At 38.4% G+C, this 51,278-nt stretch overlaps 3 protein-coding genes across 3 annotated transcripts; 2 read left to right on the forward strand and 1 right to left on the reverse strand.

Moving 5' to 3' along the window:
• The first annotated feature begins 4,607 nt into the window (after positions 1-4,607).
• LOC108362984 (uncharacterized) lies at positions 4,608-5,350 on the forward strand. The gene is made up of 2 exons (XM_017616156.1): positions 4,608-5,004; positions 5,038-5,350. Exons 1-2 carry the CDS (start codon positions 4,608-4,610, stop codon positions 5,082-5,084), a joined length of 444 nt encoding a protein of 147 aa, XP_017471645.1. The 3' UTR covers positions 5,085-5,350.
• A 29,988-nt stretch (positions 5,351-35,338) lies between these two features.
• Positions 35,339-50,047, reverse strand: LOC108362981 (uncharacterized). The gene is made up of 2 exons (XM_017616154.1): positions 49,918-50,047; positions 35,339-35,540 (listed from the first exon to the last, which is right to left on the reverse strand). Exons 1-2 carry the CDS (start codon positions 50,030-50,032, stop codon positions 35,410-35,412), a joined length of 246 nt encoding a protein of 81 aa, XP_017471643.1. The 5' UTR covers positions 50,033-50,047; the 3' UTR covers positions 35,339-35,409.
• On the forward strand, positions 45,796-49,556 carry LOC108362983 (uncharacterized). The gene is made up of 2 exons (XM_017616155.1): positions 45,796-46,374; positions 48,393-49,556. Exons 1-2 carry the CDS (start codon positions 45,953-45,955, stop codon positions 48,520-48,522), a joined length of 552 nt encoding a protein of 183 aa, XP_017471644.1. The 5' UTR covers positions 45,796-45,952; the 3' UTR covers positions 48,523-49,556.
• Positions 50,048-51,278: the final 1,231 nt, after the last annotated feature.

A 51,278-nucleotide genomic window follows, 5' to 3' on the forward strand; every position in this document is an offset into this window, starting at 1 on the left:
ATGATATTATTTATATTTTTTAGTTATACATGTTTTAGAGGATACCTCCCTTAACATCCTGACCAAGTTTCGTTTGTTAATTCCACCTGGTTTTCTTAAAACACAAGGTGCGGCTGACTACTAAAGCCCACCCCCACCTTTTTTTTGTACGCGGGGGATGCCAAACTAAAATTTTCCCCACAATAATAGTCAACACTTAAATGGCTGCTGACTGACAGTCAACCTCAAAAATATTTGCCTGGAAATTTAAGCAAAACTGTCGATTTTGATCGCCAACGTGGCCATGCATTAGGGAAGACCCCTAGAGAAAAACATCGAACATCGAAAGGAAAAAATCGATGTTTGAAATTAATTCAAAATCATCGATGTATCGCTATTACACATTCAATTTTCCCCTTTCAATTTTCAATACTCTCACACTTTTTCACTAACGCACTCTTATTTATTGCTTGAATGGGTGACTTGCTTTCAATTTTTCCCTTTCAATTGAGTTTCAATTTTGCTTTCAATTTTGCTCAGCTTTTCAGCATTGGCGTGCGAATTTTGTGGAAATAAAAAAATACTAAGGTTATGCATGGTACAATGTTAATCTACAATGGAATTACTATGGAAAATTTCAGAAGCTAGTTAGTTACATTGTTTTCTTGAAGACGGCATGTTGATAATGAAATTGCTTCTCAAATCGAATGCAGCCTACGTAATGGCTTTAAATTTTTATGATTTTAGACAAGCAAAGTGTGTGAGGAAATGGAAAGGCAAAACTGATTGTGTGTCATCAGCGTTATATCGACGTATTAGACCTGGAATACTATAGCTCGGAACACTTTGACGACTTTTTTATTAAAAATTTTCATTATTTATCAAGTATTGATTTTTATGGAAAAAGCGCCGCAGGAGAAAATTTGTAATAAAATATCGCGCGATTTTTTATTAAAAATTTTCATTTTTTATGGAAGTATAAATTTTTATGGGAAAAGCGCCGCAAAAATTTTTATTATTTATCGAAGTATTGATTTTTATGGAAAAACCGCGTGATTTTTTATTAAAAATTTTCATTATTTATCAAATTAACGATGTACGTTTTCTACATTTGTGTAATTTGAACTACAATAACACCAGTAAATATTATTTCCACCCGAACAAAATAATACCGTTATGATCAGGAGTAAGACCCCTATCGATCCTAATATTATTATTTTTAATAAGGGCAATATATATACACTTATACTTCCTAATTATACGCACTTATTTGTGTATTTTTTTTAACGTATGGTAGCATACATTTTGTGTTACTGTCAGCCATTGTTATTTCTGCTTGTTTGTGAAATGTGCAAACGTTTGTGAAGACATTTATAAACGCGTTTTACTTAATTTATTAATTAAGAATTGTATATTAAAGTGGAAATCTCAGGCCGGGGTTTTAATGCAACTATTTTGCCGAAGTGTGCACATAAATAAAGTGTTTATTGTGTGAAATAGCGCCGAGAGGTTAGTTCAATTTACAAACTTTAACAACAAATAACTTAAAAACTAGAAGCCTGCTGCGGCTAAAAGTATATATATTTGCAATCAGGAGAACTCCCTCTATCGTTCCATAGCTACCTTAATGCGGAACTCCGGGGATGCCAAACTAAATTGCAGCCAAAAATAACTAGATTTTCGAATATTATCAGCGCATCGTTGAAAATGGACCCGAATCACGATTTTTTGAAAGAGTTTTAAGATTGCTATGAGATGCAACGTTGTCTCCGGGACAGAACTAGTCCAGAGTACGTGATGCGTGACTGAAAAATAAAATTAAATGAAGAATTGTTAAATATGATGAAAAAATACAAACAACAATGCAATGTTAAAGATGCAAAAGAAATACATACTATTCTTTCGGCCTATAGAAGATAGCTTAAAAGGATTAAGCAATCAAAGTTAGCAATACTTTTGGTGGTTCGACCAAGGTAAATTCCTTCATAATCTTTTTATCCTCCATCTTTCCTTAATGAATTTGACGGCTTCAAAGAGGATTTTATATCATACATGACTGATATTTCGACCGCTACAAGGCGTCAGTCAAAACTGATAAATTCTTTACTGACAAACTTGATGGACAAAGTGTACCACCCATTAAACTCGTAAAAGCTTCGTAAACCCCGTAAAGCTCGTAAATTTACGAGCCTCATCAAAGAACTGTCAAAATTGTTATGTTATGCAGTGTTTTTGCTGCATTTAAAATGCAACATTTAGCGCTTTCGAACACATGTTTTCGAAGAAAGAGCGTTCATGCTATCGCATTTAGCAAATGTACATTTACGCTAGTTCGAAATCGTATGCTTTTGACAAACAGCCGTGTTCCAGGCGCTTATTCAAATCCGTATCTATTACGATCAATTCTCACGCAGGATTTAAGGGGCAAAACCCTACTAAAAAGAAAATAATTAATTTTAAACCGAAAATACAATACAAAAACTTGAATTGTTTTAACCATAACCGAACATTTGTTTGTGTATATATTCATTTGTCGGTGATGTCAATTACAATTTCCTCACTTAATTAGGAAACAAAACAAACAGAGTTGATCACAAATTGCATCACATCCATGTTGAATTTGTGTAACTTTTCTTTATCCAAATAATGTTAAATAATAAATGAAATCTCGATCGGCGATCACTGAAATGCAGCTAGCCACTATACGCAAAAAAGCATTGTTGCCACTTTTTCTCATTAAACCATGTTCGAATCGGGGAAATTTTGGAAGATCACAGGTTTGCTTTTAGCATTTAGATTCTTAATGCAAAAATGGAGTTGCATTTAGTTGCATTTAGGTGACGAATTTTGTATGGATAAATGTACATTAAGTTTGCAACAGAAATATATTCCATTATTTCTTCAGGAAAGAGTGAGGCAACAGGCTGTGAAGTATCAAAAATGTCAAAATTGCTTGGACATACACACGAAATAATGCCAATTTTCCCTTGACCGTTTTCTTGAGAGCTGCATACAGGGCATTAAGAATTAACGAGTTTAAGGGAATACCCTATCTATAAGCATCACAGAAAAAACGCTGGAAGGAGGTGCATGGGTAACTTCCGTCCATAAATTGGAGCGCTAGCGTTGCGTTTTCCATTGTCAACGAGTGTGAAAATTCAATTTGCTTGCCACTAGCGAAGCATTATTGTTGAATACACTGAAAGTGAACGGCCGTGAGGATTTTTGGCAGTCGTTTAGCGTTTGACGCGCCAATTTAGGGACGGCAGTAAGTGAAAATCTACGAGCACAATTTTTATAGATAAATACAGCTCTTTAAATATAAACCTTTTGTATAAATTCGCCTTGAGCGCAATTTTGTATTCAAACGGTCCAGGATGTATGTATATATATATATAGCTGTGTTTTCTTGCGTTATCCAGCTCCGTTTCACGATTACTTCTCACGGAAACCATCTGGAAAAAATTGAACTCACTAAATGCGGAAGAGCACATTCAAACGGAATAGTATTCACTTAAATAAATATTTAACATAAAGGCTATTTTTTTAAATCACGTTAAGAGAAACAAAAGGCAGAATATCTGTTTGTGTATATAATCATTTGTCAGTGCTACCATAGCGGGCAGAAAATTTTTAGTTAAACCAAACAAACACTGCGGATCATAAATTGAACCAGATCTCTATCAGATCTCGAATCGTCACATGCGTTATCGTATTACTCGTCACGTAAAAATACATTTGTCGGATTATGACATACGTGAACGTACTCTTTATTCCACTCAGCTTATACGACTGACGTATTACGCACTTTTCTTTCGTATGGTTTTCGATCCGTGGACGGATGTTACGATTCGAGCTCTGTTGTTGCATATGCGTGCATAGTTTTTATCCGGATCCCAATCATTGGCCAAAGAAACACAGCATATGTTTCTGAGGGTATGTCAGCCCAATTCTGAATAGAAATTCTCTAGGAATTTTTCCTCATTTCTCTTTTCTCCTATCATGAATAAAAATTCCCTAAGAATTTTCCTCTTTTCCTATTCTCCTATTCTAAACGATCTTCGAAAAAGGGAAAATGTATTTCGGGAATAAACTAGGTATTACGAATGTCAAAAAGGAGGAGAATTGATTTCGTTATTCTGGGAGAATTTTCACCGGTATTTTAAAAGGGAACTGCTACAAAAATGTAAGTTAATTACAATTTAAAGGAAATTTGGTGTAATAAAACGTTTAAACCTTTCATTTTAGGTCCAAAACAATAAAAAAGAAACAGGTAGAAATCTGAATAACCCTAAGGGAAGCTAGGCCGGACATCGCTCGCGGCTTCCATAAGGGCAACAGAGAGGACGTTTCCCGGTTTTGGCGGAACGCTGAGGTGGAACTAAACTCCGCAGGCCCACGCACAAAAAATACGACTGAGTGGAAAAAGGTTTGTAAAAGTGATTAAATGTGTACTTTTTGCTTTAAGTTATCGTTTTACTTACTTTTTATAGGTGTGGGCCGACCAAAAGAAATATGTGCGTCAAAAGGCGGCGCAAAATTTAAATGCCAGAAAAGGCACGGGTGGTGGCCCAAACACCCAACAGAAGCTTTCTCCGAATGAGGAAGTCATATATAAACTGATTGGGATGAAGGAAAGTGTTGAAGGCTTATCTGCGTTTACGTTTGCATTGCCAATTTCAAGTGTGTCCAAGAGCAATGCAGAACATGAGCGAGACGAGTCTGACCTTACAGAATATTTAGAGGAAGTCGAAATAGAGATACAAGAGTCTCAAATAAGTCCACTTGTTACAGTCGACGAGCCATCGCCTCCACCACCGCCAGTAAATGTAGCTCCAGAAAAGAGACCTACTGTAAAGAAGCCGAAAGCATCCTCCGACCTTCTTGAAGCTGAACTAAAGACTCAGCAAGCCTTACTAGAAAAAGTTACTGGAGCAGTTACGAGTTTAACCGAACATCACGAAGAGCAGAAAAGGCACTTCCGAGAAATGGAGTGGCTTAAAAGAGAAGAAATAACTGAAATGCAGCGCCTCAAAAATAAAGAAATTGCTGAAATTCGGCGGCACAATAACCTCATGGAGCACTTACTGAAGATAAAAACGTAAAGTATTTAGTTTAATTATTATTTTTATACAATTTTCTAGTGTTTTGAACGCATGTACATATATATGTGTAACTTCTTTTAATTATTACTAATTTCTCACAGAAGTATCGTAACAGCTTTCATTATTCCATCCATGATATTTTAAAGTCATGAAAAAACTCTCGCGGTCAATTTTATATATTTAATTTTTATTTTTACGAAACGATACTTTGATTTCCCAATACCAGGCGCTCATGCATATGAAGTAGCAAGTTTTCTATACGCATAAATTTGTTTGTTGAACTTTTTAATTCGTTTGTAGAAGCCTTTGAAGTTCTAAAGTAAAATTTTGGAAATTTAAAAATTTATACAAACAATTTTGTGCGTAGAAGTAGAAAACTTGTTATTACACATTTATGAGCGCTTGATATTGGGAAATGAAAATATCATTTTGATAACGAAAAAGCCGAATATTATCTTAGCTTCCAGAGTAACCGGATTTTTCTTTTAGGTATCCGGATATTCGAATGAAGTTCCCAGCCCTACCTTGACCCCATGCACCTAATTAAGGGTTAAATTTATTTGCCAAAAGATTAATTTTCTTTGCCAAAAGGTTAAATTTATTTGCCAAAAAATTAATTTTATTTGCCAAAAGATTAAATTTATTTGCCAATAGATTAAACTTAATTGCCAAAATATTAATTTTATTTGCCAAAAGTTTAACTTAATGTGTCAATACTATATATAGAAATGTTAAGCCAGTTTCTTTAGATTTCAAACGACGTTAAGATGAAGCCTCTACGATGAGCAGAACCCGAGATATAACGATTTGAAGAAGTATATGATTAGTCAGAATTACGAAAAAATTCAAACTCAACAAATTCAAAAATTGTGGAGGCTGTGACTTTAGGGGATGTTAGTGATGCTTGCCTCTCAGCAAGAGCTTCTGGCGAAGCTTCGGGAATCGCACCAGTATCGGTGTCTGGAGCGATATCGTAACACTGGGCAGAACGCTCTTCTAATAAGCTAGGTTTCAGATAACCTACGTGCCGCTTCCAAATTCTGCCATCTGGAAGACTAACGGTATACGTTGCGGGTGACATCGGGTTCGTAATTTTGCCTTGCATCCATCTTCCTTTCATCAGGTCTTTCACCATCACGACGTCGCCATGTTGCAGGGTACAACGCCGTTTGCCAGGCGTATTCAATTTCTTTCGCTCTTGTTGTTTAAGTACGTGTTCACGTAGATTGGGTCTGATTAAGTCCAATCGAGTTTTCATGGTTCGGCCGAGTTGGAGTTCAGCAGCAACAGTTTGGTCCTACAGTGCGGAAAAGCACGATAATGCATCAAGAATTTGGATAAAGCGTCCTCTCGAGTTAGGCCTTCCTTTAAGAGAATTTTGAACTTACTTTCGAGGGTACGAACTCCGTTTTCGGCTGCCCTATTCGATGCTGGGTGATATGGAGCAGCCTTTATGTGTAGCATCCCTATGGCTTCAAAGAACTTTTCTAACTCGTCCGAGGTAAGACTTAGGCGATTATCTCTGACGATGATCAGAGGATAACCCCAGGTTGCAAAATATTCACTCAACGTTGCTGCAGTGGCCTTATAACTTATATTTCTCATTTCCTTGACGTCCATCCATTTGGAACGCGCGTCGATGATTAGTAAGTACATGCGTCCCCGTACAGGTCCCAGGAAGTCGGTGACTCTGACCATCAGGCCATTTCCCACTGTGTAATTCACTTCTGGGTGGTCGCTGCAGTTTTCTAGATACAATCGGCAAGCTTTGGTGATCTTTTAGATGTCTTCATCCACACCTGGCCACCAAATATACGAGCGAGCGAAGGCTGCAATTTTTACTATGCCCATATGAAAACTGTGAAGTTCATGGAAAATAAAATCTCTCAGAGCGCGGGGAACTACCACTCAATAGCCCCACATTAAACAACCCCTATCAATGTAGAGTTCGGTCTTTTTACGCTTGAAGACTTTAAATTGAGCTTCAACCTTCGCCATCCATAACGTAGTTGCAAATCTTGGATAGAACGGCGTCTTTTCTCGTCTCAGTTTTAATTTGTTTAACATCAATACATTGTACATCATCGTTAACATAATTTAAATAAGTATAGTATACACTCTGACTCTCCTCTCTCGGGACAGACAACCAGCACTGTAGTTATCTTTACCTCGAATATCTTGAAGATCAAACTCATAGGCAGAAGGGAAATATTTGTATTCGGCTTGCTGCGTAGAATGGCAATCCCTTTTTAAGATCAAAAATGAACTTCAGTGGGTTATGGTCTGTCTCGATTATGAATTTCCTACCATATACATATTAGTGGAACGATTTAACAGCAAAAATTATACCTAAGGCTTCCTTTTCATGCTTTTTTTCAGCATGAGTTAATACTCTAGAATTAAATGCAATTGGTTTACTAGTTTTATCAGGATACATTTGCAAAATTACCGCTCCTATTCCCACTGGCTGGCAGATGTTATTTTGATTGGAAGAGACGTTAAACCGTCACTAGAGCTCCATTTATTTTTCATGTTAGTGAACACTTTCTTGTATTTTGTTGACCACGGCCATTTTGTATTTTTCTTTAGAAGTGAATAAAGTGGATATACTATTCCCTAACAACATTCGTTAGCGCCAAATCAGCTGTTGTCGTTAACGATAACAAAGGCCGCTTATTTGACGACGTCTAATATAATATAATATAAATTAAATAACAAAAAAATAGTTTGTTAAAACTTGTCTATATGGGTTCCGGTTATAATTTTTCAATAGGACGTAAAACAAATGTAGAAAACTGGAAGCTAAAAGGTGATAAGTCAATTTTTTAATCTTACAGGAACTGAATATGCCTTGAATTTAAAGGAATTGAATAATTAAAGTTTTCAATTTAATACGTGTACATACATACATACGTCTTATTAAAAATATGAATATCATATAACTTTGTATGTGCATATTTAAATATTTCTTTATTAATCATCATGACACTAGCATAATAAAATCAGTCTTGAAAATAAATATGTACAAAATGTGAAAACCTTGATTTTTTTATATTAAAAATCTTTTCCATGTTAAATGTTTGTTAAATGTTTTTTTGTAAACTTTTTATTTACAGCTGCGAGCAAAATATAGCAGCAAAATTCAAAATTATGTTGTTTTCTACTTATGTGTATTTATATTTATTTATTTTTAATAATTTTTTTTTATAGTTCCATCTACTATATAACAACAGAAACCAAATAAATACAAGTTTCAAAGCTTGAACAAAATTCACAAAAATCAATCAAACATAAAAAGTTTTCACCAAGATTTCGAACGTTTTATTCAGAATCTCTATAAGATTTTCGGGTATGCAGTTTTGTAGCCCATTCAATTTTAGTCTGATAAAGTGCAAGTTTCAAGTCGCTAAAAGTTACCGTTGATTTGTTAGAATTTTTTTTGTGGAAGGGTTGCGCATTTTCTCCCAAACAAAATGCTTGTGAACTTTGTGCTCACACGAGCGCCTTAGCATATGCAACGGATTTGTACCCATTAGCGGCAGCACAGTTAGTGAATCGCACAATCGTTACTGCAAACAACAAAAATTGTTAGCTTACAACTCGACAAAACGCATTGTTAAAAGTTAGTGAATCGCGCTACTGGAGCAGAAGCCACCCCAAAGCATAACCGTTCATATACATAAAGACCTTTATGCGTAGTTATTGTTGTTAATTTTTGAGATTTTTCATTTAAAAGCACTTGTAAATAAGCATGACTGAAATCAGTTTTTCTAAAAAATGTACCGCCGTTTAATTTTGTTAGTCTTGAATTCTAGGTATAGGGTATCGGTCAATTTCTAAACATTTATTAACAGTTATTTTATAATCTCCACATAACCGGGTCTGTCCATCGGATTTAACAATAGGAAAAGTTAACTGGCTTGATTACATCTTCATCAATTAATCTTTTAATTTCAACGACAATTCTTCATTTTTATAGCAACCCAATTTTTCCGTAAATACCATTGGAAACTCTTTTAGTAATTTATCTGCATTGAAGCTGCTACTATCAACATTGTTTGCATTTTCTATTAAGTCAATCATTCCATTTGATATCAGCTTAAATATTTTTAAATCTTTCATCCATTCACGACCGACGATGGGGGTTGAGCTACCTGGCAAAACAAATAACTGAAGTTTCTTATTTTGATTCTCATAATTGACATTGACCGTAATTACTCTGCGAGGAATAATTGGGTCGCCAGTGTACGACTTAGATTTTCTCATTGTACCTCCCAATCGTAAATCGTGAAAAATTTTGCTATTTCTGAATTCTCTTTCTGAAATTGCTGATATTGGTGAGCCTGAATCTAATTCAAATTAAAGTAATTAATTTTCAACATTAATTTCGATATAAATAGGACTACAATCAGTTTTAACATCTTTATACCCTTTCACTTCCTTAACAAATTCGTTTTCGTTAATCTCGAAAAATGTATAACAATTAGCAAAATCATCTTGTCACTTGCATGACTTCACCTAAATAGTTTTGCTTATTTTTCGCTTTCTCTTTTGCCTTAAACCCATTTCTTTTCATTCAGTTTCTTTGCTCATTGTTTTCATAATTTTCAGGGTTTTCTTTTCTTTGTTTAAATTTACGAATTCGAATTAAATGCCCCTTTGTTTACAAAATTAACAATTATAACACCTGAATTAAATTTTTTCTTTTGAGTGCCCAAATTTAACACAACATAAACAGGAAATTGTCTTCTCTGCACTGCCATCACTTGTTTTCTTAATTGAGTTAACTACACCTGTTAAGAGCGAAATACACCACACAAGCGGCTTGTCAAACATTCTTCAAACCTACTTTTCCCATTTCGCCATACACCATGCAAACATGACTCGTTCAAGCAAAGAATTTTAGTTTTCTTCCAGCTCGCAATGCTAAATATTGTGGTTTTCTTTCATTTTCCTCTCTTACGTCCTTACTCGGTGAAAATTTCGTTGCGAATGAGGCGATTTTGCTATACACAACGCAAGCGGTTTGATCAAACATCAACATGGCGGCCAGAAAATCAAAAAATTTTGATTTTTGCTCAAATTNTTTAGTCTAGTCGGACTCATTTCCCCTGTGTCTCTTGCCGCTGCTTCTTCTCTGGCTGCCAATGCTACTACCTTCCAGTATGTTGGCTCCGTCATCGATAACATCTTTTGTCGAATGCTGTTACTACGGATTCCGGACACGATTCTGTCCCTTATCATGTCATTAAGGGTTTAGCCGAAATCACAATAAGTTGACAGCTTTTTAAGTTCTGCAACAAAGTCATTAAAGCACTGGTTTTCCTGTTGAATGTATTTGTTGAATTTGAATCTTTCCTTGAATCTTCCAGGAAAAAGTTTGGTTTGGGCTTAAGGTGATTTGACATTATTTGTACTAAATCCTTGTACGGCTTGTCATGGGGTGAGATTGGAGCACATAAGCTTTTCAGCAAAGCATAACCTTCTTTTCCCAAGAGGTTCAGGATCAGCAATTTTGTTCTACTGTCATCAATCAAATTACCTGACATAATATGTTCAAACCTTCGAGCACAATGACCAGTCTTCTTTTCGCTCGTACCCTTCAATGGAGCCGATGCATGAAGTCAATACAACAGCATTACTAACAGTTTGTGTTGCATTTTGTTGCTGATACGATGGGTTTAGCAAACCCTCTTTCTCTGACTGCAATTGTTGAATTGTTGCTTGGAGATCATTAATTGCGATATCACATTTCTTCCCTTCTTTATTCGCTTTGGCACGGAGATTAGGCAATTCTTGCTGGAGTGCTGCCTCCGAAATTTCCTTCTCCCAAAAATACCGATATCCTCATCGCCAATGTAAAGTGTGAGCCTACTGTGTGCAGGAGACCAGTAAATAAAAGTCTGGATCTTCTTACTTATACGAGATTTTATTTTCAGTAACATTATACTTAAACGCTGTCTGTATACGCAGAATTCTGTCTATTACTGGAGCCCTCAGTGTTGATTACTATACTGTTGCCACTCATCAATTCCTTTTCATAAACTTACCTTTTGAACTACAATATTTCGTCTTATAAGAGATGCTAGCTAGATATGAACTACTCATTTTTCAACAAAAAACCTTTTTCGATAGTAAATTTCAAACATTTTAAACGTATTTATGCATTTACATGACGCCCTGGTAAGACAGATTGTGTCAGCTGACTCGGGTTTACGTACCGGTAGGTTTACGTTCTTGACTAGTTTTACCTTAAGTGTGTCTTTAACTTATGAAATCGCGTACCGGAAGTAGTTGATGGCGATTGCCGAACTTACAGCATTAATCGATACATGTGAATTAATGCAAAATTTCTTAAAACTAACCTCCTTCTTATTTAGCGCTGTAACCGCCTATGCGGTTTTGGCAGAGTTCAACAAAGCACGACCGTCGTTTCTCTTCTGTACTAACTGACGCCAATTGAAAATGCCAAGTGAAGCCAAGTCCTGGTCTTTTCACCGCAGTGGGGGCCTCCCTCTTCCTCTGCTACCGCCAGCGCCCAGCAAAAAACACGAATACCACAGCAACGAAAAAGGAAACGAGCTAGGCGATGGGAATCGCTTACTCTCTCGCTTCAAGAAGGCATTATTTTAACATGGGCATGTCATTGGCGGTAAGCCCTTACCCACAGCATTACCTTCAAACGAAGGGAAAACGCATGGATAAACAGAATCCGGAGAAGAGAACAAATAATGCCATACAGAGAAACTAATGTAGAATGCCTAGATAAGTATATATTATTTATATTAAATTGGAATCATAAAATGTCTTAAAAGATCAAAAGTAAATAAAATTTGTATAAATCAGTTTTTATACATACATATGTATGTATTTAGATATTTAGATTTTACTTAAAAATCGGTATGTACATACATGCATATTTAATTAAGCTTAAAATTGTATTTCCTCACTCTTGTACTTCACTTCATTGACTGACTTCAACTTCGCTGCAAATTGAAAAAAGAAAAACATTATTTTCATGCGAGACAAATTTCCACAGAAAGTAACGATAGAAAAAGAATTTTTGGATATTCATTCTATTTTTTAGCTGACTACGATGCAGAATTCTGCTTTGCATTCCCCGAAATGAAGCAAAGAAGCGAAATAAATAAAATATTGTAGGACATTCTACTTTGCATTACCGGCAATGCCTAAAATAAGCGAAAAACTTCGAAAGCATTATAACGCTATGCCTTCTAGAACACGTTACCACTAAAAGCGTATACCGATTTTTTGCTGGGCGGTTACCGAGTTGAATACTTTCAGAGGTGGAGCGCCGGTGTCCATTCGAACGACATGGCCAAGACAGCGGAGCCGCTGTATTCTAATTCGCTGTACTATGTTCATGTCGTTGTAAAGCTCATACAGCTCATCATTCATCGTCTGAGGTACTCTCCGTCGCCAACGCGTAAAGGTGCGTAAACCTTCCGCAAAATCTTTCTCTCGAATACTCCAAGAGTCGCCTCATCGGATGCTGTCATTGTCCATGCTTCTGCGCCATATACAAGCACAGGCATGATGAGTGACTTATAGAGTGTGGTTTTCGTACGTCGAGAGATGACTTTACTCCTAAATTGTTTATTGCCAACATTCGCATTTTTTCCTGTTTCATTCTATCTGTTTTGAATGTTAGTACCGATTCCTTCTCCTTCGCAATCCTCTGACTTATTAAGTTTTGTTTTTGGATGAACCATTTAAATTCCAATTCACTTAAAGTATGTTTTAATTGTTGTTGTGCGTGAATGTCTATGTTTGTTTGTGTTATTTCTATGTTTAATATTTTAATGAGAAAAGTATGTTTGGTTTAGTTTATTTGTTGTTTCCTTTTTGGTTGTTGTTGTTTCCGACAGGGTGGGTGTATGACGTATTATGGAACGAACTTCCGTCATCCCTTGTCAAATTTGGTTTGGAGACAAACCGGTTTCGGCGTTGTGTCATCTTCAGTGTAATTTTTCGAACGAAATCTTCTTAGCGAATCTTCTTAGCACTTTTCGCCGTGAGTACGGTATTGACAACATATATTGCTGTGTCAGATTTCTGGACGTTAGCATAGGCGGTTCCTGAGATAACCGATATGAGAATATGTTGCTGTGTCCAATTTGAGGCGACATGAGAATTTCAGTGTGTATGCGCGGTTCCACGCCCCTTTTCCAAAATCTACCACTTTTTGCCGTAAATACGGTATTGATAACATAAATTTCAGTGTAAAATTTCAGGACGTTAACATAAGCAGTTCAAGGTGTATGCGATTTGAAAAATTTAGTTTGTATGGGCGGGGGAGGTACCACTCCCGCTTCTCCGATATCTACCACTTTTTGCCATAAGTACGTTATTGGTAGTATAAATAGCTGTGTAAAATTTCAGAATGTTAGCATGAGCGGTTCCAGAGATAAGCAATATGAGAATTTCAATTTGCTTGGGCGGTGCCACGCCTCCTTTTCCAATACCTACCACGTTTTGCCATAAGTACATTACTGGCAGCCAAAATTCAGGAACTTAGCATAAGCAGTTCCAGAGATAAGCGGTACGAGAATTCCAGTTTGTATGAGCGGTGCCACACCCCCTTTTCCAACAATCTACCACTTTTGGCCGTATGTATGGTATTGACAACCTATGTTGCTGTGTGAAATTTCAGGACGTTAGCATAGGCGGTTCCAGAGATAAGTGATATGAGAATATGTTGCTGTGTTCAATTTCAGGACGTTAGCATTAGTGGTTCCAGACATAAGCGATATGATAATTTCAGTTTGTATGGGCGGTTCCACGCTCCCTTTTCCAAAGTTTTTATGGGTGGTGCCACGCCACAAATGTACCACTTTTCGCCGTAAGTGCGGTATTGACAACATATCTTTCTGTGTCAAATTTCAGGACGTTAGCATAGGCGGTTCCAGAGATAACCGATATGAGAATATGTTGCAGTGTCCAATTTCAGGACGTTAGCATTAGTGGTACCAGACATAAGCGATATGATTATTTCAGTTTGTATAGGCGGTTCCACGGTCCCTTTTCCAAAGTCTATCAGTTTTTGCCGTAAATACGGTATTGATGACATAAATTGCTGTGTAAAATTTTAGGACGTTATCATAAGCAGTTCAAGATGTATGCGATTTGAAAAATTCAGTTTGGTTGGGCGAGGGAGGTACCACTCCCCCTTTTCCGATATCTACCGCTTTTTTCCAAAAAGTGCGTTATTGGCAGTGTAAATAGATGTGTCAAATTTCAGAATGTTAGCATAAGCGGTTCCAGAGATAAGCTATATGAGAATTTCATTTGGCTTGGGCGGTGCCACGCCTCCTTTTCCAATACCTAGCATAAATAGCTGCGCAAAAAATCAGGAACTTAGCATAAGCAGTTCCAGAGATAAGCGGTATGAGAATTTCAGTTTGTATGGACGGTGCCACGACGTCTTTTCCAAAATCTACCACTTTTTGCCGTATGTATGGTATTGACATCTGTTGTTGTGTGAAATTTCAGGACGTTAACATAAGCAGTTCAAGATGTATGCGATTTTAAAGTTTCAGTTTGTATGGGCGGGGGAGGTGCCACTCCCCCATATCCGATATCTACCACTTTTTGCCATAAGTACGATATTGGTAGTATAAATAGCTGTGTCAAATTTCAGAATGTCAGCATAAGCGGTTCCACAGATACGCAATATGAGAATTTCAATTTGCTTGGGCGTTGCAGCGCCTCCTTTTCCAATACCTACCACTTTTTGCCATAAGTACGTTATAGGCAGCATAAACAGCTGTGCCAAAATTCAGGAACTTAGCATAAGCAGTTCCATAGATAAGCGGTATGTGAATTTTAGTTTGTATGAGCGGTGCCACGCTCCATTTTCCATAATCTACCACTTTTTGCCGTAAATACGGTATTGATAACATAAATTGCAGTGTAAAATTTCAGGAGGTTAACACAAGTAGTTCAAGATGTATGCGATTTGAAAATTTAAGTTTGTATGGGCGGGGTGAGGTGCCAATCCCCCTTTTCCGATATCTACCACTTTTTGCGATAAGTACGTTATTGGTAGTATAAATAGTTGTGTCAATTTTCAGAATGTTAGCATAAGCGGTTCCAGAGATAAGCGGTATGAGAATTTCAGTCTACCATGTATGGTATTGACAACCTATGTTGCTGTGTGAAATTTCAGGACGTTAGTATGGGCGGTTCCAGAGATAAGCGATATTAGTTGTTCAGTTTTATAGGCAGTGCCACGCCAAAATGTGCCACTTTTCGCCGTAAGTACGGTATTGACAACATATGTTGCTGTGTCAAATTTCAGGACGTTAGCATAGGCCGTTCCAGAGATAACCGATATGAGAATATGTTGCTGTGTCCAATTTCACGATGTTAGCGTAAGTGGTTCCAGAGATATGCGATATGAGAATTTCAGTTTGTATGGGAAGTGCCACGCCCACTTTCCCAGCACCTACCATTTTTCACCGTAAGTATGGTACAATCTATTCATCTGCGCTAAGTTTCAATTCCCTAGCATAATTGGTTTTTACATTTTAGTGTAGGTATATGTCAGATGCCACGCCCCCTATGTATTGGGATTAACAATTCTGGATTAGAGGAAGTTATATCCAAAAATCCTTTTTAATGCCGGCTTGAGGTCAGGGTGTTAATGGAATTAAAACACATTCAAATACAATATATTTCAATCTCCTCTGGAGATCGTCTTCCCCTGTATTTTAATTCCATTAACACCCTGACCTCAAGCCGGCACTAAAAATGATTATTTGATTAAAATCAAAAAGGTCGCAGTATAAACAGATACAGAACAGTTATATTCTTTAAATCGGTGTATGTTTCATTGAAATCGAGCGAATGAAGCCTTCAAAAACGGGACTGCAAATTTTCTTGTGGCGTATTTATATATAGATATGCAAGTGTTATATTTTGTTATTTCGCTAAGTCGCGGCCGAAGTTTTCGGCCAGCTTCGGAATGCAAGTGACACTGTGGTATCGCTTTGTGTTGTTTATTGCATCTGTGCTTGAAGTTCTATTTTGGTGATTGTTCGATTGCATTGTTTTTTGTTTTATTAAGTTGTGTGTTAAATGTTCGGGATAGTTTTTCGGGGAATTGTTTGTGGCTTCTTCTTCTTCTTANGTTTATTGCATTTGTGCTTGAAGTTCTATTTTTGGTGATTGTTCGAATGCATTATTTTTTGTATTATTAGGTTGTGTGTTAAATGTTCAGGAGAGTTGTTGCTTTTTAAGATCTTCTTTATTTTTTCAATGTTCGCTACGTGCAATTGTTTATGGCTTATTGTTAATATTTTGTGTATGAGATTTTTCGCGGTATTTATTTTGTATTTAGTTGGTTGCGAAGAGAAGAAGTTAATCAGGCGACCAGAAGATGTAGGTTTACAATACCAGTCCAGACGAAGGTGATTTCCGCATCTATGTATACGCGCGTCTAGANGATAATCAGGCGACCAGAAGATGTAGGCTTACAATACCAGTCCAGACGAAGGTAATTTCCGCATCTATGTATACGCGCGTCTAGAAAACTGATACTCGAGTTTTCTTCCATTTCCATGGTGAATTGAAGTTTGTTATGGTATTTGTTCAGGTGTTGGAGGATAAAATTAGCGTTGTTGCTTTTGACAATTGCGAAGATATAATTTACATATTTAGTTATAAATTTAATATTGATATTAAGCTTTTTAAGCTCCGAAATGGTGTTTCCGAGTAAATCGTCCATCACGATATCAGCAATTATTGGCGAAAAGGGGTTGCCAATTGGCATTCCAAAGGTTTACGTGTATAGCTTATTATTGCACATGAAATAATTGTTGTCTTTGAGTCAAAAGTCCGAAATATTTTGAAATTTTTTTTTTTGAATGTCCGTCACCAGTTGTAGTTTCTCCCAGTTTTATATTATTATACCCACAGCTAAAGTTGTAGGTATATTGGTAAACAAAGAAACGACACTAAAACGTCTTCTTTACAAACATATATGTATATTCGTCAGTTTTTCTTTTAGGTCGAAAGTGTTGTTTGTTTTATAAGATTCACTGGTTAATGATTTTAGATTTTTTCCAACATATTTAGACAAATTGTAACATTTGACTTTAATGGAGGACGCAATTGGACGTAAAGGAACTTCAGATTTATGAATTTTTGGCAACCCATACAATCATGGTGCTGTTGCTGCGGTACCAGCAAGTTTTTGTTTTTCTCATATGTTTATGTATTTGCTTTTGTAAAGATCATCCACTATGATATTGGTTTTCCTTTGTAGAGCGTTTGTTGGGTCGGTTGTTATGCTTTTATATGTATTCTTGTCTCATAGCAGGTCGTTAATTGTATCTACGTATTCTGTTTGATGCATTGCTACTGTTTAATTTCCCTTGCCGGCGTCAGTTATAACGATGTTGTTTTTGCGCAATTTCCAGAATTGTTTTGGTTTTGTTAAAGGCTTCCAAAGTAAATTTTTGGGCTGAGTTAGTTTTAATATTTCGTTTGAAAAGGAGAATTATATATCTGAGTTTTTTCCTTGCTAGTTCTTTCGCATTTTTTCCTGTTTCATTCTATCTGTTTTGAATGTTACTACCGATTCCTTCTCCTTGCGTCGATGTCTATATTTGTTTGTGTTATTTCTATGTTTAATATTTTCATGAGAAAAATATGTTTGGTTTTGTTTATTTGTTGTCTTACTCTTTCGGATGTGGTGCTTATAATTATGTCTTTTACAGAATTGGACAAGTGATTCGGAGTCAGTTCGCACTTTTTGCATTCTAATAAAAATTGGAGTTGTTCCATTTGTTTCGCTAATTTCTGCTTTTGTTTACTGTAATGTTTTAACGTCATGCATGTATGTCCCCCATGCTTGTATTTCATGTGTTTGCAATAGTCCTTCATGTTGCTCCTTTTTATATTTATGTCCTTTTAACAAATATCAAGTAAATGCTTTTTTCGGCAGGCCTTCCGGTGGTTATACCTTATTTATGTATGTCCGATCAGTTTGTATTTCTTGAAAATATTTTTTTCATAGGCTTGTCTGATCTATTTATTTAGTGTAAATAAAACGAGGTAGATTCACTTACGGCCCAACCTCTCGCTAATCTTCTTAGCATCTTCAGGGGCGTGTTGTTATCTGTTACGAAAACATAAATACATGTATGAAATTAAATAAAGGAACCAATATACATATGTATATATACATTAATACCTATAAAAATCACGATAGAACAACTAAGTTATTGAACACAAAAGTACTCACAAAATATTCGTCATTAAATTAACGACCTCTACTAAAATCGATACCAATTTCTGTGGTAGTTTTGTTTGAACAAAAAACTAAATTTCAGTTTTTATGGGCGGTGCCACGCCAAAATGTACCACTTTTTGCCGTAAGTACGGTATTGACAACATATGTTGCTGTGTCAAATTTCAGGACGTTAGCATAAGTGGTTCCAGAGATAAGTAATATGAGAATTTCAGTGTGTATGGGCGGTTGCAAGCCCCCTTTTCCAAAATCTACCACTTTTTGCCGTAAATACGGTATTGATAACATAAATTGCAGTGTAAAATTTCAGGACTTTAACACAAGTAGTTCAAGATGTATGCGATTTGAAAATTTAAGTTCGTATGGGCGGGGAGGTGCCACTCCCCCTTTTCCGATATCTACCACTTTTTTCCAAAAAGTACGTTATTGGCAGTGTAAATAGCTGTGTCAAATTTCAGAATGTTAGCATAAGCGGTTCCAGAGATAAGCAATATGAGAATTTCAATTGGCTTGGGCGGTGCCACGCCTCCTTTTCCAATACCTAGCATAAATAGCTGCGCAAAAAATCAGGAACTTAGCATAAGCAGTTCCAGAGATAAGCGGTATGAGAATTTTAGTTTGTATGGACGGTGCCACGACGTCTTTTCCAAAATCTACCACTTTTTGCCGTATGTATGGTATTGACATCNTTTAGTTTGTAAGTACGTTATTGGTAGTATAAATAGCTGTGTAAAATTTCAGAATGTTAGCATAAGCGGTTCCATAGATAAGCAATATGAGAATTCCAGTTTGTATGGCCTCCGCCTCCTTTTCCAAAATCTACCACTTTTTGCCGTATGCATGGTATTCACAACCTATGTTGTTGTGTGAAATTTCAGGACGTTAGCATAGGCGGTTCCAGAGATAACCGATATGAGAATATGTTGCTGTGTCCAATTTGAGGCGACATGAGAATTTCAGTGTGTATGCGCGGTTCCACGCCCCTTTTCTAAAATCTTCCACTTTTTGCCGTAAATACGGTATTAATACCATAAATTTCAGTGTAAAGTTTCAGGACGTTAACATAAGCAGTTCAAGATGTATGCGATTTGAAAAATTTAGTTTGTATGGGCGGGGGAGGTGCCACTCCCGCTTTTCCGATATCTACCACTTTTTGCCATAAGTACGTTATTGGTAGTATAAATAGCTGTGTAAAATTTCAGAATGTTAGCATGGGCGGTTCCAGAGATAAGCAATATGAGAATTTCAATTTGCTTGGGCGGTGCCACGCCTCCTTTTCCAATACCTACCACGTTTTGCCATAAGTAGATTACTGGCAGCCAAAATTCAGGAACTTAGCATAAGCAGTTCCAGAGATAAGCGGTCTGAGAATTCCAGTTTGTATGAGCGGTGCCACGCCCCCTTTTCCAACAATCTACCACTTTTGGCCGTATGTATGGTATATGTTGCTGTGTGAAATTTCAGGACGTTAGCATAGGCGGTTCCAGAGATAAGTGATATGAGAATATGTTGCAGTGTCCAATTTCAGGACGTTAGCATTAGTGGTTCCAGTAATAAGCGATATGATAATTTCCGTTTGTATGGGCGGTTCCACGCTCCCTTTTCCAAAGTTTTTATGGGTGGGGCCACGCCACAAATGTACCACTTTCCGCCGTAAGTGCGGTATTGACAACATATCTTTCTGTGTCAAATTTCAGGACGTTAGCATAGGCGGTTCCAGAGATAACCGATATGAGAATATGTTGCAGTGTCCAATTTCAGGACGTTAGCATTAGTGGTACCAGACATAAGCGATACGACTATTTCAGTTTGTATAGGCGGTTCCACGCTCCCTTTTCCAAAGTCTATCAGTTTTTGACGTAAATACGGTATTGATGACATAAATTGCTGTGTAAAATTTTAGGACGTTAACATAAGCAGTTCAAGATGTATGCGATTTGAAAAATTCAGTTTGTATGGGCGGGGGAGGTGCCACTCCCCCTTTTCCGATATCTACCGCTTTTTTCCAAAAAGTACGTTATTGGCAGTGTAAATAGCTGTGTCAAATTTCAGAATGTTAGCATAAGCGGTTCCAGAGATAAGCAATATGAGAATTTCAATTGGCTTGGGCGGTGCCACGCCTCCTTTTCCAATACCTAGCATAAATAGCTGCGCAAAAAATCAGGAACTTAGCATAAGCAGTTCCAGAGATAAGCGGTATGAGAATTTTAGTTTGTATGGACGGTGCCACGACGTCTTTTCCAAAATCTACCACTTTTTTCCGTATGTATGGTATTGACATCTGTTGTTGTGTGAAATTTCAGGACGTTAACATAAGCAGTTCAAGATGTATGCGATTTTAAAGTTTCAGTTTGTATGGGCGGGGGAGGTGCCACTCCCCCATATCCGATATTTACCACTTTTTGCCATAAGTACGTTATTGGTAGTATAAATAGCTGTGTCAAATTTCAGAATGTCAGCATAAGCGGTTCCAGAGATAAGCAATATGAGAATTTCAATTTGCTTGGGCGGTGCCACGCCTCCTTTTCCAATACCTACCACGTTTTGCCATAAGTAGATTACTGGCAGCCAAAATTCAGGAACTTAGCATAAGCAGTTCCAGAGATAAGCGGTCTGAGAATTTTAGTTTGTATGAGCGGTGCCACGCCCCATTTTCCATAATCTACCACTTTTTGCCGTAAATACGGTATTGATAACATAAATTGCAGTGTAAAATTTCAGGACGTTAACACAAGTAGTTCAAGATGTATGCGATTTGAAAATTTAAGTTTGTATGGGCGGGGGGAGGTGCCACTCCCCCTTTTCCGATATCTACCACTTTTTGCGATAAGTACGTTATTGGTAGTATAAAAAGTTGTGTCAAATTTCAGAATGTTAGCATAAGCGGTTCCAGAGATAAGCGGTATGAGAATTTCAGTCTACCACTATTTGCCGTATGTATGGTATTGACAACCTATGTTGCTGTGTGAAATTTCAGGACGTTAGCAGAGGCGGTTCCAGAGATAAGCGATATTAGTTGTTCAGTTTTATGGGCAGTGCCACTCCAAAATGTGCCACTTTTCGCCGTAAGTACGGTATTGACAACATATGTTGCTGTGTCAAATTTCAGGACGTTAGCATAGGCCGTTCCAGAGATAACCGATATGAGAATATGTTGCTGTGTCCAATTTCACGATGTTAGCGTAAGTGGTTCCAGAGATATGCGATATGAGAATTTCAGTTTGTATGGGAAGTGCCACGCCCACTTTCCCAGCACCTACCATTTTTCACCGTAAGTATGGTACAATCTATTCATCTGCGCTAAGTTTCAATTCCCTAGCATAATTGGTTTTTACATTTTAGTGTAGGTATATGTCAGATGCCACGCCCCCTATGTATTGGTATTAACAATTCTGGATTAGAGGAAGTTATATCCAAAAATCCTTTTTAATGCCGGCTTGAGGTCAGGGTGTTAATGGAATTAAAACACATTCAAATACAATATATTTCAATCTCCTCTGGAGATCGTCTTCCCCTGTATTTTAATTCCATTAACACCCTGACCTCAAGCCGGCACTAAAAATGATTATTTGATTAAAATCAAAAAGGTCGCAGTATAAACAGATACAGAACAGTTATATTCTTTAAATCGGTGTATGTTTCATTGAAATCGAGCGAATGAAGCCTTCAAAAACGGGACTGCAAATTTTCTTGTGGCGTATTTATATATAGATATGCAAGTGTTATATTTTGTTGTTTCGCAAAGTCGCGGCCGCTTCGAATGTATGTGATACTGTGGAATCGCTTTGTCTTGTTTATTGCATTTGTGCTTGAAGTTCTATTTTGGTGATTGTTCGAATGCATTATTTTTTGTATTATTAGGTTGTGTGTTAAATGTTCAGGAGAGTTGTTGCTTTTTAAGATCTTCTTTATTTTTTCAATGTTCGCTACGTGCAATTGTTTATGGCTTATTGTTAATATTTTGTGTATGAGATTTTTCGCGGTATTTATTTTGTATTTAGTTGGTTGCGAAGAGAAGAAGTTAATCAGGCGACCAGAAGATGTAGGTTTACAATACCAGTCCAGACGAAGGTGATTTCCGCATCTATGTATACGCGCGTCTAGAAAACTGATACTCGAGTTTTCTTCCATTTCCATGGTGAATTGAAGTTTGTTATGGTATTTGTTCAGATGTTGGAGGATAAAATTAGCGTTGTTGCTTTTGACAATTGCGAAGATATAATTTACATATTTAGTTATAAATTTAATATTGATATTAAGCTTTTTAAGCTCCGAAATGGTGTTTCCGAGTAAATCGTCCATCACGATATCAGCAATTATTGGCGAAAAGGGGTTGCCAATTGGCATTCCAAAGGTTTACGTGTATAGCTTATTATTGCACATGAAATAATTGTTGTCTTTGAGTAAAAAGTCCGAAATATTTTGAAATTTGTTTTTTTGGAATGTCCTTCACCAGTTGTAGTTTCTCCCAGTTTTATATTATTATTCCCACAGCTAAAGTCGTAGATATATTGGTAAACAAAGAAACGACACTAAAACGTCTTCTTTACAAACATATATGTTGTTTGTTTTATAAGATTCACTGGTTAATGATTTTAGGAGTTTTCCAACATATTTAGACAAATTGTAACATTTGACTTTAATGGAGGACGCAATTGGGCGTAAAGGAACTTCAGATTTATGAATTTTTGGCAACCCATACAATCATGGTGCTGTTGCTGCGGTGCCATCAAGTTTTTGTTTTTCTCATATGTTTATGTATTTGCTTTTGTAAAGATCATCCACTATGATATTGGTTTTCCTTTGTAGAGCGTTTGTTGGGCCGGTTGTTATGCTTTTATATGTATTCTTGTCTCCTAGCAGGTCGTTAATTGTATCTACGTATTCTGTTTTATGCATTGCTACTGTTTAATTTCCCTTGCCGGCGTCAGTTATAACGATGTTGTTTTTGCGCAATTTCCAGAATTGTTTTGGTTTTGTTAAAGGCTTCCAAAGTAAATTTTTGGGCTGAGTTAGTTTTAATATTTCGTTTGAAAAGGAGAATTATATATCTGAGTTTTTTCCTTGCTAGTTCTTTCGCATTTTTTCCTGTTTCATTCTATCTGTTTTGAATGTTACTACCGATTCCTTCTCCTTGCGTCGATGTCTATATTTGTTTGTGTTATTTCTATGTTTAATATTTTCATGAGAAAAATATGTTTGGTTTTGTTTATTTGTTGTCTTATTCTTTCGGATGTGGTGCTTATAATTATGTCTTTTACAGAATTGGACAAGTGATTCGGAGTCAGTTCGCACTTTTTGCATTCTAATAAAAATTGGAGTTGTTCCATTTGTTTCGCTAATTTCTGCTTTTGTTTACTGTAATGTTTTAACGTCATGCATGTATGTCCCCCATGCTTGTATTTCATGTGTTTGTAATAGTCCTTCATGTTGCTCCTTTTTATATTTATGTCCTTTTAACAAATATCAAGTAAATGCTTTTTTCGGCAGGCCTTCCGGTGGTTATACCTTATTTATGTATGTCCGATCAGTTTGTATTTCTTGAAAATATTTTTTTTATAGGCTTATCTGATCTATTTATTTAGTGTAAATAAAACGAGGTAGATTCACTTACGGCCCAACCTCTCGCTAATCTTCTTAGCATCTTCAGGGGCGTGTTGTTATCTGTTACGAAAACATAAATACATGTATGAAATTAAATAAAGGAACCAATATACATATGTATATATACATTAATACCTATAAAAATCACGATAGAACAACTAAGTTATTGAACACAAAAGTACTCACAAAATATTCGTCATTAAATTAACGACCTCTACTAAAATCGATACCAATTTCTGTGGTAGTTTTGTTTGAACAAAAAACTAAATTTCAGTTTTTATGGGCGGTGCCACGCCAAAATGTACCACTTTTTGCCGTAAGTACGGTATTGACAACATATGTTGGTGTGTCAAATTTCAGGACGTTAGCATAAGTGGTTCCAGAGATAAGTAATATGAGAATTTCAGTGTGTATGGGCGGTTCCAAGCCCCCTTTTCCAAAATCTACCACTTTTTGCCGTAAATACGGTATTGATAACATAAATTGCAGTGTAAAATTTCAGGACTTTAACACAAGTAGTTCAAGATATATGCGATTTGAAAATTTAAGTTCGTATGGGCGGGGAGGTGCCACTCCCCCTTTTCCGATATCTACCACTTTTTGCCATAAGTACGTTATTGGTAGTATAAATAGCTGTGTAAAATTTCAGAATGTTAGCATAAGCGGTTCCATAGATAAGCAATATGAGAATTCCAGTTGGTATGGGCGGTGCCACGCCTCCTTTTCCAAAATCTACCACTTTTTGCCATAAGTACGTTATTGGTAGTATAAATAGCTGTGTAAAATTTCAGAATGTTAGCATAAGCGGTTCCATAGATAAGCAATATGAGAATTCCAGTTGGTATGGGCGGTGCCACGCCTCCTTTTCCAAAATCTACCACTTTTTGCCGTATGCATGGTATTGACAACCTATGTTGCTGTGTGAAATTTCAGGACGTTAGCATAGGCCGTTCCAGAGATAACCGATATGAGAATATGTTGCTGTGTCCAATTTCACGATGTTAGCGTAAGTGGTTCCAGAGATATGCGATATGAGAATTTCAGTTTGTATGGGAAGTGCCACGCCCACTTTCCCAGTACCTACCATTTTTCACCGTAAGTATGGTTGGTTTTGGAGATATAGTGGTTTTTACATTTTAGTGTAGGTATATCTCAAATGCCACGCCCCCTATGTATTGGGATTAACAATTCTGCATTAGAGGAAGTTATATCCTTTAAATCGGTGTATGTTTTATTGAAACCGGGCGAATGAAGCCTTCAAAAACGGGATTGCAAAATTTTCTTGTGGCGTATTTATATATAGATATGCAAGTGTTATATTTTGTTATTTCGCTAAGTCGCGGCCGAAGTTTTCGGCCAGCTTCGGAATGCAAGTGACACTGTGGTATCGCTTTGTGTTGTTTATTGCATCTGTGCTTGAAGTTCTATTTTGGTGATTGTTCGATTGCATTGTTTTTTGTTTTATTAAGTTGTGTGTTAAATGTTCGGGATAGTTTTTCGGGGAATTGTTTGTGGCTTCTTCTTCTTCTTATTTGGCGCTGTAACCGCCTAAGCGATTTTGGCCGAGTCCAAAACAGCACGCCAGTCATTTCTCTTCTGTGCTAACTGACGCCAATTGAAAATGCCAAGTGAAGCCAAGTCCTTCTCCACCTGGTCTTTCCAACGCAGAGGAGGCCTTCCTCTTCCTCTGTTACCAGCATCGCGGCCCGCGTTGAATATTTTCAGAGCAGGAGCGTTTCTGTCCATCCGAACGACATGGCCAAGCCAGCGGAGCCGCTGAATTTTAATTCGCTGCACTATGTCTATATCGTTGTAAAGCTCATACAGCTCATCGTTAAATCGTCTGCGATATTCGCCATCACCAACGCGTAAAGGTCCGTAAATCTTTCGCAGAATCTTTCTCTCGAAAACTCCAAAAGCCGCCTCATCAGATGTTTGTTTGTGGCTTATTGTTAATATTTTGCGTATGAGATTTGTCGCGGTATTTATTTTGTATTTAGTTGGTTGCGAAGAGAATAAGTTAATCAGGCGACCAGAAGATGTAGGCTTACAATACCAGTCCAGCAGAAGGTGATTTCCGCATCATGTATACGCGCGTCTAGAAGAAGGATACTTGAGTTTTCTTCCATTTCCACGGTGAATTGAAGTTTGTTATGGTATTTGTTCAGATGTTGGAGGATAATGTAGCGTTGTTGCTTTTGACTATTGCGAAGATATCATCTGCATATTTAGTTATAAATTTAATATTGATATTAAGCTTTTTAAGCTCCGAAATGGTGTTTCCGAGTAAATCGTCCATCACGATATCAGCAATTATTGGCGAAAGGGGGTTGCCCATTGGCATTCCAAAGGTTTACGTGTATAACTTATTATTGCACATGAAATAATTGTTGTCTTTGAGTAAAAAGTCCGGAATATTTTGAAATTTCTTTTTTGGAATGTTCGTCACCAGTTGTAATTTCTCCCAGTTTTACATTATAATTCTCACAGCTAAAGTTGTAGGTATATTGGTAAACAAAGAAACGACACTAAAACGTCTTCTTTACAAACATATATATTCGTCAGTTTTTCTTTTAGGTCGAAAGTGTTTTTTATATTATAAGATTCACTGGTTAATGATTTTAGGATTTTTCCAACATATTTAGACCAATTGTAACATTTGACTTTAATGGAGGACGCAATTGGGAGTAAAGGAACTTCAGATTTATGAATTTTTGGCAACCCATACAATCATTGTGCTGTTGCTGCGGTGCTAGCAAGTTGTTGTTTTTCTCTTATGTTTATGTATTTGCTTTTGTAAAGATCATCTACTATGTTATTGGTTTTCCTTTGTAGAGCGTTTGTTGGGTCGGTTGTTATGCTTTTATACGTATTCTTGTCTCCTAGTAGGTCGCTAATTTTATCTACGTATTCTGTTTTGCGCATTGCTACTATTTTATTTCTCTTGTCGGCGTCAGTTATAACGATGTTGTTTTTGTGCATTTTAAGAAATGTTTTGGTTTTGTTAAAGGCTTCCAAAGTAATTTTTTCGGCTGAGTTATTTTTAGTATTTCGTTTGAAAAGGTTTCGTTTATGAACCGGTTGTTATAGATGTTTATTCCCAACATTTGCATTTTTTCCTCTTTCATTCTATCTGTTTTGGATGTTAGTACCGATTCCTTGTCCTTCACAATCCTCTGACTTATTAAGTTTTGTTTTTGGATGAACGTTTTAAAGTCACAATTCACTTAAGGTATGTTTTAATTGTTGTTGTGCGTGGATGTCTATGTTTGTGTGTGATGTCTGTGTTGTGTGTATGAAAAGTATGTTTGGTTTTGTTTATTTGTGGTCTTATTCTTTCGGATGTGGTGCTTATAATTATGTTTTTTACAGAATTCGCCAAGTGATTCGGAGTCAGTTCGCACTTTTTGCATTCTAATAAAAATTTTAGTTGTTCCATTTGTTTCGCTAATTTTTGCTTTCGTTTACTGTAATGTTTTATCATCATGCATGTTTGTTCCTCCATGCTTGTATTTCATGTGTTTGTAATAGTCCTTCATGTTGCTCCATTTTATATTTATGTTCTTTTAACAAGTAGCAAGTGTTGCTTTTTAAGGGAATAATAAATACTAGCGCAGGGTGCGCCAAGTGACGAGATCCACAACAATCAAAAAACCCGATTGGTTTCTGATATAATTCAAATAATTAAATAGAATTTGTTCTGGAAATTCAGACAACGATATTTTGTAAAAGGAATTCAATTGTTTGCCCGAGTGGCTTTTCAAGCGGGGAAGTACAAACGAGTGCGATGCGGCCGCGGCGGTAGTTAAATAAGTAAGATTTTTGAATAGCGGACACAGGCCACCCCATGGCACCGCTGACAACAGCAACAACCATTACAATGCATTTTAAACTTTAATTGACAATAGCAAACAATTATAAGCTTGTCAGCCGCACACATAATACCAAATATAACAATCAAAGGTTTCAATTAATCGAAGTCGATTAATTTTGCGCTCATGTCCTCGACATGCCGGCCCGCCTGTACCGGTGCAACGTGCAGCAACTCCTGCAGCTTCTCTAGCGTCACCTTGGCCCGGTCGAACAAGTCCCGGATGCGGCGCTGAGCATTGTTGCGGATGCCTTGAGCCCTTTTCGCTGATGTTTTGACCACGCGGTTGGCTAGTGTCTGTCGTCCACGGTGGCGAGGTTTTGCGGCGATGCCGTTCCGGCAGCGATGATTTCTGACGATGCAGCATGGTGTGGTGTGCCAACCCACAACGGTGACAGCTATCCGCTGAATTACATGCGCCTGTTGTATGCGAGCTTGCCAAACAATTCACGCAATNTATCCGATGAATTACATGCGCCTGTTGTATGCGAGCTTGCCAAACAATTCACGCAATATTTGTGTATGCACGCGGATTCATACCGCTCCTCGGGCGTAGGGTGGCCAGATGCGCTGATTTAATCAGTACGTGTCCTGATTTTTTCCTATTGTACGGATTTTTAAGAGCCCGAAATCAGTACGCAAAATCTACTGATTTTTTGAGTTTGTACTGATTTTTACATTTAATAATTTCGTAAATTGGTGTAATTGACATTTACTTGAGGTTTACATGTTCAAAACAATGGTTCTTGACAACTCATACGTGTGAGCAGATTGAAAGCATTAATTAAATTTAAACCATTATTAAAAAGGTGTCAGCTTGCAATTGTTTCGTTTCCTAGGATTTCGCAAAATAACAAACTGTTTGGATTCAACCCAACCCAACTTCACGATTTGCAGGTTTTAGAGGATTTACAGGAAAAGCTGGTATCGCCATTAATAAATCTTATGAAAGGTGGTGGTGAGTTATAGCCCAGTTATGCATACTTAGCTTTGCATGAGAGTTGTCACATAAGAATCTGTTAAATGGGCTTTGAGTGTAAGCGGTTACCCAACGCATAGCACTTAACATGTAGAATTCTGTTGGGTTTTGATTTTTACGTAAAAATGGTATAGCACTGCAAGTATGCATAACTGGGCTATTAATCATATATTAAGTACTCTGAGAAGATGACAATAAGAGATAATCTTTCGATTATAATTAAACATCCACTGAGAAATCGGCTGTCAGTATTTCAAACTTAAGACGACTACTGCTACGGTGCAATGTAAGTTCTAAAAATGTGGAAAAGGTGCAAACTACCGACTCTTGGATATGATATATGTAGCTTTACTTTGATTTTTGATGTTCAACCACCTGTAATTTTACTTGCACGTACACATTTAACACTATTAAATTTCATTCGTACTCGAAAATTCGTTTAGCGATAATTCGGTAATATACCTTTTAGTCAACATTTTAATGTGAATGTTGTATTTAATAAGCACGCCAACTAAATATGTGTTAAATTGTAGCTTAAAATATGCAAACAGATTCTGACTCGAGCTCGTCTTCTACTGAAACTGAATGGGCTACAATTTTTTTTTTTTTCTCAATTCCTATAAATTTTCTAAAAAGTTTGAAACTTCAACTCACATGTCTTTCGTTATAGAATTAACTATATTTTTATACAAAATATTAAATTAAGTAAGGAAAGAAAAAATTTTCAAAACCTGTCAATACATTTTACTACTATTTTCCTGAGCACAGCTGTACATACATACGTAATACCATTGATTTGTTTTAAAGTAATGAATTTTTGTATTGATAGTACTATACGTATTTAAAAGTCTATTAGTTATTTTTTTTTTTAAATTAATGCGCCGTTATTTGGTTGTTGTATTGTTAATAATAAAAAATACGCTTAAAAATGAGCTGATTTTTATGGCTCTGTACTGATTTTTGATCCCAACTGTACGGATTATGTCCCTATAATATCTGGCCACCCTACTCGGGCGTCATGGCTCGGAGCGCAGGACAAAATCTCAGCGGGTGATAGCGGCAACACAGACGGCATTGATTTACGTCCATTACGTTTCGGTCCATTTGTGGAAAAAAACGTCGAAACATGAATTAGTGGTATGTCATTTCATAGCGAATTGGGGGTATGCATGGGTACTAGAATATGTGAACGCATGAAGGGCGCATAGAGCGACTTTACAAAGGGGGCAGTAAAAATAACTTTGCAATGATGCGCGCGTGATGGTTCCGGCTTGGGTGCGAATATCCGCTACGCGAGCATTTTGATCGTGACCGGGGTGAAGTGCCACAATGCGCCCGAGTTCCACTCGTTAGGGGGTAGAAGGTCGTCTTTGACGACAACGAGGTCGCCTTCCTTAAAGTTGGGTTCTTGTCGCTTCCACTTATGCCGTTTATGGAGTTCCTTAAGATATTCATTTTTCTAGCGCATGCTAAATTGCTGATGAATAACCTTTAATTTTTGCCATTTGTTTACTAAAGAGAGATTTTAGGAGTGGGGTTCAGTCATCGAGAGTAGTGGGCCACCACGTAAGAAGTGCTCGGGCGTTAACGCTAGCAGATCAGTATGATCCAGCGACATAGGGGAAAGCGGCCTTGAATTTCACACAGCCTCAATTCGAATAAGGAGCGTGGTAAATTCTTCAAAGGTAAACTTGCGATTTCCTGCTACCTTTGTAAAATGGGTTTTGAAGCCTGCCTTTTACAGCAGCTTCCCAGAGACCACCCATATTAGGAGCGTACGGTGGGATAAACTGCTATGAGAATCCGTGGGCTGCGTATTTTTCGGCGATATCAGTAGCCTCTTCTTTAAGAAACTGGCTGGGTAAACGCTGCCTTGAACGCTTTAGTGGTCAGATTTGAGCATAACTCTAAGTGTACTGTTTTGGTGGAGAAGCACACAATTACAAACACATACGGCTTTGCGTGAGGAGCTCGTCGGAGGGTAGAAGTTTTTACAAGAAATGGTCCAGCAAAGTCAACACCTGTGGTATGAAAAGGGACTGTGTAGGTGGATCGTTCAGGAGGGAGCGCGGCCATGATCTGTGAACGCATCTATTGTTTATAGATTGTGCAGACCTTACACTGAAAGATGCATTTTTTTATCTTTTGTTTCAACCTTGGGATATAATATTCTTGCTGCACCATTCGAATCATTAGTTGTTTGTCAGAGTGGCGAAGAGTTGTATGGAGGAAATCGAGCAGTAGAGCACAGAGCTGTGAGTTTTCTAAGAAAATGATGGGGTGGCGCTCATTATAACTAAGCGCTGCATAAGTTAATCGACCGTTCACCCGTATGATCCCTGATCTATCCAGCATCGGGTTCAATGTAAGCAGAGTGCTTTTTTGCTAATGGGTCTAGATGCGATAAGTTATGGAATCTCATCTGCGTAGTACATAAGCTGAGTTTGAGCGATGATACGTTTTTTTGCTTCGGTTATTTCGTCATGGGTCAAAGTAAGTGAAGCCGGAATCGCGCGTTTTTGCGATTTGTTGACGAATCGATAAATGAACGCCATTACTCGCAAGGCGCGGGAGAAGGAGAAACAGTCCAGAATATCGAAGTGCTCGACCGAATGGAGCGATTCAATACGTCGTTGTTCGGGAGGGGAGGAGTGCGGAGAGGGTATTTTTGGCCACATTGTGGGGGGATTTCGTAGCCACTCCGGGCCTTTCCACCATAAATAGCACGTAGCAAGGTCATGGGGTTGACATCCGCGTGTACCAAGATCAGCTGGATTATCTCCACTCGAGACAGGTAGTACTGCTCACATTTTGCAGGATGAGGGAAATTCGGTTGGCGACGTAAGTTTTCCATGTATGTGGTGGTTTTTCCAACCATGCCAACACAATGGATGAATCGGACCAGAGATATAGGTCATGACTCACTAATTTCGAGAGCAGCACTGCTCCACATAGATCGAGCCTAGCTAAGCTTACCGTTTGCAGAGGGGCCACTTTACTTTTTGCTGCGAGCAGATGTGACGAGAAGTTTTCGTCATGTTGCACTCGGAGGTAGACGCAAACGCAATACGCCTTTTCGGAGGCATCTGAGAATCCGTGCATCTGAACAGTTTGCGTTGAGAGAAATGCACCCAACGGGGAATGATAATCTTATTAATCGCGGGGAGATTTTCGCGCAGCGTACTCCATTTGTAATAAGCGCCGGGTTTTACATGCTCGTCCCATTCGGTTCCTTCCATCCATAGTTGCTGCAGAAGCATTTTTGCGGAAATCATTATTGGCGTTAGCCATCCTGCCGGGTCGAACAGTTTCGCTACCACCGATAATATTTGTCGCTTTGTCCTTGAGTTAGCCGCGGGTAGAGGATCGTATGTGTAGGAGAAGGAATCCATTCCATTCCATTTTATACCTAGGGTCTTTGTAGTGCTGTCCTGAAACTGGAGAAAATCAACATCAAGGACCTCGAAATCTAGGACTGATTCCATGATTTTTAGGTGATTTGAGGTGATTTTTCGTAGTGGGAAGCCTGCAGATTTTAGGGCGTCTTTAACTTGGGTTAATGAGCTTATAGTTGACTATATATTGTGCCCGCCTGAGAGAATATCGTCCACGTATATTTCACGTAGGAGGATATTGTTGGCGAGCGGGAATTCGTCTTGATAATCCTGCGCTAACTGATGAAGCGTACGGATTGCAAGATAGGGAGCACATTGGGGGACGTACGAAAGACGATTTTTGGAAGTCTTGATCTTCCTTCACCACGGTGAACGAGCATCTAGCCACAATCCGCATCAAAACGAGATTCTTCAGCATCTCGTTAATCTGTGCCGATGCCCCGATGGAAGAGAAGGACAAGCCATCCAAGGATCTTTTCTATGAACGCTTGGCGCTCACATACGAGCGCTGGCCCGCCATGATATAAAAATCGTGCTGGCGACTTCAATGCCAGGATGGGCAAGGAAGGGATCTTTGAAACCAACGTCGGAAAATTCAGCCTCCACGACGAAACGTCCGACTGAGGCTGATCGACTTCGCCGGATACCGAAATATGGTAGTATGCAGTTGTAGGTTCAAGCATAAAATGATCCATCAAGCTACGTGGTTGTCTCCAGATCGAAAAACGAGAAACCAAATCGATCATGTTGTGATAAGCTTAACGTCGAAAAGCTGCTATCACAACAGACGGCCAATACATTCGCTACTCGACTTTCACACCTGCTCTCAGAGAGCACTCTTCAACAATCCGACATATGCGAGTAGTGGAACCACATTTCCCGTTCATTACGTACCGCCCGAAAGAACAACTGGTACGATGAGGAGTGTTAGGAAGCTGCAGAGAAAAAATATACCGCCTATAGGGCCACGCTGCGGTCGGGCGCAACGCGAGCCATGGGGGACCGTTACAGGGAGCTGAAGAGGGAATGGAGAGGTATTTGCCGCATTAAGAGAAAGGCCAAAAAACGTGAGTGCGAAGAGATTGAAATGCTGGCCGACAGGGAAAACGCCCGAAAATTTTACCAGAGTTAGGCGACTTACGGAAGGCCAGGGCGAACGAACTCTTGTAAGGACAACAATGGCGACCTTGTAACTGATGCCCAGAACATGCTTAAATTATGGAGGGTACACTTTTCCACCCTACTGAATGGCAACAACTCTGAAATCAGTGGAGAAGATGACCCGACCCCCCAGTCGATGATGACGGAGTCGATGTTCCACCACCTGACCATGACGAGGTACGAATAGCAATAGTGCGCTTGAAAACCCGCTAAGCTGCTGGAGGTGACAGCCTGCCAGCTGAGCTATTTAAGTACGGCGGCGAGCAGAATGTGGTCAAATGAAAGCATGCCCGGCGACTGGAATTTAAGTATGCTCTGCCCAATGTACAAGAAAGGCGACACCGCCATTCGCGCCAACTACAGCGGGATCAGCCTTATCGAGCGTATTGTGTGAAGGTTGCAGCCCACCGTCATCGAACTGATTGGGCCTTATCAGTGCGTCTTCAGAGTGACCAGGTATTCATAATACGCCAAATCTTGGAAAAGACCCGCGAGAAAAGGATCGACACTCACCACCTATTTGTCGACTTCAAAGCCGCTTTCGACAGCACTAAAAGGAAACTGGAAACTGATTAGGCTGTGTAAAATGACGTTGAGCAATACCACCAGCTCCGTCAGAATTGGGAAAGACCTCTCCGAGCCGAGAAGATAATAAGAGCTGTAGAACTGAACCGCTCAGGAACAATTTAATACAAGAGCGAGCAGTTGCTGGCTTATGCCGATGACATCGACATCAATGGTAACAAAAACCCCTTTTTACTTTTTTTTCCTTTTTGCCTTTTGCCTAAGACTAAGTGGAAAAAGACTTGGCATTTCCAATTGGTGTCAGTTGGCATAGAAGAGAAACGACTGGCGTGATTTGTTGAACTCGGCCAAAATCGCTTAGGCGGTTACAGCGCCAAATAAGAAAACTTAGAAGACGAAAAAGAGAGTAAATAAGGTTCTCTATGTGTCAAAAGTTAGCAGTTTTAGTCCGATAATTTTTTGCTGGTAAATGTGTCAAACGATCAGCTGTAGTGTGTTTGACCACCAAATTGTAAACAAAAGAAAAGTGCTCTCTGCTAATGCATGTTGAAAATTTTTTATTACTTGTTTAAGTAGATTTTAATGAATTTTGAAGTATTTTTGTTTATTTACATGTGTGAGCTGAGTGTGTTTACATATAAAATTAGCAAAAATTTACAACAAAACTTATGTTGAAGTTGCCAGAAGTTATCATTTTTACTAGAAAGGGATCCCGCACTTTTCAGTGTTACTCTCTCGCTCTGAGCGAATTTTTATTTTTTGACAGTATTAGACCTAATGAGAGTCGGAGTATAAGAACTTTTATTACGCTCTTCTTACCTTTCATGCTGCCAAGCCGGGTCCTATGTGCAAAAGGCTCCTGGGAGCCACTTCGCCCATCTCCGCTATAAACAGTCAGTTTTCACACAATTTAAAATGTAGATGTGTATTTGAAATTGTCAGGAAAAATTTGTTGCTAGGTTCATGTTGCCAACATGTTACAAGCTTTTTCACAGCGTGAACAGAGCAAGAATGATAGAATACAAGATTGCACCGATCAGAGAGGATTTTTGAGAATAACTTTTGTGTGACGTCACACTGGCGCAATTGCGAGAGAGAAATGCCAAAACGTGAGCAAGAATGGAAGAAGAAGAAAAAATTTTGCTAGGAAAAACGTAAACAAGTTGCACCTGTGTGACGTCATGCAAACAACGATTCTGTCAAATTCGTTAAGAGAGGAATAGCGGTCCGAGATCGGCGCAACCTTTGTATTCTCTCAATCGTGTGAACAGAGTACTATTTTGCGGAGGAAATGTGGCGGAACTTCAAATTTATTTCACCGAAAGGATTTTTATATGCAATTTGACAGTTCTTTCACGTGAAACGGTAATATAATACTATGCTTTACAAGTAAACTTTTTGAGCGATTGCGTTATTTAAAGGAAATTGAAAGCATTTTGTAGATAAATAATATAATAAACCAAATTAATTTTTTATTATGTTCAAGTAAATTTTATATACATATATAAATTCAGTTACAAACTCAAATCTTTTTCGCATGCATCATATGCTACCCCAATACCGAATCCAGTTCCCATTATTGAAGGCCAAATTTTCCTTTTCAGCATGCAAAAAGACAAAGCAAATCCAAGGAGAAACCCGCTGGCTAAAAAAAGAAAGAATTACATTGTAATTTTTAATTTATTTTAAGTATTTGTAAAAGCATATTGTAGGGAGTCTCTTTACTAAAAGATAGATAGTTGCAAACAACATCATTTTAAATATTTTCTACTATTTTATCGATCACTACTATGTAGTACATATACTGATGATCAAAAGTGCATGGTGACTTTTTTAATATACTTAATGCTTTTCAAGTTAAATTTTTTTTGATAATATGGTTTATGCTTTAACCAAAACCACATAAGTCAAACCTTATACAGAATTTAGAGAGATCCAACAAATTTTCATCAAAATTCTGAACTTTGTAGTCCGAATTTTGACAAAAATTTTTGGGTATATTGTTACGCGGCTTGAAGTTCTAGTAAAACAGGTGCAAGTCTTAAGTCGAGTTTATTTGCTGACGGCTGTTGCGATTTGTTTTCATATAACAAGTGCGTTGATTTTTTAAATTTTTTTGCAAACGGTCTTGCGCATCTTGTTCTACAAGAAATTCACGTTTATACCGTAAAAAGTGTAAAGCGCCACCAGCAAAAAATTTTAATCTACGCGATTTTAAGCCACTTAAAACTTTACATGTTTTTGAAGAAAATGTTTGAGATTTTTCTTAAATCTGTATAGTTTGACTTATGTGGCTTTGGTTAAAGCATGAACCAAATTTCAATATAAAAAAAAGGGAAGAACTTGGTTTGAAAAACATCAAAAATTTTACGAAAATCACCATGCACCATATGAATATATTTCTGGTTTCAAAAATTTTATATTTAAAATAATTTTTTTTTCCACGAAGAAAAATTATTTTTGATAACTAGTTTACAGCAAAAAAAAGAACGAGACCAATTCCCATGTAAAATCGGTCCCTGACTCCGAAAATCCACTTTTTCTTTCATGTAGTTTTCGAGATATCACCACATAACGGGTTTCGATTTGGCCATAAAAATTTCTATGTCCGGATAATCTGTCCAACGATTAAAACAATATATCAGATGAAAGGTAACTAAATTTGCTATCTTTCCTTCATAATTTATTTAAGTTACACGTTTTCCAGATATTTACAAAGATCTCAGAAGTTTTTTTTACAAAAATTAGAAATATTTCGATTTATATTTAAAAAAAATATAGGAGAGACGTTCGAAAATGGTGTTGTAAATAGAGATGCGCGCGTGAGTAATTTTTGCTCACGTTCACGCAAGTTCTCGTTGATGGTTTAGTAAATCACGCACACTCACGTCCTGCTATATTTTTTTCAACCACGTTCCCGCACGCTCACGACGCCTATTTTTTCATTCACGCACGCTCCCGCACGGTTTCTCACGGACTTTTTTTTCAAATTGAAACTTAAATTATATAAATAGCATTTCATATAAATAGGCTTTTATCACACAAGTATTATTACAAAACCTTGGCCAAACGCCTAGCAAGGGCTGATATACTTATGTATCTAATACGAGTAAAAAAAGAATTGGTATCAATATAGCTTCTTCCAGAATTCTTCCTGACACAGAAAAAACTCTTTTACTAGTTGCTGAGCTAGCTGGTATGTTTAAAATTTGCCTTGAAAGACTTCTAAGAAGTGGTAAATCTTTAGCTTTCTCCCAAAGTTTTAAAACATCGTCACAACTTTTGCTATCAGATTTTTTCAAATAAATCTGTATTTCCGTATTAATTTTTTCAAAAACTGTTTCTGCAGATTCATTTATTCCATCTTTAAATTTGTAAAAAGTTGCACAGGTTTTTGCCCTTTTCGAGGTAGAAGGAATGTCATCGTGCAGAATTTGGAAATCGTGCTGAGGGCGAGCGCTCTTTTCTTCAAGTGCATTTCTACCTAAGTTATCTTCAAGCATTGCCTTTACTGTCGCTCTTAAAACTGTAACTTTTTAAACGGAGGATTTAAAAACAATCTCAGAAATTGGACTGAACTTGGTTGGAATCTTTTATTTAAAGCAACAGCTGTGTTTTTCTTCAAATCGATAATGACTTCAGAGTCAGATGCATTCACCTAACAATGCTTTTGTAGTTTTTTGTACCACAGAACGTGCTCATAGATGGTTGGATTTAAATCTGCGCTCAAATTTTCAGAACACATCTTGAAAGGGACCAGAAATTCTAAAAAAATTTCCAATAAATTTGAATTTACTCTAGATAGTTTATGAAGCTCATTTCTTTCCATTAATAATTGTTGAACTGCTTGCCGCATTTCGTGAATGCTGGACACCGTTATTGCGAATGTCGACTGGCGATTATCGATTATCGATGCTATTGTCGCAAAATTAGCGACTGTGAATACTTTTTAATCGCTCATCCTTCTATTGCTGTTTTTTAGTGGTTGGAGTTTGCGTTTATAAGGTTTACATAAGAAAGTGGTACTATAATGGATAAAAGTAAGTCAATTGAACTGGAAGTTGAAAAAATTGTGAAATATACATATGTATGTCTCTGAATTGCAGATCAAAAATTGTAAGCAACAAAAGGCAACTTGCGTGGTTGGTCGAGCTGATGCAGGAGAATGAGGGCATAGGCAAAGGAATTTTCGGAGAGAGTAGGGGCGGACGCTCCGCTTCTATTGCGAAAGATATACAATATTTCTTGTAGATATAACTCCAGCTGCGCCATCCACTGTGTTTTTGAGCAGAGCCAACATCAAGGTTTACAAAAAACTGCATACTTTATTAATTAACTAGCGCTCGGAAATTTTAAATCTTTATTTTAAACTAGAGTTTAATTCTTTCATTAGACTTGTATGTTAAAGTTTTTAAACTCGGGTCACGCGTTTGGACACAAATACCCAACATCATTGTACAAATAACTAAACCGTACCATATTTTTTAAACTTCCATAAAGTTTATTAATGAGGAAAACAGCTTTTCCTGCAAATCCTGTAAAACCTACAAACCGTGAAGCATCTGGAACGCAACTTCTATTCATAAAATTCACATATGTACATACACTGCATCTTCCAACTCCAAGGGATCCGACGAATCTCGCAATTTCCTCCTTGCTGGGCCTGTTCGAGGCACGTAAAAAAAGCGGCATTACTGTCGTACTGATGAAAAATGGCAACATTGTTGCAACTGCCCAACTGATAATACATTGCTAGAAATTCACACAGAACGTGATACTTTAACAATTCGCGCAACACTGCGATTGTGATTGCAACTCGAACAAGCCCCATATTTCAGCTGTATCCATTTCTTAAATTTTATAATAAAAGCAATTATTTTAATAATGATGTAAATGAAACCTAAAGAAACAAATGTAAAAAACAAACAGCTGTTTACAATTCAGTCAACTATTCACAATAGTACAAATTTTCATCGATCAAGTTACACAATAGCAAAATAAAAGATGATCGACTCGATCGAAAAATTTCTATTTTAATGCCAGTCGACACTCGCAATAGGGGCCTTAAGGTCTTTGATAGTTTGTTATTGAGTTCGGTATGTTTAAAATAGCCTACATGCTTTTTTGAAGCGTCTATCCATTCATATTCTTCCACAAGAAATTCATGTTTATATGGAAAAAAGGGCAAACGCCATCAGCGAAAAAAAATATTAAAAATCAATGCGATTTTATAATAGCCGTGTTTTATTTGTCCAGAAATTTAAGCTATTACCTTATTTTGTATGGAGGACTTACACAACATAATTATATTGGCTTATGAAAAGCTATCTTGGCTTGTATATTGAACAAGAGGCATTGCCATTCAGCATCAGACATTTTCTCCTTCAGCCAATCAGAAAGAGGCAAAAACTTACTTTGACACTATTTGCAGTCAAACAACTGTCAAATTTAGGCTAACATAGGAAATAAGCTAATTTGGTTTTATTTGACCAAGATTTAGCTATTTGCTTGTGAAGGTTGAATAAAACATGCCTAATATAATAGAATTTTATAAGCTTGTTGCATGCCCAAAAAAATCTAAAAATTCTGGTTAAGAAGCTCGAAACTTAGATAAAAAAAATTGGAATTTTTCTAAGTTCTGTATAAAGTTTGAAAGTGTGATTTATAAAATCAAAAAAATTATAGTTTGAAAAACATTGTAAATATTAAAAACTGAAAACCATTCATCCATTTTTGACTGCCACTGTAGATACATATGTGAAAATTACGTGATTGACGAAAATCTAACTCATGCGCACTCACCCAAGCAAAAATTTCAGTCACGCACGATCACGGATAATACCTGATTTTTGACTGAAATCCGCTCACGCTCACGTGTGAAAAAGTGTGACACGACGTGCCACGTAGAAATTCACGTCTTTTGCCCATCTCTAGTTGTAAAGTTTGAGCCTATTGTGGGCAGGAGACCAGTAAATAAAAGTCCGGTTCTTCTTACTTATACGAGATTTTATTTTCAGTAGCAATTCGTGTCTTTAGCTTACGAAATCGCGTACCGAAGTAGTGGATGGCGATTGCCGAAGATACAGCATTAATCGATATATGTGAATTAACGCTAAAGGACCCATTCACATTGGTGAGCCATCCTTTTTTAAGTCGGACGGATTTCGTAAAAAAAAATTATGTCATGGCTCCGATTCGCTTCAAATTTTTTTATGGGTTCTATACGTGAAATAAGCTGACACGTGTTCGAGGATTTTTTAAAATTTTTTTTCTGCGGAGATATGATCTGTCAAAGTTTGCATTTTGTCGTGATTCTGACTAATCATGTTCTTCTTCAATTCGTCAATATCTCGGGTTCTGCTCATCGCAGAGACTTCATCTTAACGTCGTTTTAAAGCTAAAGAAACGGGCTTAACATTTCTATATACTTGCCCTAACCAATATTACTTCATTCACTTGGACATTTTTGTACACCGCTATTTTTATAGATTTTTCATAAGTAGGGTGTGGATCTTTTTATAAGCTAATTATGTTTTCTTAGATAGCTCGATTTATCAGTTTTAGAACAAACTAAGAAAAATTAAATTTTTNCTATTACTTCATTCACTTGGACATTTTTGAACACCGCTATTTTTATAGATTTTTCATAAGTAGGGTGTGGATCTTTTTATAAGCTAATTATGTTTTCTTAGATAGCTCGATTTATCAGTTTTAGAACAAACTAAGAAAAATTAAATTTTTCTACGTATAAAAGACTTGTTAATATTAAGAAAACAAAGGCGACCACTTTTGCTTCATACAGTAAGCTTTGTAAGGGGTATCGTTAAAAAATTCAATTTTATAGCACGCCGTGACCTTGTAATCAGTTTGTGCATTATTGGCGAGCAGTTTGTTCAGTTTTGAATTTCATAATGGCACGCGGAAAAGCCCTTTGCAAAGAAATTCGTGAATTGATTATTGTTAAATACAAATTTAAGAAAAGTTTTTCCGAAATTGCAAGAGAAGTTAATGTTCCAACTCCTACGGTGCAAAGTATAATTAGAAATTATAACGAAACTGGACAGATTTTGCCAAAAGAGCACGTGGGAGGTCGAATATCAGTGATTTCCGACCGCGATATTCGGCAATTAAGCAACATTATTAAACAAAATAGGCGGAGTTCTGTAAGAAACTTGGCTGCTGCATGGTCACAGAAGATTGGTAAGCGTGTAGGACGTGAGGGGACCCGGTTGCAGCTGCATAAGTTGAAATATAATTTTTATAAGGTAGGGTTTCGAGTGTGATGCATTTCAGAATCCTAACAAATTTATGTTGCAATTAACAGGCAAAAAGGAAACCGTTACTAACAGTCCGTCAAAAGCAAAAAAGATTAGCTTGGAGTAAAGCTAGACGATTGTGGGTCCAAAGACAATGGGACTCCGTCATATTTAGCGACGAATCTAAGTTCGATGTTTGCGTAGGCGACTCAAGGACTCGTGTAATACGAAAGAGAAATGAAGCATATCATACAGACTGTTTGAGAAGGGCGGTAAAGTTCCCAGCGAGTGTCATGGTATGGGGTTGTATGTCCTCGAAAGGAGTAGGAAAGCTTCATTTTATCGATGGGACTATAAAAGCCATGGATTACGTCAATATTTTGGAGACAAATTTGCTTCCTAGTATACCCAATTTGTCTACAGCAGACGAATATATTTTTCAGCAAGATGGTGCTCCGCCTCATACCGCTAAATTTACCAAAAACTGGTTTCTCAGTAAAAATATACCTGTTTTAGACTGGCCTGCTTCCAGTCCGGACCTTAATCCTATTGAGTCTCTATGGCCGCTAATGAAGAGAAGACTTCGAAATGACCCCCAGAGGACTATTGATGGCTTAAAGGCAAAAATTAGTGAAACCTGGGATTCTATAACTCCAACTGAATGTTTATCACTAACTAAAACTATGCATCTTAGACTGAATGCCGTAATAAATGCAAAGGGGGACGTTACACAGTATTAAAGTTCAGTTACGTTGACTGTATGAAGTAATAGTGGTCGCTTTAATTTTCTTAATATTAGTAGTTCCTTTTGAAATAAATGAACATTTCCTTTATGTATCAAAAAATTATTTTTTTCTTTTTTTAATATAAAAGCTAGTCTATTAAGCTCTTCAAAAAGTAGAATTCGCTTATAAAAAAAATTCACCACCTACTTGCGAAAAATCGTTGAAAGTGGAAACGTAAAAAAATGTGTAAGTGTATGAAGTAATAGTGGTTAGGGCAAGTATAAGATGGTCAAGATTGTCCTAAAGCTAACTTAGCTATTAACAGCTGAACTTTTTGTAGTTGATTTGCATAGTGAATACCAGTAAATTAGGGATCTAAAATTATACCATCGTAATCCTTTTTTAATTCTCTATAAATACGTGATTTTATTGCGGATTTCGGCGGAATATCGCTTCGTTAACAACATTTGTTCCACAACTTTTTCAATCCATATAGGTATTCTGAAGAAATCCACAATAAAGTCTAAATTTATGACCTTTGGTTTTAAGATAGCCACGCCCATTTCTAGAATTTTTTTGCATTGAAAAAGTTGTGGAACAAATGTTGTTAACGAAGCGATATTCTGCCGAAATCCGCAATAAAATCTGCGTTTTGCTAATTTTAGTCCTGCAATTGCCACGCCCATTTTTTCGTCGCCTTAAAGAAAAATCTTGCCGTACAAATATTATACCTGGGTAGGTATTCTATCGGAATCTGCAATAAAACTTAAATTCTTGCAAAAACTTAACACCTTACTAAATATATCTCAACATAAGTTTTGGAAAAAAATTTACAAAAAATGTATGATTCTCACAAAATACCCTCATAAAGAAATTTTTTTCTGAAAACCCATTTTTTCGCACGTTTTTTATAGAGAATTAAAGAACGATTACGATGGTATAATTTTAAATCCCTAATTTACTGGACTTCACTATGTAAATCAACTACAAAAAGTTCAACTGTTAATAGCTAAGCTAGCTTTAGGACAATTTTGCCATCTTATTAAGTTAAACTTTTGGCAAATAAAATTAATCTTTTGGCAAATAAATTAAATCTTTTGGCAAATAAAATTAATCATTTGGCAAATATATTTAATCTTTTAGCAAATAAATTTCACCGTTTGGCAAATGAAATTAATCTTTTGGTAAATAAATTTAAACTTTTGGCAACAAAACAGAAAAACCAAAAAACACTTTTCAGCTATCCTGCAGGTTAACTCTTGATATTGGCGCAGTAAAGCTAAGCGTCAAAGGTAAAATAACTTTTCCTAGCACAGCAGTTTTTAGTGTTTTTTTTACTTTATCAAACAAAGTTTAGTACTACAGTAGAGTTTAAATTTATTTGCCAAAAGATTAACCTTTAATTAGGCGCATAAAGAAAATCAGACAATTAGTCGATGGGGCCCCAGTGACCCTAATAAAAGTTTTGAAAAGAGCTTTCAAAATAAAAAAAGGAAGTGTGTATTAACAAAAATATTAAAGTACTCTATTATCGTTAACCTAAAAAAAGAAAAACATAATTCCGACTTCAAACTAAAAAAAAAAAAATTTAAACTGGCTTCCGCCAAAAAATGTTACGTTAGTAGGCGCATGGGGTCAGCACTCAAGTAAGTAGCGACACATGTGTACACGACGATGTTCTAACCGTAATTAAATAAATGAAACGAAATGTATATTGTCATAAATATTAAAGCTCTTTATTATAGTTAACTTTAAGAAAGAAAATCATAACTTTGACTTCAAACTTAGATACAAAAATAAAAACCAAAAAATGCTTAAAAGTAAGTGGTCGCATGGGGTCAGGGCTTAAAAGAGTAGCGACAAATGTGTACACGCCGATGTTCTGGCCGTGACTTATTTACGTACCCCGAGGGGAGTTATGAAGCTAGACAGTGCGCGAGCAAGCTCCAAGCAGTCCAAGACATTTTTTTCAGCTAGATATGACCTAGACCCCATGCACCTAATTAAGGGTTAAATTTATTTGCCAAAAGATTAATTTTATTTGCCAAAAGTTTAACTTAAGGTGTCAATGCTATATATAGAAATGTTAAGCCCGTTTCGTTAGCTTTAAAACGACGTTAAGATGAAGCCTCTACAATGAGCAGAACCCGAGATATAACGATTTGGAGAAGTACATGATTAGTCAGAATTACGAAAAAATTCAAACTTTGACAGATCATATTTCCGAAGAAAAAAAATTAAAAAAAAAAATTTCCTCGAATACGTGTCAGCTCATGTATAGAACCCATTAAAAAATTTTAAGCACATCGAAAGTGTGACACCAAATTTGGCGTCCGATATGAAAAAGAATGTCTGAGGTACATTATTTTATATAAGTTTACGATAAAGGCCCCATTCACTTGTNGGTGTCAATGCTATATATAGAAATGTTAAGCCCGTTTCGTTAGCTTTAAAACGACGTTAAGATGAAGCCTCTACAATGAGCAGAACCCGAGATATAACGATTTGGAGAAGTACATGATTAGTCAGAATTACGAAAAAATTCAAACTTTGACAGATCATATTTCCGAAGAAAAAAAATTAAAAAAAAAAATTTCCTCGAATACGTGTCAGCTCATGTATAGAACCCATTAAAAAATTTTAAGCACATCGAAAGTGTGACACCAAATTTGGCGTCCGATATGAAAAAGAATGTCTGAGGTACATTATTTTATATAAGTTTACGATAAAGGCCCCATTCACTTGTATTATATTCCTCCCAAGATAATTAACAATTAAATATTTAAAATCGATTAATGACGCTAACAAATGAAATTTATATATTTTTTTGCTTAAATTCGAATTAAGTCGCTTAACTGGCTTTCTATTACGAGACGAACGACGCAGTTCAATGGGTGGTGGAATGGCTGAAGAAGTTGGTAGTCGTCCAGCTGAAGTTGTGGGCTGTGTGCGACGCTCGGATGGAGTTATTGATTCCGCAGACTTGTTTGTAGACGGGTGCTGGTCGCGGAGTTGAGGCCCGAACGGTCGATGCAACGATTTTGTGGAGGCGGTGACTTTAGGGTATGTTAGTGATGCTTGCCTCTCAGCAAGAGCTTCTGGCGAAGCTTCGGGAATCGCACCAGTATCGGTGTCTGGAGCGATATCGTAACACTGGACAGAAAGCTCTTCTAATAAGCTAGGTTTCAGATGATGTACGTGCCGCTTCCAAAATCTGCCATCTGGAAGACTAACGGTGTATGTTGCGGGTGACATCTGGTTCGTAATTTTGCCTTGCATCCATCTTCCTTTCATCAGGTCTTTCACCATCACGACGTCGCCATGTTGCAGGGTACAACGCCGTTTGCCAGGCGTATTCAATTTCTTTCGCTCTTGTTGTTTAAGTACGTGTTCACGTAGATTGGGTCTGATTAAGTCCAATCGAGTTCTCATGGTTCGGCCGAACTGGAGTTCAGCTGGTGAACAGTTTGGTCCTGCGGAAAAGCACGATAATGCATCAAGAATTTGGATAAAGGGTCCTGTCGAGTTAGGCCTTCCTTTAAGAGAATTTTGAATTTACTTTCGAGGGTACGAACTCCGTTTTCGGCTGCCCTATTCGATGCTGGGTGATCTGGAGCAGTCTTTTAGCATTCCTCTGGCTTCCAAGAACTTTTCTAACTCGTCCGAGGTAAGACTTAGGCCATTATCACTCAATGCTCTTCCACTACCACCATATGCGTATACGCATCAGCCGCTCGCTTCATACCAACCGGACGCATCGCCGAAATCCGCCCAGGCTTTTCCACTGAAGCGGCGGAACTCGCAGACGAGCGTGATCGAATCCGCCAGACTAATCCAGGGGATCCCGGTATAAGAGATCTCAATAGGGACATTAGAAACCTTGTCAACGAACACAAGCAGAACACATGGAATGATCATATAAAGACCTGCAATCTCACAAGTGGAGCCTGCAAACTGTGGTCCACAGTCAAGTCTCTTCTTTAGCCGGCAATGCACGCCCAGAGAGAGACAAAACCCGCCGCAGCGTGCTGCGTGCAGGAATAAACTTGGTAAGCTACGCTGATGACTGCACTATAATGGCAACTGGCCCACACATCGACAGACTCTGCGATCAAATAACCGACTATCTCACCGATCTTTCCAATTTCTTCACTGCAAGGAGCCTCAAAATCTCCGCCGTAAAATCCACCGCCACACTCTTTACAACCTGGACCAAGGAGGTGGGGCTAGAGCTGGACGTCTTCGTCGATGGCGAGAAAATACCGACGACTAATCACCCTAAAATCCTAGGACTGACGTTCGATACCCTCTTCTCCTTCTCCGCGCATGCCACAGCCACATGTAACAAACTCCGAGCCAGAAACTCTGCTCGTGACCTACAAGGCATTTGGCCGGTCAGTGGCAAACTACGCGGCACCAGTGAGGACGGCGGGGACAAGCGACACCCAGTGGAGGAATCTCCAAACCTGCCAGAACGCAGCTATACGTACGGCTACAGGTGGTCATCTCATGTCATCCGATCATCACCTCCATGAAGAAAGCCAGATGCTGGAGGTGAAAGAACACAACACCATGCTGTCGAAGCAATACCTCGTGGACGCAGCAAGATACAGAGCGGCGCTCAACAGCCTACACAGCGATGCGGTCAGAACGAGCATCAGCACGCGCAATAGCAACATCTTCTTAGGCGGTCGACCGCCGCCCATTAATTTAGACAACTCCGTTCGGGGTGGTGGCACCGACTCAACAGCTACATCTCCCGGTTGAACACACAAGTGGCAAACAGCTGTCGCGCTTGTGGGCAAGGTCCCCACGACACCCAGCACCTCTCCGTATGCACATCCAACCCTACGAATCTGACACCAGAAGCGCTCTGGACCGCGCCTATCGACGCTGCCCGTTTTCTCGGCCTCAGGCTTACAGAGTCGGAGGATGAAGACGACGATACATGACAGAACCTGGGGGGGTTGAGCACTGCTGCTGCAACAACAACAACAACAAGGAGAGCCCGAAATCCAGAGCGAATTAGCGAACACAGAAGCAAAGGCAAAGGCGACCACGTCATCGTCTACGTAAACAGAAGCAAGCGCACAAGCAGGCAGAGCCGGGTAAATGCAATTACAATGCAATTACAATTACATTGCCCAGTAATTGTAATTATGAATCAATTCCTTCAGTTCACAGCAGAGGAATCTATTACTTTCCCAATTCCTTGAAGTAATTTCGAATGGATTTGTACCCCGCGGGGAGTTATGAAGCTAGACAGAGCGCGAGCACGCTCCAAGCACTCCAAGACATTTTTTTCAACTTGACATGACCTTGACCTAGGGTTGGGACTATCCGCATATTCGAATATCCGGATATCCATGCGGATTATCTGTTGACACGAATTAAATCCAGATAGTATGGATATCCGTTTAATGTTCGTTTGTGAAATTATTCGGATATCCGGATTTACGAAGATCCAGTTAAAATTCGTATTTGCGGATATCAAAAAAAAATCAACAAACTGATTAATAATATTCGCGTATTCAATTATGCACATGATAGAGTGAATTAGCTCTTGACGGACTTGAAGTTGAGCCTTTGTTTTGTATCGTTTTATCACAATATAAACAAATGGCACTATACTTGTCATGACTTTTTTAGAAATTCTACAATTTGGTAAAGCATTCACCACGACCAAAAGTATCGCAACAGCTTTCATCATTCCATCCATGATATTTTAAAGTCATGAAAAAACTCTCGCGGTCAATTTTATATATTTTACTTTTATTTTTACGAAATGATACTTTGATTTCCCAATACCAGGCGCGCATGCAAATGAAGCAGCAGAACACATGGAATGATCATATAAAAACCTGCAATCTCACAAGTGGAGCCTGCAAACTGTGGTCCACAGTCGAGTCTCTCTGCAATCCGACGAAGAGTAAGGAAAATGTCGGTCTCACCTCCGGCACCACCACCACGTCGGATCCGCGGTCGTGCGCGCGCTTCTTTAGCCGGCAATGCACACCCAGAGAGAGACAAAACCCGGCGCAACGTGCTGTGTGCAGGAATAAACTTGGTAAGCTACGCTGATGACTGCACTATAATGGCAACTGGCCCACACATCGACAGACTCTGCGATCAAATAACCGACTATCTCAAAGATCTTTCCAATTTCTTCACTGCAAGGAGCCTCAAACTCTCCGCCGTAAAATCCACCGCCACACTCTTTACAACCTGGACCAAGGAGGTGGGGCTAGAGCTGGACGTCTTCGTCGATGGCGCCAAAATACCGACGACTAATCACCCTAAAATCCTAGGACTGACGTTCGATACCCTCTTCTCCTTCTCCGCGCATGCCACAGCCACATGTAACAAACTCCGAGCCAGAAACTCTGCTCGTGACCTACAAGGCATTTGGCCGGTCAGTGGCAAACTACGCGGCACCAGTGAGGACGGCGGGGACAAGCGACACCCAGTGGAGGAATCTCCAAACCTGCCAGAACGCAGCTATACGTACGGCTACAGGTTGTCATCTCACTGCACTGTTGCTGCAACAACAACAACAACAAGGAGAGCCCGAAATCCAGAGCGAATTAGCGAACACAGAAGCAAAGGCAGAGGCGACTACGTCATCGTCTACGACACAAAACCTTGAACCATTCAAAAGGTGTAATCTACAGTAACGAACTTAGAGGCATATCAAAAGAACACATTCTTTCTGAACTAAAAGATCAGAACGTCAATGAAGTGAAAAAAATTTTTAAAAAAAGTGATGAACTTTTGGTAGAAACGGGTCTCATAATAACATTCGCAACAACAATCCTACCAACCGAAATCAACATCGGCTATGAAAAGGTAAAAACTCCGCCCATATATTCCACTATCACTAAGGTGCAACAACTTCTTTAGATACGGTCACATGTCAAAAATATGTAAAAGCGCGAAAACTTGTCCCAAATGTGCACTTAAAGGACGAAATCAGTGAGAAATGCATAAATATGACAAATTGTATAAACTGCAAAATACACAGCTTAGAACCAAACAACAATTTCGCCACTGACAAAAGCTGCCCAGTCTTTATAAAACAAAGAGAGCTCCAAGCCATAAAAATGATTAACAAAGTAGACCACAAAACATCTTTAGCCATTTATGAGAGACACTAGCACAGCCCTCAACAATACTCATTTACTGTACCTAACCAGCCACAACCCACCAACCAATAAATTAATCAAACCCAAAATTTACACCGAAAAAAAAACACAACTACAGCAAATACCTCTATCACAAATGAACCTACAACATCAACACCACTACCACCAGCACTGGTCCCAAAACCCATTACCACACTTCGTCAACCAGTAAGCTACTCAGACGCTCCCAGTAATTCTGACTCCGAACCCCAGGCGCTACCTACAACTTCTGCCAAATCAACGAAGCTCACAACAAAAATATTTCCGGTTAAAATGTCAAAACGTAAAAGAGTACAATTAAAAAGCGTATACAACCCACGGAAGACGCTGAATATCTACACGAAGGAGAAGACTACCACAGCTTAAACTCTACATTTTAAATAAAAAATGTATATTTGCCATACTAGTTATGCCAATAAAAACTTTGCAATGGAAAATTCGAGGTTATTTAAACAATTATAACGAACTCTTAGGGCCGGTTACTCAATGTCTGGTTAACACTAATCTGCGGTTAAACATCGTTATATGCATGGAGTCGAAGACGTCGATAACGATGTTTAACCACAGATTAGTGTTAACCAGACATTGAGTAACCGGCCCTCAATCTTAATAAAGCAATTCAACCCAAAAGTAATCTCCCTTCAAGAAACCCACATCAAGCCACACGACCGTTTCACAATACCAATAAACTATTCTATCTATTCAACAAACACTGCTCCCAGCTCTTTCGGTGGGGCAGCCCTCCTCATCCATAACTCCATCCAACACAAACAAATCACTATCGGTAACGACTTCGATGAATAAAGTTCACAGTGATATCTGCATACATTACTCCCACACAAAGCTTTAACCAAACAAACCTGCACAACGTCCACACAACAAATCATGTCCAATAACGGGCGACTTCAATTCATGGCACAATATGTGGGGCTCCCCTAAAAATAACCAGAAAGGTAAAATATTAGCCAATTTCATCCTCCTCAACGCAGTCCAATTTCATCCTCCTCAACGATGGGCCCCCTACTCACTTCTCTACAAGAAACACATTTACACACATTGACCTGTCATTTGCCAGCCCGGATATAGCCATCGCAGCAAAATGGGAACTACAAGAGGATCTATATGGGAGTGACCATCTCCCCATTGTAATAAGCATCCATCCCCAACAACTTCACACCACAAAAGATGAGCACAACTACAAACAAAACAACAACAAAAAACCAAAAAAACAAAACAACAACAGCAACTACAGCTACAACAACAAAATCTACCACAGACCCGCGCCACCAGCGGCGGTGGGCATAACGGCATCAGCCGTAATAGCAAAAGCTACAGGTACACCAGCAACGCCAAGCAGCAGCACGCTAGAAGGCTCTAAGAACGCCAAGCGCAAGAGCAGCTTCTTGGACAAGCTGACAGCAGAGGAAGCATCGCTGTTCATCGAGCATGCGAGGGATGACGAACGTCCAGGCACCAGTGCAGAGGCGTCCTGTAGCAAGGCACGGGGCAAATCAAGATGTCTTAGATTTGTATGATTCATCTGCCGAATTAGATCGGCCGCAACACCGGTCCGGCAGTTCTCTTTACAGGCACACAGAAACAGCGAGATCAGAAAGCAGCCACCGTACCGAGGGCAGTCACCGCTCCAACAGTCGGCATCGCTCAAGCAGTCGGCGCCGCTCTAAGAGTCGTCACCGCTCAAAGAGCCGGGAGCGCTCAAAGAGTCGTCACCGCTCAAAAAGCCGGGAGCGCTCAAAGAGTCGGCGCCGCTCTGACAGCGGTAACCGGAAGGGGGAAGGTAGACACAGGTCCCCCAGCAGCAACGCCTCCGCTACATCTGACGAGTCTGTTTGGGAGAAGCAGAGGAGGAAGAAAAACCGCAGGGCCAAACCTCCTCCGATGCCTCTGCCAGGTCAGCCAGGGGCTCTGGACGACCGACACCGCGAAGATTTGAATGGCTCCGAGGTCAAGTGGTACCTCCGGTACCTGGAACAGGGCAAGCCCCCAGTTGAGGCCAGAGCCATGGCCAGCGTCAGAATGGAGGTCGAGAATGAGCGTAGCAGCAAAGGCAACAAACCCGCACCTGCCGATAGGTGGAAGAGCGGGCCCAATAAACAGGCACACTTACCCGCGCCTGCTGCAAAGCAGAGAAGCGGGCCACAGCAACAACAGCAGCACAGACCCGCGCCCGCCGGATGGCGGAGAAGCGGGGAACCCCCTG

Source organism: Rhagoletis zephyria, unplaced genomic scaffold (genome assembly GCF_001687245.7).
Source record: "Rhagoletis zephyria isolate East Lansing unplaced genomic scaffold, Rhagoletis_zephyria_1.1 Rzeph_scaffold_01159, whole genome shotgun sequence".
Lineage (NCBI taxonomy): Eukaryota > Metazoa > Arthropoda > Insecta > Diptera > Tephritidae > Rhagoletis > Rhagoletis zephyria.

Bases quoted from the DNA above. Each gene is read 5' to 3' on its own strand.
- LOC108362981 (XM_017616154.1), bottom strand. From the start codon at position 50,032: ATGAAATTGGCTAATATTTTACCTTTCTGGTTATTTTTAGGGGAGCCC. The intron at 35,541-49,917 runs GTTTGTTTGGTT...TTCTTTTTTTAG, and splicing joins GTTGTGTGGACGTTGTGCAG to CCAGCGGGTTTCTCCTTGGA.
- LOC108362983 (XM_017616155.1), top strand. From the start codon at position 45,953: ATGGCAACTGGCCCACACATCGACAGACTCTGCGATCAAATAACCGAC. The intron at 46,375-48,392 runs GTGGTCATCTCA...GTACGGCTACAG, and splicing joins AGCTATACGTACGGCTACAG to GTTGTCATCTCACTGCACTG.
- LOC108362984 (XM_017616156.1), top strand. From the start codon at position 4,608: ATGAAGGAAAGTGTTGAAGGCTTATCTGCGTTTACGTTTGCATTGCCA. The intron at 5,005-5,037 runs AGCGCCTCAAAA...TTGCTGAAATTC, and splicing joins AGAAGAAATAACTGAAATGC to GGCGGCACAATAACCTCATG.